Source organism: Dendrobates tinctorius, unplaced genomic scaffold (genome assembly GCF_039654945.1).
Source record: "Dendrobates tinctorius isolate UK_male_01 unplaced genomic scaffold, ASM3965494v1 ptg000081l, whole genome shotgun sequence".
Lineage (NCBI taxonomy): Eukaryota > Metazoa > Chordata > Amphibia > Anura > Dendrobatidae > Dendrobates > Dendrobates tinctorius.
In genome coordinates this window covers 16,030,986-16,103,074 of record NW_027361749.1, presented here as the reverse complement: position 1 = coordinate 16,103,074, position 72,089 = coordinate 16,030,986, and the positions used below count along the sequence as shown (strand labels likewise).

Below are 72,089 nucleotides of genomic sequence, written 5' to 3'. Positions count from 1 at the left end.
ATATAATTTTTGTGGAAAAAAATGATTTTTTTTATTTTCACGCCCGGGCGTTATAAACTTCTGTGAAGCACTTGGGGGTTCAAAGTGCTCACCACACATTTAGATAAGTTCCGTGGGGGGTCTAGTTTCCAAAATAAGGTCACTTGTGGGGAGTTTGAATAGTTTAGGCACATCAGGGGCTCTCCAAACGCACATGACACCCGCAGACCATTCCATCAAAGTCTGCATTCCAAAACGTCACTCCTTTCCTTCCAAGCCCCGACGTGTGCCCATACAGTAGTTTTCTCCCACATATGAGGTATCAGCGTACTCAGGACAAATTGGACAACAACTTTTGAAAAATTGGGGACTAAATGATCATGTTTGTGGAAAAAATACAATTTTTTTATTTTCACGCCCGGGCATTATAAACTTCTGTGAAGCCCTTGGGGGTTCAAAGTGCTCACCACACATATAGATAAGTTCCTTAGGGGGTCTAGTTTCCAAAATGGTGTCATTTGTGGGGGGTTTCCACTGTTTAGGTATATCAGGGGCTCTCCAAAGGCAACATGACACCCGCAGACCATTCCATCAAAGTCTGCAATCCAAAACGTCACTACTTCCCTTCCGAGCCCCGACGTGTGCCCATATAGTTGATTTCTCCCACATATGGGGTATCAGCGTACTCAGGATAAATTGGACAACAACTTTTGGGGTCCAATTTCTCCTGGTACCCTTGGGAAAATAAAAAATTGGGGACTAAATGATCATGTTTGTGGAAAAAATACGATTTTTTTATTTTCACGCCTGGGCATTATAAATTTCTGTGAAGCACTGGGGGGTTCAAAGTGCTCACCACACATCTAGATAAGTTCCTTGAGGGACCTAGTTTCCAAAACAGTGTCATTTGTGGGGGGTTTCTGCTGTTTTGGTACATAAGGGGCTTTCCAAACGCGACATGGTGTCCGATCTCAATTTCAGCCAAAAACGTCAAATGGCGCTGCTTCCCTTCCGAGCTCTGCCATGCGCCCAAATACTCATTTACACCTACATATGGGGTATCAGCGTACTCAGGACAAATTGCACAATAACTTTTAGGGTTCTGTTACCCTTGGAAAAATAAGAATTGAGGGTGAAAAGATCATTTTTGTGGAAAAAATATGATTTTATAATTGTACGGCTGAACGTTATAAACTTCTGTGAAGCCCTTGGGGGTTCAAAGTTCTCACCACACATCTAGATAAGTTCCTTGGGAGGTCTAGTTTCCAAAATAGGGTCACTTGTGGGGGATTTCCACTGTTTAGGTACATCAGGGGCTCTCCAAACGTGACATGGCGTCCGATCTTAATTCCAGCCAATTTTGCATTGAAAAAGTCAAATGGCGCTCCTTCCCTTCTGAGCTCTGCCATGCACCGAAACAGTGGTTCCCCCCCACATATCAGGTATCAGCGTACTCAGGACAAATTACACAAAAACTTTTGCAGTCCAATTTCTCCTGTTACCCTTGGTAAAATAAAAAAAATTGAACTTGAAATTTTTTTTTGTGAAAAAAAGTTAAATGTTCATTTTTTTTAAATATTCAAAAAATTCCTGTGAAGCACCTGAAGGGTTAATAAACTTCTTGAATGTGGTTTTGAGCACCTTATGGGGTGCAGTTTTTAGAATGGTATCACTTTTGGATATTTTCTATCATATATTTCTATCATATCTATCATATATTTGGATCATACAGATGAACGGCACTCATATGTCCGGATTCTTTTCATGGACTTTAGCTCAGCGTTCAATACCATTGATCCGAATTTACTTCATAAGAAAATGGTAGCTCTTGGAGTCCCTCTCAACTTATGCTTGTGGATTTATAACTTCCTGACAGCCAGGATACAGAGTGTAAAAGTTGGACCATTCACTTCGGACACCTTGGTCACAAACATCGGGGCACCTCAGGGGTGTGTTTTGTCCCCGTTACTGTTTTCTCTCTATACGAATGATTGCATCTCTTCAGCAGACTCAGTAAAAATCTTGAAATTTGCCGATGATATGACACTGATTGGTCTCATCAGGGGAAATGCTGAAGACTTGTATCGGAGTGAGGTGGAAAGAATATGTGACTGGTGTAAAGCCAATAATCTTGTACTCAACACTAAAAAAACTGCTGAGATGGTTGTGGATTTTAGGAAAGATCAACATGAGATACTTCCAATCTACATCCATGACGAAGTGGTTCTTAGGGTCACAGAGACCAAATTCCTTGGTGTTATCATCTCTCATGATCTTAAATGGGGGAAAAACGTGGATGCTGTTATAAGAAAAGCACAACAGAGGATGTTCTTCCTGCATCAGCTGAAAAGATATGGTTTGTCTAAGAATCTGCTGATCTTATTCTTTAATGCTGTCATCAGATCTGTGATTTGTTCCTCTCTGATAGTCTGGTATGGGGGAGCCACTGCGCATGACAAACTCCGCTTACAAAGGACTTTCAGAACAGCAGAGAGAATTATAGGCTCCCCCCTGCCTAAAATCCAGGATCTTTATGATAAGAGTATTCGATCCCACGCATTGAAAATTTCATCCGATCCCTCTCACCCGGGACACTCCTCATTCCAACTACTCCCTTCAGGACGTCGCTTCAGAGTCCCCAAATGCAGTACCAACCGCCATATGAACAGCTTCTACCCACTCTCTGTTCAACAATTAAATCGTCATGTGTAGACTATATACTGTATCTGTCTTGTTAGATGTTACTTGTTGTATCTGTTGTTATATATTATGTTGCCTCTTTGCCACAAAGAATTCCTTGTATATATGTAATATGTACTTGGCGATAATAAATTTGATTGATTGATTGATTGATATAGACCCCTCAAAATGGCTTCAAATGTGATGTGGTCCGTAAAAATAAAATGGTGTTGCAAAAATGAGAAATCGCTGGTCAAATTTTAACCCTTATAACTTCCTAACAAAAAAAAATTTTGGTTCCAAAATTGTGCTGTTGTAAACTAAATATGTGGGAAATGTTACTTATTAAGTTTTTTGTGTGCCGTATCTCTGTAATTTAAGAGCTTAAAAATTCAAAGTTGGAAAATTGCGAAATTTTTAAAATTTTTGCAAAATTTCTGTTTTTTTCACAAATAAAAACAAGTTATTTGAATGAAATTTTACCACTACCATGAAGTACAATATGTCACAAGAAAACAATGTCAGAATCTCCGAGATCCATTGAAGCATTCCTGAGTTATTACCTCATAAAGGGACAGTGGTCAGAATTGTAAAAATTGGCCCGGAAGTTAACGTGTAAACCACCCTTGAGCGGGGACACCACAACGTTACTCCCTAGGGTGCCAACCTCTGCGGCCAGGTAGGTGTTACGCCAGGGATTCCTAGTCATTCCCTTTATGGTTTTGGTTTGAACACTTTTTGTTTAGTTATGTCAGACAACAACAATATGTTCACAAATATTTCCCGTAATGAATAAAAAATCAGTATACTCAAAGTACAGTGCAGATAAGCACAGTAACATCTCTATTTAGGGATAAACAGCACAATCATGTCACAATATGAGACATTAAAGCGAACCTGTCAGCAGGATTTTTCTAAGTAAACTGCAGAAATTGTCATGTTGCCGCTGTTATACTGATTAAAATGATACCTGCAGTGAAATAATACGTCTTATAGTTTTTGTATAAACAGTGTTAGAAATTTTCAGCTAATGATATGTCTGTGCTCCAGGATGGGACTGTAGGCAGAGTCTTATCTTCCTGCTCTTAGACATAGAAACTAATGAAAGACCTGCCCATAGGCTCGTCCCGAAGCACAAACATGTTCCTCATCATAAATACAGACTGTTTATGCTTCGAGGGGAGCCTGTGGGCAGGTCTTTCCTTGTTTTTTCTGGCTTAACCCCTTCACTACCAAGGGTAATTTACACGTTAACTCCAGGGCCAATTTTTACTTTGAAACACTTCCATGGATCTCGGTGATTCTGACATTGTTTTCTCGAGACATATTGTACTTCATGTTAGTGGTAAAATTTCATTCAAATAACTTGTGTTTATTTGTGAAAAAAAAGGAAATTTGGCAAAAATTTCAAAAATTTCGCAATTTTCCAACTTTGAATTTTTATGCCCTTAAATCACAAAGATACGGCACACAAAAAACTTAATAAGTAACATTTCCCACATATTTACTTTACATCAGCACAATTTGGGAACCAACATTTTTTTTATTAGGAAGTTATAAGGGTTAAAAGTTGACCAGCGATTTCTCATTTTTGCAACACCATTTTATTTTTTCTCCCGAGATTTCAGTGCCGAGATCTCCATCTGCGCTTGCGCGGCGGCCATTTTCCAGGAAGCAAGTCACTGCGCAGGCATGGATGGAACAGCAGAGCCCCCCACGCAGCACGGGACAGAGCCCGGTGGCGGCGGCAGGCACCGGGGGACACAGCGCAGCGGCGGCAGCAGCAGCACCCAAGGGACCCAGCGCGGCGACGGCAGCAGCAGCACCCGAGGGACCCAGCTCTGCGGCAGCAGCACCCAGAGGACCCAGCGCGGTGGCGGCAGCACCAGGTACAGAGTGGACGACAGCACCCAGTGGACAGAGTGGGCGACAGCACCCAGGGACAGAGTGGGCAACAGCACCCCGGGGACAGAGTGGGCGACAGCAACCCGGGGACAGACCGGTAAGCAATAAGACGCCTGGATTATAAGAAGCACCAGCATTTTATTAAAAAATGTTTTTTCCTATTTTTCTCCTCAAAATTTGGGGTGCGTCTTATAATCCGGAGTGTCTTATAAAGCGAAAAATACGGTACTTATCAGAGGAGTGGGCAAAGTCGTACTTGTAAGCACATGCCAGCTAGTCACAGAAATGATAATCACCAAGTGATAAAACCTTCCATGTAAATAAACAACAGCACACAGCTTGATATATTATATGTCATTGAAGTCTGCCCTCTTGCTGTCCTCAGAAGTCATCAGGTTTTCTGGAATTAAAATTGTAGTTATGTACCCTACAGGTGAAGATAGAAAGGAAACTCTTCTGGAATGTGAATCTAAGTAGACATTGAGAATCAGCGCTCTTTTTGCATCTCAATAACCAAAGTGATTTAAGTGTCTTTCCATAATTAATTTTGCAGCTACATGTAGTTATCTATTATATGCTATTCTTCCTTCAAATATACCTTTGTGTTTTTAAACAGGAAAACAGAATTGCTTAGTGGCAGCATGTACTGCCCCCTGTTTGACAGGTTCATTCAATACAGTAATTAAGCAGACATAACTAAATAGCCTCATTAAGGAGATATCTACAACAATAGCCATGCAAAACTTATGTGAATTTGTTGGCCCTCACGGAAACCTGGATTCAGGATTCTGACACTGTCTCTCCTGCTGCCATTTCCCATGGTGGCTTACAATTCTCCCATTCCCCGAGACCGACAAATAGACCTGGTGGTGGAGTCGGCATACTCCTGTCCCCACAATGCACTTTCCAGGTCATCCCCTCAGTTCCATCACTCTCATTCCCTTCTTTTGAAGTCCACACCATCAGGCTCTTTCGTCCCCTCTCCCTCAGAGTAGCGGTCATATACCGGCCCCCAGGCTCACCCACCCACTTCCTGGACCATTTCTCTGCCTGGCTGCCGCACTTCATGTCCTCAGAACTACCAACCCTTATCCTGGGAGACTTCAACATCCCCATTAACAGCCCCACTTCCACATCTGCATCCCAGCTTCTATCACTAACCACTTCTCTAGGCTTCTCTCAGCTCTCAACCTCTGAAACACACAAAGACGGTAACACCCTGGACCTGGTTTTCGCCCGGCTCTGCTCAATCTCCTACCTAGATAACTCACCGCTTCCCCTCTCTGACCACAACATTCTCTCCTTTACACTCACAAATCCTCGCTCACCCCAGCACCCTCCTACCTACCATTCAGTCAGAAATCTACAAGCCATTAACCCTCATACACTTTCAGACTCCCTACACTCATCATTGTCCCCAATCTCTTCTTTGTCCTGTCCTGATCTGGCTGTACATCACTTCAATGACACTCTTAGAAGCACCCTTGACCAAGTAGCTCCCCTCACCCTCAGAACCTCCAAACACAGAGTGAAACAGCCCTGGCTCACATCGCAAACCCGATTTCTCCAGCGATGCTCTAGGTGTGCTCAACGCTTATGGAGGAAAACACACACACCAGAAGACTTCATACACTTCAAATTTATGTTAAGGACATATAACTCTGCCCTTCACCTCGCCAAACAGACCTACTTCACCACCCTGATCTCCTCACTATCCAACAACCCCAAGAAACTTTTTGACACCTTTCACTCCCTCCTCAGGCCAAAAGCACAAGCCCCTATCACAGACATTTGCGCTGATGACCTGGCCTCCCACTTTATAGAGAAAATAGACAATATCCGTCAGGAAATCCGCTCCCAATCACCAAGTTCAGTGACTCCCATCCCTCCCTGCATTTCCCCTGGCTCACTCTTCACATTTGCTCCCATCACAGAAGAAGAAGTCTCCAGGCTCCTCTCCTCTTCTCGTCCAACTACATGCACAACCGACCCCATTCCCTCACATCTCCTCCAGTCTCTCTCCCCAGTCGTCACAACTCACCTAACTACAATCTTTAATCTCTCCCTCTCCTCTGGCATTTTCCCCTCCTCCTTCAAACACTCTATCATTACTCCATTACTAAAGAAACCCACCCTTGACCCATCCTGCACAAATAACTACAGACCAGTCTCCAATCTCCCCTTCATCTCTAAACTCTTGGAGCGCCTGATATACTCACGCCTTACCCGTTACCTCTCCACTCACTCCCTCCTAGACCCTTCACAGTCCGGTTTCCGCCCCCTACATTCGACAGAAACTGCACTCATCAAAGTGACCAATGACCTTCTGACAGCAAAACGTAATGGTGACCATTCTCTGCTCATTCTTCTCGACCTTTCTGCAGCTTTCGACACTGTTGACCATCCTCTCCTACTCTCTAGGCTCCAGTCACTAGGCATTAAGGACACTGCTCTTTCCTGGTTCTCCTCCTATCTTTCCGACCGCTCCTTCAGTGTTCTGTTTTCTGGCTCCACTTCATCTCCTCTTCCTCTCACTGTTGGGGTACCTCAGGGCTCAGTCCTTGGCCCCCTTCTCTTCTCTCTCTATACAGCCCCAATTGGACAGACCATCAGCAGATTTGGCTTTCAGTACCATCTTTATGCTGATGACACACAACTGTACACATCATCCCCTGACCTTACCTCCGCTGTACTACAGAACGCCACTGACTGTCTGTCTGCAGTCTCCAACATCATGTCTGCTCTCTATCTGAAACTCAACCTCTCCAAAACTGAACTTCTTCTGCTCCCACCATCTACTAACCTCCCTAAATCTGACATTTCCCTCTCTGTGGGTGGCACCATAATAACACCCCGACAGCAGGTGCGCTGTCTGGGTGTTATGTTCGACTCCGATCTCTCCTTCACCTCCCATATACAATCTCTTGCCCGCTCATGCCGCTTACACCTAAAGAACATCTCTAGAATCCGCCCTTTTCTCACCATGGAAACAACAAAAACTCTCACTGTCGCCCTGATCCACTCCCGCCTAGACTACTGTAATGCTCTATTAATTGGCCTCCCTCTCACTCGACTCTCCCCTCTCCAGTCTATCCTTAATGCAGCAGCCAGGGTTGTCCATCTGGCTAATCGTTTCTCAGACGCGTCCGCTCTTCGCCAGTCGTTACACTGGCTGCCAATTCATTACAGGGTACAATTCAAAGTACTTGTTCTCACCCACAAAGCTCTCCACAGTGCGGCACCCCCTTACATCTCCTCCCTCATTTCTGTCTATCGGCCTAACCGACCGCTGCGCTCTGCAAATGACTTTCGACTAACCTCTGCCCTAATCCGTACCTCCCACTCCCGACTCCAAGACTTCTCCCGTGCTGCGCCAATCCTCTGGAATGCTCTACCCCAAAATATTAGGACCATCCACAATTTGCATAGTTTTAGGCGCTCGCTCAAAACACATTTGTTCAGAGCGGCCTATCACATTCAGTAATCAAAGTCATGTTTGTGTGTGTGTAGCCCATTCACTATCTCCATCTAACCCCCACCCCCTGAAGATGGCTGGACCGTCATTGTAAATACATCATTGTAAATACAAACCTGTGCTTTGTATCCCCCCCACCTCATTGTAGATTGTAAGCTCCACGAGCAGGGTCGTCTTATTTCGCTTTAATTATTGTATTGTTAACGTTGTTACTTATGACTGTTGTGTTTGAAACTGTTCAACTGTAAAGCGCTGCGGAATATGTTGGCGCTATATAAATAAAGATTATTATTATTATTATTATTATGTGAAGCAAAGGGTTGTCGGTTCTAGCCCCTAGATCCCCTGCTTGCTTTTATGTTTTCATTACAATGGAATAAAGGAAAAGTTCATAGATGGTGAGTGCCCTCACTATCTCACAGATATTAAAAAAAAAAAAAAAACACCATCCCCCCAACACCCACCCTGTTAGGGTTGGCGGATTGCACTAAATAAAATATAAATTAAAGTGCAATCTCAACCCGGGGTCCACCACACAGAGATGTATAATGGCTGTTAGTGTGAACAATGGCGTAACGAAACAACGAGCAACCACCCTAGGCCGGAGTCACACTTGCCGTATGAAAAATCGGTCCGATTCTATGGGCCAAGAATCACACCATGGTTTTCCATATGGTGATCCATATGTAATCTGTTTGCAATGTGATTATGCAATTTCCTCGCATCTATGTATCCGTGTGAAATCTGTATGGCATCCGTATGTCATTTACATTTCTCACTGATTTTCCCCATTGAATTTAATGGCTCAATGGGCTGAAATGAGGAAAATGCTTGGGTATTTCTCACAAGTCACACTGATGGCCCGTGTGGTGTCCGATTTTTTCTCGCAACCATAGACTTGCATTGGCAAGACTTTGCCGATATAAGCGTACAATCGCAGCATGCTGTGATATCACTCGCACGTAGAATACACCCGAGAAAAACCAGTGATGTGAGCTTTCCCATAGATTAACAGTTGTCCAAGTACTATGCAATGTTTTCTTGCATAGCATTCGTCCGTATTCAATGCTAGTGTGACTCCAGCCTTAATCAGACTGCGTTAAAGCCACACAGTATGAAAAGAACATAGAATACCCAGCTCTGTTAACTTCACAGAGAGGTAGTGCAAAAGGGTTGAGCTTGCTCTGTAACTTAACTGTGCTAACCGCACACTCAAACGAAACAGACGCTAAGGGGCCAGTTACACATATCGATATCGCTAGCAATATCGCTGTAACGTCACCGATTTTATGACGTAGCAGCAATATTGCTAGCAATATTGCTATGTCTGATACTTACCTCCGACCGGCTCCCCCGCTGCTCATCGCTGGTTGCACGAGAACGCCCTGGACTATTTCTCGTCGGGCACTTCCTGCTGGGCTTCCTGTGGCGCTGACGAGCGACACGTGGACACGGGCAGGAGGACGTTAGGATCGCCGCGTCTGACAGGTAAGTAATGACCCCCGACCCCTGCTATGTCGCTGGTGAGATCTGCCTGAGTGGCAGCTCACTAGCGACCACTTAGCGATGCACCAGCAATCCATATCGTTGTTGGGATCGCTGGTGCATCGCTAAGTGTAATGGTACCCTAAGTCAAGAGAAATAATTCAAATGACGCTAGGTACAAAAACCTGTTGACTTCACAGAGAAGTACAGCACATAGGTTGGGCTTGCTCTGTAACTGAACTGTGCTAACCACACACACGAATGAGACCAATGCTAAGCCAAGCGGACTAAACCATAAGCAGCTCAGACTCAGAAGGCAAACAAATACACACACGTGTAGACAGAGTGGTGGAGTATCCACTCACACCCACAAAATCTGAATGATACTAGCGTGCCCGCGTGTGCCGCTGATAGCCTTTTTAACCTAAAGCTCCACCCCAAACACACACCCAGTCAGCCATGACATCGCCAGCAGGCCAATCCGGAGCTGCCACATCTCCAGAGCAGCTAATATCCGACCACCAATGGGACAACGCCACATCACGGACATGCTCATTAAGGTGATCTCTGGACTTAGACTCAACAGCACAAGGCTACACCTGTATATCACTGGTTACCATAGACTTGGCTGGAGAGCCAGTAGTAACCATGAGCATACCACAACCCTGAGCAACATGCTGGAACCGATGCCTGTGCTGAGCAGTAATCGCAGCAGCCAAACCAGAATGGGAGACCACAGCACCAGACAATGCTCAGGATCTATCCCAAGCAGTGGAAGAATCCTGGTACCTAACACACCCTTCCATAAAGTGCTCTGCTAGTGTTAACTCAAAATGCTGATGTGGGACCTTCATCAAGCACTTTGAATCAAATTTCTACATGTCAATCCACTCCTAGCCAACTTAATCCTGGCCTGAGTACTTTGGACTCCAAGTTTTTATTGGATCCTAGGGTTTCTGCATGCACTGATGAGCAAAAGGGTAACAATTAGTGTTGAGCGATACCATCCGATAATCAGAAATATCTGATCGGATTTGATCGGCCCGATACCCCAAAAAGTATCGGTATCGCCGATTATGATACCGGAAGTCCCATTCAAGTCAATGGGACAGAAATATGGGAATTAAAAAAAACCCTTTCTTGCCTTGTACATCCTGTTCGGGAGGGGGGAAGAGTGTGGGCGGACACTGTGCGTGTCTGTGTGTGCGGGCGGGGTCTGTGCGGGCCTCTTGGGGGTCTGTGCCGGCTGCCGGTGGTCTGTGCGGGCCTCTCGGGGGTCTGTGCCAGCTGCTGGTGGTCTGTATGGGCCTCTTGGGGGTCTGTGCCGACTTTTGGGGGCCTGTTCCGGCTGCCGGTGGTCTGTAAGGGCCTCTCGGGGGTATCTGACGACTGTCGGGGCCTGTGCCGGCTGCCGGTGGTCTGTATGGGCCTCTCAGGGGTCTGTACAGGCCTGTTGGGGGCCTGTGCCAGCTGCCGGGGGCCTGTGCTGGCTGCCGGTGGTCTGTACGGGCCTCGCGGGGGACTGTACAGGCCTGTCAGGGGCCTGTGCTGGCTGCCGGGGGCCTGTGCCGGCTGCCAGTGTTCTGTATGGGCCTCTAGGGGGCCTGTGCCGGCTGTCGGTGGTCTGTGCCGGCTGCCGGGGGCCTGTGCCGGATGCCGGTGGTCTGTGCGGGCCTGCCGGGGGTCTTGTGTGTGCAGGCATCATCCGATGGGACTACAAGTCCCATCGGGCGATGCCTGCTACAATGACAGTGATTGACACATTAGCCAATGATGGGACAGTAGTAGTCCCATCGTCCGGCTAATGTGTTGAATGTAAAAAAAACAAAAAAACATACTACATACGTACTACATGCATACTACATATATTCTACATTCATACAACATACATACATACTACATACATACTACATATATGCTACATTCATTCAACATACATACTACATACATACCACATTCATACAACATACATACATACTACATACATGCTACATATATACTACATTCATAGAAAATACATACATACTACATACATGCTACATATATACTACATTCATAGAATCATAGAATCATAGAATCGTAGAGTTGGAAGGGACCTCCTGGGCCATCTGGTCCAACCCCCTGCTCAAAGCAGGATTCGCTAAATCATCCCAGTCAGATGTCTGTCCAGCCTCTGTTTGAAGACTTCCATTGAAGGAGAACTCACCACTTCTCGTGGCAGCCTGTTCCACTCATTGATCACTCTAACTGTCAAAAAGTTTTTTCTAATATCTAATCTGTGTCTCCTCCCATTCAGTTTCATCCCATTGCTTCTAGTCTTACCTTGTGCAAATGAGAATAAAGTTGATCCTTCTACAATGTGACAGCCCTTTAGATATTTGTAGACAGCTATTAAGTCTCCTCTCAGTCTTCTCTTTTGCAAACTAAACATTCCCAAATCCTGCAACCTTTCCTCATAAGACAGGGTTTGCAGACCGGTCACCATTCTGGTTGCTCTTTTCTGAACTTGCACCAGTTTGTTGATGTCTTTTTTAAAATGTGGTGCCCAAAACTGGACACAATATTCCAGATGAGGTCTGACTAAAGAGGAGTAGAGGGAAAGAATGACTTCACGTGATCTAGACTGTATGCTTCTGTTAATACATCCTAGAATTGTATTTGCCTTTTTTGCTGCTGCATCACACTGTTGACTCATATTCAGTCTGTGATCTATTAGTATACCCAAGTCTTTTTCACATGTGCTGTCACTTAGCCCTATTCCTCCCATTCTATATAAGCTTTTTTCATTTTTATTGCCCAGATGAAGTACTTTACATTTCTGCCTGTTAAAAACCATTCTGTTAGTTGCTGCCCACTTCTCCAGTTTATTTATATCTTTTTGAATCCTCTCTCTCTTCTCTAGTATTAGCTATCCCTCCTAGCTTTGTGTCATCAGCAAATTTAATCAGTTTACCCTCAATTTCTTCATCTAAATCGTTGATAAAGATGTTGAACAATACAGGGCCCAGGACAGAGCCCTGTGGTACCCCACTTGAGACATTCTTCCAACTGGATGTGCAGCCTTTTACGACCACTCTTTGGGTCCGATCACTAAGCCAGTTATGAATCCACCTAACAGTTGCCTTGTCCATTCCATACTTAGTCATTTTTTCAATAAGGATTGTATGAGAGACTTTGTCAAATGCTTTGCTGAAGTCAAGATATACTATATCTACAGCATTTCCTTGATCCACCCAATCAGTGATTCCGTCATAGAAGGAAATTAAGTTAGTCTGACATGACTTATTAGTTACAAACCCATGCTGACTCTGTTTAATCACTTCATTCTTATCCAGGTACTGACATACATGTTGTTTAATAATTTGTTCAAAGATCTTTCCTGGTATAGAAGTCAGACTCACCGGCCTATAGTTGCCTGGGTCCACCTTCTTCCCCTTTTTGAAGATAGGAACAACATTTGCTCTTCTCCAGTCTTCTGGCACTTCTCCTGTTCTCCAAGAATTTTCAAAGATTATGGAGAGGGGTTCAAAAATGTCTTCTGCTATCTCCTTCAGTACTCTGGGGTGTAATTCATCTGGACCTGGAGACTTGAATTCATTTAGGTTAGCTAAGTGTTTCCTCACTATCTTTCTGTTTATAGATATCCTGGATTCTTCTATTCCCTTAATAGGACAGTGAAGAACAGTTGATGTTACATTTCCTTTCTGAGAGAAAACAGATGCAAAATAGGAATTTAAAAGTTCAGCCTTCTCAACATCCTGTCTTACCATTTCATCATTTTCATCCTGTAAAAATCCTATAGCATCTTTGTCTTTTCTTTTACTTTTGACATATCCCCAAAATCCTTTATTATTGCTTTTGACATCTCTTGCAAGCCTCAATTCAATTTCAGCTTTAGATAATCTGATTTGTGCCCTGCAGGTTCTGCAGACAGCATTATATTCTTCTTTAGATATGCCTCCCTCTTTCCATTTTATAAACATTTTTTCCTTCCTTTTTAGCATGTGCATAAGTTCTGTGTTCATCCATCATACAACATACATACATACTACATACATGCTACATATATACTACATTCATACAACATACATATATACTACATACATACTACATTCAGACAACGTGCATAAATACTACATACATACTACATACATGCTACATATATACTACATTCATACAACATACATACTACATACATGCTACATATATACTACAATCATACAACATATATATATATATATATATATATATATATATACTAAATGCATACTACATATATACTACATTCATACAACATACATACATACTACATACTACATATATACTACATTCATACAACATACATACATACTACATACATGCTACATACAGTATATACTACATTCATACAACATACATACATACTACATACTACATACCTGCTACATATATACTACATTCATACAACATACATATATACTACATACATGCTACATATATACTACATTCATACAACATACATACTACATACTACATGCATGCTTCATTTATACTACATTCATACAACATGCATACATACTACATACATGCAACATGCTACAGACATACAACATTCATACATACTACATGCTGCATACATACTACATACATACTGCATACAATACATTCATACAATACATACAGTTGTGGCCAAAAGTATTGACACCCCTGCAATCCTGGCAGAAAATACTCAGTTTCTTCCTGAAAATGATTGCAAACACAAATTCTTTGGTATTATTATCTTTATTTAATTTGTCTTAAATGAAAAAACACAAAAGAGAATGAATCAAAAAGCAAAACATTGATCATTTCACACAAAACTCCAAAAATGAGCCAGACAAAAGTATTGGCACCCTCAGCCTAATACTTGGCTGCACAACCTTTAGCCAAAATAACTGCGACCAACTGCTTCCGTTAACCATCAATGAGTTTCTTACAATGCTCTGCTGGAATTTTAGACCATTCTTCTTTGGCAAACTGCTCAAGGTCCCTGATATTTGAAGGGTGCTTTCTCCAAACTGCCATTTTTAGATCTCTCCACAGGTGTTCTATGGGATTCAGGTCTGGGAGTCATTGCTGGCCACCTTAGAAGTCTCCAGTGCTTTCTCTCAAACCATTTTCTAGTGCTTTTTGAAGTGTGTTTTGGGTCATTGTCCTGCTGGAAGACCCATGACCTCTGAGGGAGACCCAGCTCTCTCACACTGGGCCCTACATTATGCTGCAAAATTTGTTGGTAGTCTTCAGACTTCATAATGCCATGCACACGGTCAAGCAATCCAGTGCCAGAGGCAGCAAAGCAACCCCAAAACATCAGGGAACCTCCACCATGTTTGACTGTAGGGACCATGTTCTTTTCTTTGAATGCCTCTTTTTTTCTCCTGTAAACTCTATGTTGATGCCTTTGCCAAAAAAAAGCTCTACTTTTGTCTCATCTGACCAGAGAACATTCTTCCAAAACATCTTAGGCTTTTTCAGGTAAGTTTTGGCAAACTCCAGCCTGGCTTTTTTATGTCTCGGGGTAAGAAGTGGGGTCTTCCTGGGTCTCCTACCATACAGTCCCTTTTCATTCAGATGCCGATGGATAGTACGGGTTGACACTGTGGTACCCTCGGACTGCAGGGCAGCTTGAACTTGTTTGGATGTTAGTCGAGGTTCTTTATCCAACATCCGCACAATCTTGCTTTGAAATCTCTTGTCAATTTTTCTTTTCCGCCTACATCTAGGGAGGTTAGCCACAGTGCCATGGGCTTTAAACTTCTTGATGACACTGCGCACGGTAGACACAGGAGCATTCAGGTCTTTGGAGATGGACTTGTATCCTTGAGATTGCTCATGCTTCCTCACAATTTGGTTTCTCAAGTCCTCAGACAGTTCTTTGGTCTTCTTTCTTTTCTCCATGCTCAATGTGGTACACACAAGGACACAGGACAGAGGTTGAGTCAACTTTAATCCATGTCATCTGGCTGCAAGTGTGATTTAGTTATTGCCAACACCTGTTAGGTGCCACAGGTAAGTTAAAGGTGCTGTTAATTACATAAATTAGAGAAGCATCACATGATTTTTCAAACAGTGCCAATACTTTTGTCCACCCTCTTTTTTATGTTTGGTGTGGAATTACTTCCAATTTGGCTTTAGGACAATTCTTTTTGTGTTTTTTCATTTAAGACATATTAAATGAAGATAATTATACCAAAGAATTTGTGTTTGCAATCATTTTTAGGAAGAAACTGAGTATTATCTCACAGAATTGCAGGGGTGTCAATACTTTTGGCCACAACTGTACATAGACATACAGTACATATAACATAGAGTACATACTCACCATCACTTGTCACTTTGATCCCCGAAGCCAGTGTCATCTATAAAAAATTAGAAAATAACAAACAACCGATATACTTCCTGATCCGCAGAAATCCACGAGGGTCCCACGCCAATCTCCCGTGAAGAACAGCAGCATCAGCTGATGTGACCGTTCTCTAGGGGCTGCAGGAATCCAATGACGGGAGGTAGGTATCCTCCCGCACTGTATTCCTCCGCCACTGTAAAAAAATAGTCCCTAGTCTCACTTTTGGCATTGCTGTGTGAGAAAGTTCCCATGCAGCTTTTGCCAAAAAGTGAGACTAGGGACTATTTTTTTCCAGTGGCGGAGGAATACAGTGAAGAAGGATACCTACCTCCCGTCATTGGATTATTGAAGCCCCTAGAGAGCGGTCTCATCAGCTGATGCTGCGGTTCTCCATGGGAAATTGGCGTGGGACCCTCGTGGATTTCTGCAGATCAGGGAGTATATGGCTTGTTTGTTATTTTCATAATTTTTCATAGATGACACTGGCTTCGGGGATCAAAGTGACAAGTGATGGTGAGTATGTACTCTATGTTATATGTACTGTATGTCTATGTATTGTGGCAGGGCTAAGGGTCGTGTAATTGATGGGAGATATGTGCCTCATAAATGGCTTGTCTCTATAATGTAAGGCATAAGTAAAGCGTACCAGATATTATTATTGTGGTTGTTTGAAGGACCTGTGGTGAGGTCACAGTCAGGTGACCAGTCAGCTGCTGAGTTTGTGGGTGTGGCTACAGCCTTATAATGTGGCCTGCTCCTGAACCAGGGAGTTGTGTGTGGGGAGGACTAAGCCTCCCATGTGTGCTGAGACTCCTGCTCTGAGTCTACAACTACGGACATTTTGTGTTATTTTGCCTGAGCTAAAAGGCTATTTGTTTGGTGTTACGTTGCCTTGTGCGTTTATGCCGTGAATAAACCGCAAGCACTGTTGAAGAACCTGTCTCATATTTGTCTCCCGCTGCACCTAAGCGAGCCACATCCCCACAATTGGTGGTACACGTGCGGGCAGCGGTCCCAGCAGAGACTTGAGACAGTTGCTGCATGTCCTGGGTGAAGTTTGCAGCGGTGCAACAAATACTGCCGGGAATCATGGAGGACCTGCTGAAACACCTGGTCCAGTCCCAGGCACTGCAGCAGGAAACCAACAAGCTGTTGTTACAGCAGATCCAGCAAGGCCAGCAGGAGCAGCGCCAGCAGTTCCAGCAGAGCCAGCAGGAACAACGGCAGCAGATGCAGCTTCTGGCAACCGCCATCCAGGAGGGCAGGACGAGCGCCCCAACCCCAGGTCGGGCTGATGCCACAGATGTCGAGAAGGCGGTAAGACGCGCATTACAGAAAATGACCCCTGAGGATGATGTTGAGGCCTTCCTGACGGTGTTTGAAAGGGTGGCTGAGAGGGAAAAACTTCAGCCAGAGCGGTGGGCGGAGGTACTGGCCACATACCTAACGGGGGAGCCCCAGAAGGCGTACTTTGACCTGACGGTACAAGATGCCAGAGAGTATCCCAAATTAAAAGCAGAAATTCTCGCCCGCTTGGGGGTAACAATGACTACCAGGGCACAGAGAGTGCATCGTTGGGCCTATCACCGGGACAAACCCCCGCGCTCCCAAATGTTTGACCTGTTGCACCTGGTCCAGAAATGGCTGCAGCCAGAGTCGGCTTCCCCGGCACAGATGGTAGAGCGAGTTGTGATGGATCGGTTTGTGCATTCTCTGCCGAGACCTCTACAGACTTGGGTTGCCCAGGGTGATCCCCAAAATGCTGATGAACTGGTTGGGCTGGTCGAGAGATACCAGGGGATGGAAGGTTCCCTGGGGAAGCAGCCCATTCCGTATTGGGGGTCCCAGCAGGGGGCGGAGTCACAAAAAGGCGTGGTGCGTCCAAGGTCAAAAGGGGTGGGGGAGGCGGTGCCCAAGGTCCTCTTGGGTGTTATTTGCTGGAAATGTCATGAGCCAGGACATATAGCGGCCCGTTGTCCCCAGACCACCGAGCAGATGGACTGCAGCATGGGACGCCGTAGTTCATACTACGCATATCCAGCTTGCAGTGTGAACTCGCTACCTAACAAGGGGCCACAAGCGTGTCCCGTGAAGGTGAACGGTCGAGCAGCAATGGCGCTTCTGGACTCCGGGAGCTTGGTGACCCTTGTGAGGGCCAGTTTTCCTCTAAACATACTCCCGGGTAAAAAGATTGGTGTTCGGTGCATACATGGCGATGCAAAGGACTACCCTATGGCTAGGGTGAAGATTGAAACGGCGCATGGCACCGAGTCGCATGAAGTTGGTGTTGTTCGAGACTTGTTGCATCCCATAATTATTGGCCGGGATTTCTGTCTGTTTTGGGATCTGTGGGGGAGGGGTTCTGAGTGTGCTAGCAAGAGCAGGGAACCAATCCAACCCACTGAGGTATCGCCACCACCAGAGGCAGACGACTTTCCTTTATGTGTCCTTGTTGGGGATGAAGAGGAAGGGTCCCCTGTACCTGACATCCCGGAGTTAGGGGTGGCAGGGGAGAATTTTGGGACTGCCCAACATAGGGACCCCACACTAAGGGAAGCCTTTAACAATGTCACCGTCATTAATGGGGTTGCACAAGAGCCAGGAGCAGACACAAGGTTTCCCCATTTTATGTTGAGTGGGGAATTGTTGTACCGGGTCACGAAAATAAGGGAGGAGGTGGCAGAGCAGTTAATAGTACCAGGCCCCTATAGACGAAAAGTGTTGGACATGGCCCATTCACACATCTTGGGGGGACACCTGGGGGTGGAAAAAACCCAGGAACGGGTTGTACAGAGGTTCTATTGGCCTGGGTGTCACCGGGAAATAGTAAACTATTGCAGGTCCTGCCCGACATGTCAGTTAACTGCCCCCACATCTCATTTTCGGAACCCTCTTGTGCCACTGCCCATTATTGAGGTGCCATTTGAGAGAATTGCCATGGACTTGGTCGGTCCCTTAGTTAAATCAGCTCGGGGGCATCAGTATATATTAGTCATCCTGGACTATGCCACACGCTATCCTGAGGCCATTCCCCTGAGAAACTCCTCCGCGAAGAGTATAGCCCGTGAGCTGGTCCATGTGTTTTCCCGGACGGGTTTGCCGAAAGAGATCCTGACCGACCAGGGGACACCTTTTATGAGCAAAGTGATGAGAGAATTGTGCAGAGTCTTGCAAATTTCCCAGTTAAGGACTTCAGTGTACCATCCGCAGTCAGATGGCCTTGTTGAGAGGTTTAACAAGACACTGAAGAGCATGCTGAGAAAAGTCATAGAGGAAGATGGTAGAGACTGGGATTGTCTCCTACCGTACTTACTGTTTTCTATCCGTGAAGTTCCCCAGGCCTCCACGGGGTTCTCCCCCTTCGAGCTTCTGTACGGTCGGCATCCACGAGGTCTCCTAGATATAGCCAAGGAAACCTGGGAAGCCGAAGTCACGCCCCACAGAAGCGTCATTGAGCATGTGGCACTGATGCAGCAGAGGGTTGCGAAGGTGATGCACATTGTTAAAGAACATCTCCTCCAGGCACAAGAGGCTCAGGCCAGGGTCTACAACCGGTCAGCCAGAGTGAGGCAGTTCAATCCGGGAGACCGAGTTCTCGTGCTAATCCCGACGGTGGACAGTAAGTTCTTGGCCAAGTGGCAAGGGCCATATGAGGTGGTGGAGAAGCTGGGAGACGTAAACTACAAGATCCACCAACCCGGAAGACGGAAGCCATACCAGGTTTACCATATTAACCTTATCAAGCCATGGCAAGATAGAGAGCCAGGGGTAACTCCGTGCTTGCTGGGCAACCTAGAAGGGGAGGTTGGAGCCGTTACCATAGCGGAGACTCTGTCGAAGGCCCAGAAACAGCAGTGCCGGGAGTTACTCCAGAAAAACCGCGACCTGTTCTCAGAGTTGCCGGGGAGCACGAAGGTGGTGGAGCACGAAATTCTGACCGAGCCACATGTGCGGGTGAACGTGAAACCCTATCGTATTCCTGAGGCCCGGCGAGAGGTAATCTCCAAGGAGGTGCAGCGTATGTTGAAGCTCGGGGTCATTGAGGAATCCAAGAGCGGCTGGTCGAGCCCGATTGTCCTGGTCCAAAAACCTGATGGTGAATGGAGGTTCTGCAACGATTACCGAAAGCTGAATGAGGTCTCCAAGTTCGACGCTTATCCCATGCCACGCGTTGATGAGCTCATCGAGAGACTTGGACCAGCCAGATACATAACCACTTTGGATCTGACAAAGGGATATTGGCAGATTCCCATGGCACAGGAAGCCAAGGAGAAGACGGCATTCTCCACACCAGACGGGTGCTTCCAGTATGTCCGGATGCCGTTTGGCCTACAGGGAGCTCCAGCAACCTTCCAGAGGGCGATGGATAGAATCCTTGCGCCTCATAAGCTATATGCTGCCGCATATCTAGATGATATCGTCATCTTTACCCCGGACTGGGAGACTCACCTGGAGAAGGTCCAAGCAGTGTTTGATGCTCTAAGAGAGGCGGGGTTTACAATAAACCCGAAGAAGTGTGCCTTGGGGAGAGAAGAAGCCAAGTACCTCGGATATGTAGTGGGGCGTGGCGAGATCAAACCCCAAATCAATAAAGTGGAAGCAATTCAGACATGGCTGAGACCTCTGTCAAAGAAGCAAGTTAAAGCTTTCCTGGGGATTGTGGGATATTACAGGAGGTTCATCCCAAACTTCGCCACAATGGCTGCACCTCTAACTGATCTGCTTAAGGGGACGAAGTCAGTGATGGTCAGCTGGTCCGAAGAAGCAGAGTCAGCCTTCCAAGAAATGAAGGGAGCTCTTTGCAAGCAACCCGTTTTGGTGGCCCCAGACTTTAAACGTGAATTTGTCCTCCAGACAGATGCCTCAGATGTCGGGATAGGAGCAGTCCTCTCCCAAGAGATACGTGGGGAGGAGCATCCTGTTCTCTACTTGAGTAGGAAGTTGACTCCTTGTGAGAGAAATTACTCAGTTGTAGAGAAGGAGTGTTTGGCCATAAAATGGGCAGTGGACACATTACGGTACTACCTGGTGGGATGGAAGTTTAGATTAATATCCGACCATGCCCCACTCAGGTGGATGAGGGAAACAAAGGGCAAGAATGCTAGGGTCACCCGCTGGTTCTTAGCCCTACAAGACTTCAGCTTCCATGTAGAGCATAGGGCCGGGAAGCTACATGGGAATGCCGATGCCCTCTCCAGAATCCCTTGCCTGGTAGGTGAAAGTGCCAAGCCCCACGGCTTTAGGCAGAGGGGGGAGGTATGTGGCAGGGCTAAGGGTCGTGTAATTGATGGGAGATATATGCCTCATAAATGGCTTGTCTCTATAATGTAAGGCATAAGTAAAGCGTACCAGATATTATTATTGTGGTTGTTTGAAGGACCTGTGGTGAGGTTACAGTCAGGTGACCAGTCAGCTGCTGAGTTTGTGGGTGTGGCTACAGCCTTATAATGTGGCCTGCTCCTGAACCAGGGAGTTGTGTGTGGGGAGGACTAAGCCTCCCATGTGTGCTGAGACTCCTGCTCTGAGTCTACAACTACGGACATTTTGTGTTATTTTGCCTGAGCTAAAAGGCTATTTGTTTGGTGCTACGTTGCCTTGTGCGTTTATGCCGTGAATAAACCGCAAGCACTGTTGAAGAACCTGTCTCATATTTGTCTCCCGCTGCACCTAAGCGAGCCACATCCCCACAGTATGTATTGTATGAATGTATGAATGTATTGTATGCAGTATGTATGTAGTATGTATGCAGTATGTAGTATGTATGTATGTATGTTGTATGTCTGTAGCATGTTGTATGTATGTAGTATGTATGTAGTATGTGCTATGTAAGTATGTTGTATGAATGTAGTATATATGAATAGAAAGAACACCGTGAGCACAACTCAAGATGGTGCTAAGGTTAGGTTCCCAAACCGTTAAAGCAACAAATATGAACCTAGCACTCAACTTAAAGGTATTTGTAAGGCGGTTTATTGTAGTACACGAAAAAAGACGTTTCGGTCAATGTGACCTTCTTCATTTACGTGTGGTATAGAGATTGTGTACAAGGGATGGGTGAGAATACAGTAGGCGAGGGTAGAGCTGGTCGTGCAGCGGTTTGGTTGATCGGTGGTTACTGCAGGTTATAGGCTTGTTGAAAGAGGTGGGTCTTCAGGCTCTTTTTGAAGGTTTCGATGGTAGGTGAGAGTCTGATATGTTGTGGTAGAGAGTTCCAGAGTAGGGGTGATGCGCGAGAGAAATCTTGTATGCGATTGTGGGAAGAGGAGATAAGAGGGGAGTAGAGAAGGAGATCTTGTGATGATCGGAGGTTGCGTGCAGGAAAGTACCGGGAGACGAGGTCACAGATGTATGGAGGAGACAGGTTGTGGATGGCTTTGTATGTCATGGTTAGGGTTTTGTACTGGAGTCTCTGGGCAATGGGGAGCCAGTGAAGGGATTGACAGAGGGGAGAAGCTGGGGAATAGCGGGGGGACAGGTGGATTAGTCAGGCAGCAGAGTTTAGAATAGATTGGAGGGGTGCGAGAGTGTTCGAGGGGAGGCCACAGAGCAGGAGGTTGCAGTAGTCAAGGTGAGAGATAATGAGGGCATGGACTAGGGTTTTTGCAGATTTTTGGTTGAGGAATGAACGGATACGTGAAATATTTTTGAGTTGAAGTCGGCAGGAAGTGGAAAGGGCATGGATATGTGGTTTGAAGGAGAGATCAGTGTCAAGGATTACCCCGAGGCAGCGAGCTTGTGGGACTGGGGAGAGTGGGCAGCCATTTACTTTAATGGATAGGTTAGTTGGGGGGTCACGTGAGATGGGGGAAAGATGATGAATTCTGTTTTGTCCATGTTAAGTTTCAGAAATCTAGCTGAGAAGAAGGATGAAATAGTGGACAGACATTAAGGGGTTCTGGTTAGTAGGGAGGTGATATCTGGTCCAGAGATGTAGATCTGTGTGTCATCAGCAAAGAGATGATATTGAAAGCCATGAGATTCTATGAGCTGTCCCAGGCCAAAGGTGTAAATGGAGAAGAGCAGGGGTCCTAGGACTGAACCTTGTGGGACTCCGACAGATAGGGGGCGAGGTGAGGAGGTGGTGTGTGAATGGGAGACGCTGAATGTCCGGTCTGTTAGATATGATGAGATCCAGGATAGGGCCAAGTCTGTGATGCCAAGGGATGAGAGGGTCTGTAATAATAGGGAATGGTCCACTGTGTCAAAGGCAGCCGACAGGTCCAGGAGGAGGAGGACAGAGTAGTGTCGCTTGCTCTTGGCAGTTAAGAGGTCATTGGTGACCTTAGTAAGGGCAGTTTAAGTGGAGTGGTGTGACCGGAAGCCAGATTGTAAGCGGTCAAAGAGGGAGCAAGAAGCGAGATGGGAGGACAGTTCAAGGTAGACGTGTTGTTCCAGTAGCTTGGAGGCATAGGGGAGAAGTGATATAGGGCGATAGCTAGATACAGAGGATGGGTCAAGAGACGGCTTTTTGAGGATAGGTGCGATGGAGGCATGTTTAAAGCTTGACGGGAAAACACCAGTTGTTAGTGATAGGTTGAAGAGATGGGTTAGGGTTGGGATGAAGACTGTGGTGAGGTTTGGGATGAAGTGGGATGGGATTGGGTCAAGTGCACAGGTGGTGAGATGTGATCTTGAGAGTAGAGTGGAGAGTCGATCTTCTGAAATGGTGGAGAAGTTGGTTTTGGAGGTGGAGGGCTGGGAAGTCGGGAAGAAGGGCTCTGGGGGTTGTTGACCAAAACTGTCTTCTGCTTGAAAAATGAGGCAAAGTCTTCAGCTGAGATGAGTGGGGAAGGAGGAGGTGCTGGGGGACGGAGGAGAGAATTAAAGGTGTTGAATAACTGTATATATGTAGCATGTATGTAGTATGTAGTATGCATGTATGTTTTATGAATGTAGTATATATGTAGTATGTATGTATTATGTAGTATGTATGTATGTTGTATGAATGTAGTATATATGTAGTATGTATGTAGTATGTATGTATGTTGTATGAATGTAGTATATATGTAGCATGTATGTAGTATGTATGTATGTTGTATGAATGTAGTATATATGTAGTATGTATGTATTATGTAGTATGTATGTATGTTGTATGAATGTACTATATATGTAGCATGTATGTAGTATGTAGTATGTATGTATGTTGTATGAATGTAGTATATATGAAGTATGTATGTAGTATATATGTATGTTGTATGAATGTAGTATATATTATTATTATTATTATTATTATTTATTGTTATAGCGCCATTTATTCCATGGCGATTTACATGTGAGGAGGGGTATACATAATAAAAACAAGTACAATAATGTTAAGCAATACAAGTCATAACTGGTACAGGAGGAGAGAGGAACCTTCCCGCGAAGGCTCACAATCAACAAGGGATGGGTGAGAATACAGTAGGCGAGGGTAGAGCTGGTCGTGCAGCGGTTTGGTCGATCGGTGGTTACTGCAGGTTATAGGCTTGTCGGAAGAGGTGGGTCTTCAGGCTCTTTTTGAAGGTTTCGATGGTAGGTGAGAGTCTGATATGTTGTGGTAGAGAGTTCCAGAGTAGGGGTGATGCGCGAAAGAAATCTTGTATGCGATTGTGGGAAGAGGAGATAAGAGGGGAGTAGAGAAGGAGATCTTGTGATGATCGGAGGTTGCGTGCAGGAAAGTACCGGGAGACGAGGTCACAGATGTATGGAGGAGACAGGTTGTGGATGGCTTTGTATGTCATGGTTAGGGTTTTGTACTGGAGTCTCTGGGCAATGGGGAGCCAGTGAAGGGATTGACAGAGGGGAGAAGCTGGGGAATAGCGGGGGGGACAGGTGGATTAGTCGGGCAGCAGAGTTTAGAATAGATTGGAGGGGTGCGAGAGTGTTCGAGGGGAGGCCACAGAGCAGGAGGTTGCAGTAGTCAAGACGAGAGATAACGAGGGCATGGACTAGGGTTTTTGCAGATTTTTGGTTGAGGAATGAACGGATACGTGAAATATTTTTGAGTTGAAGTCGGCAGGAAGTGGAAAGGGCATGGATATGTGGTTTGAAGGAGAGATCAGTGTCAAGGATTACCCCGAGGCAGCGAGCTTGTGGGACTGGGGAGAGTGGGCAGCCATTTACTTTAATGGATAGGTTCGCTGGGGGGTCATGTGAGATGGGGGAAAGATGATGAATTCTGTTTTGTCCATGTTAAGTTTCAGAAATCTAGCTGAGAAGAAGGATGAAATAGTGGACAGACATTAAGGGATTCTGGTTAGTAGGGAGGTGATATCTGGTCCAGAGATGTAGATCTGTGTGTCGTCAGCATAGAGATGATATTGAAAGCCATGAGATTCTATGAGCTGTCCCAGGCCAAAGGTGTAAATGGAGAAGAGCAGGGGTCCTAGGACTGAACCTTGTGGGACTCCGACAGATAGGGGGCGAGGTGAGGAGGTGGTGTGTGAATGGGAGATGCTGAATGTCCGGTCTGTTAGGTATGATGAGATCCAGGATAGGGCCAAGTCTGTGATGCCAAGGGATGAGAGGGTCTGTAATAATAGGGAATGGTCCACTGTGTCAAAGGCAGCCGACAGGTCCAGGAGGAGGAGGACAGAGTAGTGTCGCTTGCTCTTGGCAGTTAAGAGGTCATTGGTGACCTTAGTAAGGGCAGTTTCCGTGGAGTGGTGTGACTGGAAGCCAGATTGTAAGCGGTCAAAGAGGGAGCAAGAAGAGAGATGGGAGGACAGTTCAAGGTAGACGTGTTGTTCCAGTAGCTTGGAGGCATAGGGGAGAAGTGATATAGGGCGATAGCTAGATACAAAGGATGGGTCAAGAGACGGCGTTTGAGGATAGGTGCGATGGAGGCATGTTTAAAGCTTGAGGGGAAAACATCAGTTGTTAGTGATAGGTTGAAGAGATGGGTTAGGGTTGGGATGAAGACTGTGGTGAGGTTTGGGATGAAGTGGGATGGGATCGGGTCAAGTGCACAGGTGGTGAGATGTGATCTTGAGAGTAGAGTGGAGAGTCGGTCTTCTGTAATGGTGGAGAAGTTGGTTTTGGAGGTGGAGGGCTGGGAAGTCGGGAGGAAGGGCTCTGGGGGTTGTTGACCAAAACTGTCTTCTGCTTGAAAAATGAGGCAAAGTCTTCAGCTGAGATGAGTGGGGAGGGAGGAGGTGCTGGGGGACGGAGGAGAGAATTGAAGGTGTTGAATAACTGTATATATGTAGCATGTATGTAGTATGTAGTATGTATGTACAGTTGTGGCCAAAAGTATTGACACCCCTGCAATTCTGTCAGATAATACTCAGTTTCTTCCTGAAAATGATTGCAAACACAAATTCTTTGGCATTATTATCTTCATTTAATTTGTCTTAAATGAAAAAAACACAAAAAGAATTGTCCTAAAGCCAAATTGGATTTATTTCCACACCAAACATAAAAAAGAGGGTGGACAAAAGTATTGGCACTGTTCGAAAAATCATGTGATGCTTCTCTAATTTATGTAATTAACAGCACCTTTAACTTACCTGTGGCACCTAACAGGTGTTGGAAAAAACTAAAGCACACTTGCAGCCAGTTGGCATGGATTAAAGTTGACTCAACCTCTGTCCTGTGTCCTTGTGTGTACCACATTGAGCATGGAGAAAAGAAAGAAGACCAAAGAACTGCCTGAGGACTTGAGAAACCAAATTGTGAGGAAGCATGAGCAATCTCAAGGCTACAAGTCCATCTCCAAAGACCTGAATGTTCCTGTGTCTACCGTGCGCAGTGTCATCAAGAAGTTTAAAGCCCATGGCACTGTGGCTAACCTCCCTAGATGTGGACAGAAAAGAAAAATTGACAAGAGATTTCAACGCAAGATTGTGCGGATGTTGGATAAAGAACCTCGACTAACATCCAAACAAGTTCAAACTGCCCTGCAGTCTGAGGGTACAACAGTGTCAACCCGTACTATCCATCGCTGTCTGAATGAAAAGGGACTGTATGGTAGGAGACCCAGGAAGACCCCACTTCTTACCCCGAGACATAAAAAAGCCAGGCTGGAGATTGTCAAAACTTACCTGAAAAAGCATAAAACGTTTTGGAAGAATGTTCTCTGGTCAGATGAGACAAAGGTAGAGCTTTTTGGGCAAAGGCATCAACATAGAGTTTACAGGAGAAAAAAAGAGGCATTCAAAGAAAAGAACACGGTCCCTACAGTCAAACATGGCGGAGGTTCCCTGATGTTTTGGGGTTGCTTTGCTGCCTCTGGCACTGGACTGCTTGACCGTGTGCATGGCATTATGAAGTCTGAAGACTACCAACAAATTTTGCAGCATAATGTAGGGCCCAGTGTGAGAAAGCTGGGTCTCCCTCAGAGGTCATTGGTCTTCCAGCAGGACAATGACCCAAAGCACACTTCAAAAAGCACTAGAAAATGGTTTGAGAGAAAGCACTGGAGACTTCTAAGGTGCCAGCAATGAGTCCAGACCTGAATCCCATAGAACACCTGTGGAGAGATCTAAAAATGGCAGTTTGGAGAAGGCACCCTTCAAATTTCAGGGACCTGGAGCAGTTTGCCAAATAAGAATGGTCTAAAATTCCAGCAGAGCATTGTAAGAAACTCATTGATGGTTACCGGAAGCGGTTGGTCGCAGTTATTTTGGCTAAAGGTTGTGCAACCAAGTATTAGGCTGAGGGTGCCAATACTTTTGTCCGGCCCATTTTTGGAGTTTTGTGTGAAATGATCAATGTTTTGCTTTTTGCTTCATTCTCTTTTGTGTTTTTTTTCATTTAAGACAAATTAAATGAAGATAATAATACCAAAGAATTTGTGTTTGCAATCATTTTCAGGAAGAAACTGAGTATAATCTGACAGAATTGCAGGGGTGTCAATACTTTTGGCCACAACTGTATGTTGTATGAATGTAGTATATATGTAGTATGTATGTATTATGTAGTATGTATGTATGTTGTATGAATGTAGTATATATTGTGGTGCAGTGACCGCTGTGTCCGCTAGGGGGCGCTGTGTGGGTGTCCCAGGACAGCAGTATAAGCATTTCCATTACCCTGATAGGTGTAGGATACTGAAAGATCATAATGATCAGCAGAGGTACTGCTGAGTAGCACGTTCCGTTACAATGTGTCAGGGAAGCCTGTGTGTGGTTGTATGCAATAGGACCTTGTGTGAGGTCATAGTCATGTGATCACCTGTGGGTGTGGTTATGGACCATATAAGGTACCTGAGGTCTGGTCACAAGGGGGTGAATGCTGGGACCTGATTGGTCCAGTTTGGAAGGTCCCGTGTGGAGAAGGATCTCCTCACTAACAGCACGTGTGGACGCTGTGACTAATGGCGATGTGTGCCTGACCGTTCCCAGGGAGAGGGAAGGAACGTTTGCAGTGTAAAGCAGCATGCAAGGTAACCCGGAGATGGGACTGCTACTGTTGGCTAGATGAAGCACAGCCTGTGTGACTAGGAAGGCTATAGGGGAGCAGAGCTCCAGTGTGAAGATACCCTGCTGTCTGCTATAAGACTGTTGCATGTTACTGCTGGAGGTTTATGAAGGATGAATAAACCTCATGGACTATGATTTGTGGGAAAATCCTGTGCCGGATGTGTTTTTTGATTGCTGCAAGCGAGTGTCCCCCAACCCTGAATGACAGCGCTACCTCACAATATGTAGTATGTATGTAGTATGTATGTATGTTGTATGACTGTAGCATGTATGTAGTATGTATGTATGTTGTATGAATGTAGTATATATGTAGTATGTATGTAGTATATATGTATGCTGTATGAATGTAGTATATATGTAGCATGTATGTAGTATGTAGTATGTATGTATGTTGTATGAATGTAGTATGTATGTAGTATATATGTATGCTGTATGAATGTAGTATATATGTAGCATGTATGTAGTATGTAGTATGTATGTATGTTGTATGAATGTAGTATATATGTAGTATGTATGTTGCATGAATGTAGTATGTATGTAGTATGTATGTATGTTGTATGAATGTAGTCTATATGTAGCATGTATGTATGTATGTTGTATGAATGTAGTATATATGTAGCATGTATGTAGTATGTATGTATGTTGTATGAATGTAGTACGGTATATATGTAGCATGTATGTAGTATATATGTATGAGTGTATTAAATATGTAGCATGTATGTAGTATGTATGTATGTTGTATATATGTAGCATGTATGTAGTATGTATGGATGTTGTATGAATGTAGTATATATGTAGTATGTATGTGGCATGTTTTTTTTTTTTTTACATTCAACACATTAGCCGGATGATGGGTCTACTACTGTCTCATCATTGGCTAATGTGTTAATCACTGTCATTGCAGCAGGCATCGCCCGATGGGACTTGTAGTCCCATCAGACGATGCCTGCACACACACAAGACCCCCGGCAGGCCCGCACAGACCACCGGCAGCCGGCACAGGCCCCCGGCAGCTGGCACAGGCCCCCGAGAGGCCCGTACAGACCACCGGCAGCTGGCACAGGCCCCCAGCAGCCGGCACAGACCACCGACAGCTGGCACAGGCCCCCAAGAGGCCCGTACAGACCACCGGCAGCCGGCACAGGCCCCCCGCAGCCGGCACAGACTGCCGACAGCTGGCTTAGGCCCCTGAGAGGCCCGTACAGGCCTCCGGCAGCCGGCACAGACCACCGCCAGGCCCGTACAGACCCACCGCAGTCGGCACAGACCCCCCGCAGTCGGCACAGACCACGCATCATGATGGGCACAGACCGCGCATCATTATGACATCATTTCAGCAGCCAATCACAGCCACAACAGTGGCTCAGTGCATTATGGGGACTTCCGATACCGGTATCCGATATTGAAAAAGTATCGGTACTCGGTATCGGAATTCCGATACAGCGAATATCGGCCTATACCTGATATTTGCAGTATCGAAATGCTCAACACTAGTAACAATATTTTGAACTTTTGAATTTCAGGTTCCATATCTCACCATTCACAACTGGATAGAACATGAAACTATCATCATTTTGTAGACATTCATCTTGGTTATCTCATTCATAAATTTTGCTTGCAACTATTTATAGTTGTATTCTACAATTTACAACCTGTTCTCCCATTCTCTAGGAGCTCATTGTGTTATTAGGTTGAATACCAAGCGAAAGGTCACTCATTGAAATCGAAAAGCAGCCATTTAGGTTTCCCCAGAAAAGAGAAACAGCATCATACAGCTCATCGATTGCAGCCTCTCGGTCAAGACATCTGCCAAACTGCAACATGTGAGTGCCATGACAGGAGGAATAATACTAATAATAATAATAATTTCGGAGTCAATAAGTCGGCTCATCACAAAGTCTATCAGCTCCGACACAGCAGGGTAGGTGGGTCGTATGCTTTGTAATAGTGATATCACAAACACATGTTGCACAATTTTGGAATGGTGGCCCGAAAAAAAGTGAAGAAGCCTAGACTTCAATATCATCATAAGAAGAGTCTGCTTGAGTTTGCAAAAAAGTACAAGATTGGAAATGGTTGATTTGGAGATATGACACGAAAATCAATAGACTAGGCTATGATGGGTGCAAATGGGTCTGGAAGAAACAAGGGAAAAAGGGCTGATGGATCAAGAAATTAAACAAACTGTCAAGTTTGGTGAAGGAAGGTGATATGGGGTTGTTTTCACAGTCTTAGGCTTTGGATACTTGACCATGATTGATTGTGGTATCAATTCTTAGTTATATGTGAGAATCCTACAATACAAGTTACTTTGTAGTCTCGAGTACTAAGGATATGAAAAGGATGACTAAGTGTTGCAGCAGGGCAACTACTTGAAGCAAAAGTTGAGATAGATGAAGAAATGGTTCAATGACAATGAAGTAAAGGTGCTAGATTGGCCCCCACAGTCCCCTGATATCAACCCATCGAATACTTGTGGGTAGAGTTGGAGATATCCTCTATGCATTCGCAAGTGAGTTGAACAGTATGTTTCAACTTTTGGAACGTGTATAAAAGACCTGAGATCAGATTTCAGTTGAGACATGCTTGAATCTGAGAGAATGCCCAGAAGGATTCAAGCAGTTTTGAAAGCCAAAAGATGGATTTAGAAAATACTAGTAAAATAATAAAAACTAAATTTGGATTTTAAGATCATAACATTAACAATGCAGTGACATGACAATAACTAATCATATGCTAAATAGTTGCAAGTCAAATTTATGTATGAGATAGCCAAGATTATTGTCTAAAAAATGATGGTAGTCTCACATTCGAAGCAGTAGTGGATGATAAGGTATTGAGCCTGAAAGTTCAAAACATTGTTTCCCTTTTGCTAGTCAGCGTATGTGAAGCATCATTTTGGATTATGCTGCCCCTCTGTGTTCCCTCATTCAGCATAGCATAGCAGTTGACGTTCAACGGCTCAGTACAGGACATCTGGTGGATGTTCAAGTCCGTATACGTAAAGATAGCGTGAATCCAGGGTTGTGAAACACGCTCCTATCCTAAACTACTGGCAGTGAAGATACAACCTTTGTTCCTTCTACTGGTAAGGCTTAATTTACTGGGACTTGGGGGTTGTAGCAGGCTTACCTTAAGTTCTGACCCTTAAAGGGAATCTGTCACCCCATTTTAGTGCTATAAGCTGCGGCCACCGCCATCAAGGGCTTGTCTATAGCATTCTGTAATGCTGTAGATAAGCCCCTGATGAAACCTGAAAGATAAGAAAAACACATTAGATTACTCTCACGGGGGAGCGGAGTCAGGTGTGGTGGGTGTCGCAGTCCGGTCCGGCGCCTCCCATCTTCATACGATGATGTCCTCCTCCTTGCTTCTCCCTCGGCTCCTGCGCAGGCGTACTTTCTCTTTCCTATTGAGGGCAGAGTAAAGTAATGCAGTGCGCAGGCACCGGGAAAGGTCAGAGTGGTCCCGCGCCTGCGCACTGCAGTACTCTGCTCTGCCCTCAACAGGGCAGATAAAGTACGCATGTGCAGGAGCCAAGGGAGAAGTAAGGAGGAGGACAGCATCGAATGAAGATGGGAGGCACCGGACGGGATGGCGACACCCATCGGACCGGACCGAATGCCGGAGTGAGTATAATCTAACTCTTTTTTCTTATCTTTCAGGTTTCATCGGGGGCTTATCTACAGCATTACAGAATGCTGTAGATAAGCCCCTGATGGCGGTGCCGGCAGCTGATAGGGCTAAAATGGGGTGACAGATTCCCTTTAAGGGCATGGCGGATCATCTAGCTCTGCAAGGTAATTTAGTAACTTCTCATGTTCCTACTGAACAAACTAGCAGTTATAAAGATGCTTTTTTCTGCGGGGTTACACTGCTGGGTTCACATTTAGATTAAATTACCAAACAAAAAATATGGGACAATGCTTATATAGATATATGGTCACTAATATCTGTCAATCAAAACACTGTGGACAAGCAACACAGGTGCTGTCAGAATGAATTTTTGATAGGAAACCAAAAGTAGCAAAAGCTTTAAAAATTGAAGGAGACCCCATTTGCTAATCAAAATCATCAGGGCCAATATTGTGGTGCAGTCAGGAGGCCCCATTTGCTAATCAAAATTATTACGGCTAATCTAATATTGCGGTGCAAGCACGAGGCCCCATTTCCTAATCAAAATCATTTGTGCTAATTCTGTGTTACAGTCAGGACTCAGAAGGTCAGATTTACTAATCAAAATTGTTTGGGCCAATATTGGGGTGCAGGCACCAGGCCCCATTTCCTAATCCAAATCATTTGAGCTAACACTATGTTGCAGTCAGGATTCTGGAGGTCACATTTACTAATCAAAATCGTTTGAACAAGGCCGGCTCCAGGTCCTATTTCATAATCCAAATGATTTGGGATAAAATTCTGGTGCAGGAACCAGGCCTAATTTTATGATCAAAATCATTTGGGATAATACTCTGGTGCAGGCATCAGCCCACATTTCATAATCAAGTCCATTGTGCTAGTACTGTGTTTCAGGCGCCAGGCCTCATTTCATAATCCAAATGGTTTGGGATAATAGTCTGGTGCCATCATCAGGCCTTATTTCATAATCCAAATTGTTTGAGATAATACTCTGGTGCAGGCACCAGAACTCATTTAATGATACAATTCGTTGGTGTTATGTGTCAGCCCACATTTCATAATATAAATTCTTTGTGCTAATGATGTGTTTCCGGCCCCAGGCCTCATTTCATAATCCAAATTGTTTGGGATAATACTCTGGTGTTCAATCATTTATTCAAATATCTTTCCTGGTATAGAAGTTAGGCTCACTGGCCTGTAATTTCCTCGCTCCGTCTTCTTTACTTTTTTGAAGATAGGGACAACATTTGCCTTTCTTCAATCTTCTGGGAATTCTGTTTTTCAGGATTTTTCAAAGATTCGGGCTAGTGGTTCTGCAATCACCTCTGTTAACACTTTCAGTACCCTTGGATGTAATTCATTTGGACCAGGAGATTTAAATTAATTTAAATTAGCTAATTGTTCTCTCACCAGCTATATGTTTATGAATGTGGATTAGTGTGGATTCTTTTATTCGTTCAAGGTCACCGTGAAGATCAGTTGATTTTACATTTGCTTTCATAGAGAAACAGATGCAAAATAAGAGTTTAAAAGTTCGGTCATCTTAATATCATTTTTGACCACTTCGCCCTTTTTATCCAGTAAAAATCCTATAGCATCTGTGACTTTTCTTTTGCTTTCGACATATCCCCCCAAATCCTTTTTTACTTTTTTTGGTCTTCCTTCCAAGCCTTAGGCTGGGTTCATACTGTGTTTAGGCAGTCCATTAGACGGACTGCGTTACACCATGGCATAATGCAGTGTAACGCAGTCCATTAACTCTGCCATTGCCCTCCATTGTCGAGCGCATCGCGACGCATTCCGTAAAGCGGCACGCATTTACGATGTGCCTTCATTCAGTGATGGAGCCTTGGACACAGGCTGCAGCGTCTGAGGCTCTGTCACCGCTAGGGCTGATGAATCATGAGCGCTAGCGAGTATCGCATAACGCGATCACGTTATGCTATACCGTTTAACCAGCCCGTCAACGCTATGCGTTGAACGGGCTGGTTAAATGCAAAGTGAACCTGGCCTTACTTCATTACTGGCTTTAGTTCTTATAACTCTTGCCCTGCATTCCCTGCAAACAGCATTATATTCTTCTTTAGATATTCCCTCCTCTTTGATTAAGTTCAGTGTTCATCCATCTTGGTCTTTATAAATGCTTTCAGTTCTTCTTTCTTTTCGGAATTGTTACCAATTGTGCGGTGAGAATTTCATTTAGCTAAATCTTCCATCCTTCTTGGACATTTCTGTCCTTAGAACATCCAGCCATTGGACCTTTCCTGCCCTCTCTTTTTGAATTCACTAAACTCTGCCTTTCTGAAGTCCAATCTTAAAGTCTGCGTTTTCTCTGGTCTTCCTTTAGTAAACAAAAATTCAAGGGTAGCATTATAGCTGTCTTCTGAACTCCCAGCCACCTATACTTTTTCAACCATTTCCTCTCTGTTGGTAAAAATTAGGTCCAAGATTGCAGATCGTCTTGTTCTCTCTTCTACCTATCGAAATATAAAGTTGTCAGCAAGAAAAGATGAGAAGTTTTTGGTCTCAGTGCTTTTGTCTAAGAGAAATTCCCAATAAATATCTGGATAGTTAAAATCTCCCATGCTAACTACATTGGGAACGGAAAGTATTCAGACCCCTTTAAAAATTTTCACTCTTTGTTTCATTGCAGCCATTTGGTAAATTCAAAAATGTTCATTTTTTTCCCATATACACTCTGCACCCCATCTTGACTGAAAAAAAATCAGAAATGTATAAATTTTTGCAAATGTATTAAAAAAGAAAAACATAATTATCACATGGTCATAAGTATTCAGACCTGTTGCTCAGTATTGAGTAGAAGCACCCTTTTGAGCTAGTACAACCATGAGTCTTCTTGGGAATGATGCAACAAGTTTTTAACACCTGGACTTTTGGATACTCTGCCAGTCTTCCTTGCATATCCTCTCCAGTTCCATCAGGTTGGATGGTGAACATTGGTGGACAGCCATTTTCAGGTCTCTACAAAGATGCTCAATTGGGTTCAGGTCAGGGCTCTGGCTGGGCCAGTCGAGAATGGTCACAGAGTTGTTCTGAAGCTACTCCTTTGTTATTTTAGCTGTGTGCTTTGACCTCATGATTCTCTTTTGATCTGGCATCCACTGTGAGCAGTGAGGTCTTAAGGCCCCTTTACACATAACGATGTCTCAGCAATCCCACTAATGATCCGATTTGATGGGATCGCTAGGACATCATTAGGCTGATCGCTGGTGAGCTGTCACATAGACAGCCCCTCCAGCGATCAGGACCAGCGATCACCGATGCTGCCCGCTGGTATCCAACGTAAATGTTGGATACCAGCGTGCAGCGTCAGTGATCGCTGGCTCCCGCAGCGATGCGCACTGGCCAGCAGGAGACCAGCGATGAAAAACGGCCCAGGACGATCCAGCACGATCAGCTATAACCGGCGGGGGGGCCGGTCGCTGCTGGATGTCACACACAGCAATATCGCTGGAGAGATCGCTGATGTGTCACAAAATCAGCGATCTTGCCAGCAATATCGCTGTGTGTAACAGAGCCTTTATATAGTCAGGTATATGCCTTTACAAATCAAGTCCTACCAGTTTAATTAAACACAGCTGGATTCCAATGAAGGAGTAGAACCATCTCAAGGAGGATCACAAGGAAATGGACAGCATTTGACTTAAATATGAGTGTCTGAGCAAATACTTATGACCATGTGATATTTGAGATTTTCTTTTATAATAAATTTGAAAAAAATTCTACATTTCTGTTTTCTCAGTCAAGATAAGGTGCAGAGTGTACATTAATGAGAAAAAAAAATAACTTTTTTGAATTTACCAAATGGCTGCAATGAAACAAAGAGTGAAAAAAATTTAAAGGGGTCTGAATACTTTCAATACCCACTGTATGTCATACTATTTTGAGAACAAAGACATCTGATGTTAAAAGTGTTCATCCATATTTTCAGTCTGTCCAGGTCGCCTATAGTAAACACCTACAATAGTGTCCTTTCTGTTCTCCTCTTCTTAAATTCTTACCCAGACAATTTCTACAGAGTTATCAGTCTCTGAAGCTTGGATCTCTGTGGAGATATATACATTTTTCTAACATTCATGCAACACCTCCTCCCTTCTTGTTAATCCTGCTTGTAATAAATAAGTTGTAGCCTTCAAGGTTTGCATTTCAAGCATGTGAATCATCCCACCAAGTTTCAGTGATGCCTATGACATATAACTCTTCCTGTGCTAGCAGCTCCAATTCTCCTTGTTTGTTTCTCGTGCTCTGTGCATGTGTATAGACACATTTTAGTTTGTAATCGGCTTCCCTTGCTCCTCTATTTTCATCCAGAGTTTGTTGTTTTTGTTTTTCCTTTCCACTTCTAACAGCAGGGTTCTCAAAAAAATTCATTAACTGCTTCTTTCTTCCTGTCTCTATATATCCCATCCCGTACTGCTCCAGTTTAAAGCTCGCCTGTTCAGTGGTTCAGTGTAGCAAGGAAGGTGTCTATCAAATATGTGTTTTCCTGTTTTCATAAGTTGCTACCTATCTTTAGAAAGCAGTCCATCATACAGGAAATTCACTCCATCATCAAGAAACCTAAACCGTTGCTCATGGCACCATCGATGTAGCCAGTTGTTCACCTATAGAATCCTGTTCAATCTTCTTGGACTATGTCCATCCACTGGGAGGATGGATGTGAAGATGACCTGTGCTCTCAATTCCTTCTCTTTACGGCCTAGGTCTTCAAAGTCTCTGCCTATAGTTTCCAGGTCCTTTCGGCTGTGTCATTTGTTCCTACGTGTATTAATTAGCATGGGTAGTCATCTTTAGCACTGAAGAGTCTTGACACTCTATAAGGCACATCTTTGATTTGGGCAACTGGAAGACAACTCGTGAAGTAATATCCGGTCGGCAGACAGCGGTTTCTGTTCCTCCCATAAGGGAATCCACCACGACCACTACTCTCCTTTTCTTCTTCACCACAGCACTTCTTTTTCTCCCTTCAAGAGGCTTCTGATTTCTTACTGGGTTCTTCTTTGTGGGCAAAGCACTTTTTTGATTTACATCTTCATAGTTGTTCTGCATGAGAACCTTGTAGTAGTTCTTCAGCGTTATGGATACTGACTGCCTCCTCATCCTCCTGCTTCTTTGGGTCACATGCTTCCAATTTTCATCTTCTGCAGGTACATTGAAATGTGCTTCTCTTCAAACATTCTGAAGAGATTATTCTGCTCTGAGAAGGAATTCCTCATCTTCTTTGAGCTTCAGTGTAGATATTCTCTACTGAAAACTTTGCACCTTTTTCTCTAACAAAATCATAAGCTTGCATTTCTGGCACATAATTTTGTCTTTTCCTCTGCGAAGTCTGTAAACATACAGCACAGATTGCAGCACACCATATGGGTAATCTTCTCCATATTGAACAAAGCAAATACCAGTAGAATCACCATAAAGAATTCCTCTAAGCAGCTCGATCCAGCTACACCCGAAGATCCTCAGACTCACAGCGACTCTTCACTCTTACCAGAATGCACCAGAAATATGCAAATTATATCACACGTGTTTCAATTCCTGGTTTGATGATTTCCTCCAAGCAGCTCAATCCAGCTGCATCCAAAGATCCTCAAACTTTTGGCAACACTTCACTCTTCCCAGAATGCACCAGGAATATGCACTGTGTGCCAGCATCAGTACATATAAGAACTTTATATATATTTTTTTGCTATAGGATGTTGTGCTGCTGAACACATTCTATCAGCAATATTAACATCCATTATGGTCTATTACTTCACTTTTTGTTTTTCCATTTCCTTGGATATAGGGTATGTATGCTTATATCTTAATATTTTCCTAATTGAATTGAAATGTAATATCTTAATCTTTATTGCCACACCTGCACAATAAATGCATAGATACCTTATTTTGCCCAGGGACAGAAACATGCTCCACATCTGTGGGTTTTGTAAAGTAGATTACCACTTTCTCCTAACATCAGGAGAACTGGGACACACAATAAATATAAGAGTATGTGCACTCATTGTACTTTTGACATGACCTCTTCTGGAACACACCTGAAAATGTGATGAAAAAGGAAACGCAAAAGCATAAACATAGTGCACAGTTATGTAAAAATGACATGATTTGCACATGTTCCGTCTTTTGCGCTTCTTTTAACCGCTTCATGGTGCAAAACCAAAAAGAGGTAAAAAGAAGTAACATGTTCATTCTTCAGGCAGCTTCCTTTGAAAGCCACCCTATCATGGTTCCACCCTTCAGTATGTCTGGGATGCAGTTACTGACAGCTCAGCCATCCAATCCAGTACAGTGGTGTGCTGAAGTTTTCAGTACTTTGATTGACAGCTTGGCCATCCAATCTGGTACAGGGGTGTGCTGAGCTGTCAGTATGCTGATTGACAGCTCGACTATCCAATCTGTGACTGGCAGGTGTCGACTGTCTCCAAGTGTTCACTATCCTGGGTGTTTGTCATGCTACATAACTGAGCTGCTTCTCCCAGACCTATGCAAAACATACATTCATCTAGTAAGTTTGTGCTCCCCGTGCCTTGAGTTCTGTATGCTTGATCATTTGCTGCCTGATTTTGGACTTCAATCTGACCATCCATCAGTTTAACCCTTCTGCTGTGATCTGCTATCCTCCTGATATTCTAACCTTGGAATGTTATCTGACCACGCTTTTGTCTCTTCCTTCTGTTTATGACACACTCTCCTGGCTTCTGACCTTGGACTCCTTGACCATTCTAACTCACTGCTTGGCCATTAGAAGTGACTAGCATCTCACACCCACTCTTTATAGTTAAAAGTATAGGGAGCAGAGGCTTAAAAACAATGGCAAAAATAGCCAGCGATGCCGCTTCAGAAAAAAAAAATGGAAATCCTCGGCAGCACACAAGTTCAGTTACATACACCTAAATGCATTTGAACATACTGTTTGTATCCAATCGTCTTATGGTTTGCTAAAGACCAAAAATACAAAATCAGTTTTAAGATTTTGTAACTCCCTTTCAGGCCAAATCATAAAGATGTCAGCATTGCAATGTTGAATAGAAAAAACAGAAAATGCTTGTTCACTTGCAAGTCATATACAGTAGCTTATATAACAATGCTGATTATATATGCAAAATAAATGTATGCCTCAAAGGTGCAGTTACAGATTCTAGCTTCATGTCGAATATTATAATTTGCCTTTTAATTAAGAATTCAAAAGGCTGTTTATTAGAATCCATAAGCACAAAATGTTTTTGTGGCCCTGTAATTGCATATCTATAAAGCGTGTTGTCCACTGCCCGCTGGTAAAGCAATCGTACAGTTAATAGTTATTAGGACACCGATAAATCTAGTGAAATGAAAAACAGCGTCTGATTGCCAGCAGTTGATTATTATGGGGAAAACAATACTTCATGTAATTATTGCTCTTGTTTAAGGGCTTGGGGAGATGAGATTTCACATGTATTTAAATATTCACTGGAACTGAAAAGTAAATGCTCTGCCCAATATAATAACGTCATTCGTAAATGACTGTGCACGTCGGGGACTTGTTTTTGATGCAAGCTGCAAATATAAAGTATGATTTACCCTGTGTTATGGACATTATGGAGAGGCAGAATACATTTTTCATGCTCACAAATAGAAAACGAATGATATGGGATTGGTTCACGCATCAGATGAAATTTCATTCTTTGCTTCTGATCTGTAGCATTTCTCTGTACTATTATTAATACATTGAATTCTCCACAGACTTGCAAATCCTTGGCTTCATTTGCATATGTTGTGTTATAAATAGCTAAATAAGGAATATAAGCTATCTTCTACAGTATTTATGGAGCTTGGTGTCTGGAAGTCTGCAGAAACAATTGCCAGGACTTATGTACACTTTACATCCATATATGAAGAGTAAGAAATTATCAAAAAGCCTTCATAATACAGATGCGCAAGCTGTGGTGGGCTGATGTAGTAGATATACCGTACTCCAAATTGACTATTGTAATAGAGGCACCAAATATTTTTAGTATGGAACATCCTGTCCGCGTGACCTAGAACAGACACATAAAAGTTGCTTCTTCAGCCTAAAGTTGGGCCGTATTCACATCAGAAGATGCTAAATGGAGATATAGACCTGCATGGACCAGACATATGTCAAAAGTGTGTCAAGGGTGAGGGGAAGTGTTATAAGCATGCATATATGTATATACTTTAACTATAATTATTTCTATATAAGAGCCACCCAAATATAGCACAATTTAATTGTGCATACTTTTTACAGCCTCTAACATTATAGCTGATTAGCAAAAGTCAGCATGACTCATAGAAGCCAAAGTGGATTAATGGGCTTTGAGATAAAGTGTTCTTTGAATGATAAATGTTCCTTTGACATTTGGTTCTTGTTAATAAATGTTTCAAATTTATAAATGATTTAGTTCAATGAAATTGTCATGGGTTGTTCTAGTCATAAGGCCAGATTTGGTGCTATATTCGTTCTGCATTTTGACTTTAAATATGACATATATACTGGGGATATTACCAAGTGAATGTGTCAAATCTTAAGCCCTCATGTACAATATATGGGCAAAAGTATTGGGTCAGACCTCTTAATCACTGAATTCAGATTCTTATTTAGTCCCATTGCCACAAGTGTATAAAATCCACCATTCAGGCTGCCTTTATTAATATTTGTGAAAGAATGGGCTGTTCTAAAGAGCTCACTGAAATGGAGAACAGTACTGTAATAGGATGTCACCATTGCAACAAGTCAGTTTGTGAAATTTCTTCCCTCCTAAGTATTCATTGATTAACCATGAGCGATGTTATTGAAAAGTGGAGCATTCGTAAACTACAGAAACTCAACCATGACGTGGCAGGCCAGGCAAAGTGACTGAGCTAGCTTGCCGAATGCTGAGACACGTAGTACATTAAAGACAAGATTGCTCTGCTGACTCACTAACTATACTACGCACACAAACTATGTGGCGTGACAGTCAAACAGCTTGTTTGTTGGGTTCTCCATACATGTGTTGTAACTGTCACAAAGCTGCGACCCATACAGCTGCTGAGCTGGACATCTGATTATCCGGAGCGCTTGTAGGGTCGGTGGTGGGGTGCCGAGCTGGGGGGGGGTGGTCCTACTTCTTACCGCGCAGAGATGATACAGAGACACGATGAGGCAGATTCTGGGTGCAACAGGTCCAAGTTTATTGCTCACCGTCCGACTGACGGTCCTCGCGGTACACCGCGATATCTCTCTCTGCCCTCCGTGTTCAGGGCCGCTCCAACACCGTATGTTACACTAGGGACGTATTTATACGTCACGTCCCGTCTCACACTGTGACAATCCTGACAGCTCGGTTACTGTGGCCGCCTTAGGCCCGTACACCAACAGCACTTTACTGGTCAGTTTCGTCGTAACACATACGGTGTCTTCCACCCAGAGCCTTGTCTCTGCTGCGGTCCTTCCCTGTCAGGACCACCCCCCTGACGTTTCCTCTCCTCAGTCCCCCTGGTCGGATTCTCCTCAGGGAACACAGACTGGCGTGGTCCTCCTGTCACCTGGGCTCCCCCTGGGGACTGGAATCTTCTGGAACCCTCCCTCAGAATTTATAACTTCCCCGGTTCCTTGAAACTGTCACTAACTGTCACCACGCCCCCCATGACCAACGGTTTCTAAAGCCCTAAGCTGCTGTAAAGTCCTTTGCTCACACTCCACCCTGCCATCTAATGGTCATCCCAAGGTACTGCACGTCCACTACACTTTCCTAGTTGTTTCCCCACTGTAATCACTGACTCCTACCTACACTGTGCAAACCTATCTTTCTTCAACTCTGACTAGTCCGTCCGTCCGTCAGGTCACCTTCCCTACACTCCCCCTTCCTTTGTCCATTGTCGTCCTCGACAATCGTCATCCCTGCCTTCGTCGTTCTGAATCTACACCTACATTCTGTTGTCGGACCAGAAGTTGAGCCAAACCCACTATCTGCGGGGGCCGAACCATACTGGGAGCACTATGCTCTGAGCAGCCTACTGCTACTCACCAGCGCGCACGCCACATGACAACGTCTTTCAAATTGGGCAAGGTACACCCGTATTCTCTCTACGGCGTGTATCTTTCCCCTGCTCTCCCCTACTGTTACCTTTCACTATCCGGTACGCCGTGATCGAGGCCACTCACCTACCAGATCATTGCCGGCGCCCGCCTTTCCTTCTTCAGGGGTGTCCGTGGTGTTGGGGACCTGACCTAGGACGGCTGTCTACCTCACGTCTTCCCATTCATTTTCCTTCTTTCAATTACATGTCATGGTCGGCGTCCCGGTCTCCCAGACCTCAACTCGTAGATCCCTACCGGATCTCACACTTTCCTTTGGTCCCTCGGACCTTCCCGCACTCGGACCTGTTGCATTTTACTTTGGCAAATCATACAATAAACAACTTTATAATAGCACAAGTACCCATTTTTTTATATTATTTTTTTTTTCATTTTCTTTTGCTTTAAAACTCAACGTTCAACAATAAACATCGCCAGTACTCCTTTTCCCTCCCCCTTCCTTGGACATGGACACTCCCTCTCTTTTACATATCCCCGCTCTGTCAGGCAATCAACTTTACGTTTGCTTTCCATACATGAAACATAAGAAAAGAGAGAAACAAAAAAAAATAATTGCATCAGATAACAACAAAACATTTTTTTGTTTTTTAAATGCAACTGTCCTTATAATCTGCACAACGGTGCATCGAACTCCTGACAGTCTATACCACTCTCAATGGACAGAGGTGAGGGCTCCACAGCCGTGGAACTCCTGGGGGAACCGAGAGTGTCCATAACAGTCCTTTTTTTACGGGGGTCCGCTTTGCTCAGGCTCCGCCAGCACTGCCACCGCATAATACCCGCGGGGGCAGTATTCCTTATAATAAGAGACCAAGTCCCCTACTTCCAGAGCCCGGCCATGCCGTATAGAGGCAATGTTCACATACACTTTCTGGCCAGTCTTATCACGGATGAAACCGTACCCCTTCTCGAGGTCGGTGTATACCAGCCGCCCCTGCGATCTCTTCTCTGCCATGCCAGCCTCCCCCTTGTCATGCAGCTGTTTCCAAATCGCTTTCTCCCGTGTCTTCTTTCCCTTAATAACCTCCGCAACCCAAACGGAGGGTACCGCACCAGTCCCAGAGTCCGATGGGTGGGACCTTGCCGAGAAAGGGCGTGGGGTAGAGGCGGCCGATGATATCTGTGGCCCCGCAGCCACTGGGGCCAGGTAGCGGATGGGAGCAGCCGTGACTCTGGAGGGCTGGTCCACAGGGCCCGATAAACAGACCCCAGCCGGTTCCAATACTGGCTTCACCGCGGCCACCCGGTAGGCCGCATCCACAACTCCTAGCAAAGCCGGGGTAACGGCCGGTTCGGGCAATGAGGCTGACACCGGTCGAGGGAGCGCAACCGCGCCTTCTGTAAATAAGCTCCGCCCTGGTGACTCCGGGCGGGAAGGTTCGGGAACGGGAGCTAGGGCCCTGCTCAATTCCACGTATAGCATAGGGCCCTCCGCAGCCGGGCCTTCCGGTACACTGGAGGCTGCGTGTTGTGGCAAAATGATAGGGGCCGCTTGTGAAGCTGTCGGCAAGGCCGGGGGAACTCTCACCTTCCTCGGCGCCACGGCCTCCGTCACACCACCGCACGGCTCATCCCGCAGTCTCCGCTCTCCAACTCGCTGCTCAGCGGGCCTAGCCTCCAGACTCAGGGGCTCCGCAAGGAGACTCTCCGCCGGTATCAATGGCGGCCGCTCCTTCTGGTTCCGCACGGGCTCCGCACAGATTCCTCTTCTTGCCCATGGACCCGAAGATGACGTCTTCTGTCTCAGCTCGTTCTCCTGCCGCCACTGCCATTCTAGGCGGCCAATACCCCGACTTCCGCAGCGTCTCATACCGTCCGGTGGGCAGCAATCGAAGGGCGCCAAACAGTCGCTCCCAGGCTTTTCTTCGGTGTCACTCCCTCTGCGGGGTGGAGCGTTGGCAGGCCTCTCCACCCACCTGTCAGGGTCCAATGCTTGGAAACGTCGGCCTCCGGACACATACTGCTGTCCACGGGGGTACGTTGGAGGGGGTCCCAATCCATTCGGAACTACTGCGAACACCCGGACCTCACCTCTGCGTTGAAGGAGCGCTGCCATACTGCACTGTCTCTGGTACCGCCCCGGATCCTCTACTGGCCACACAGATTCGTCACTGCACTCCTCATTTATAATCCACTGGTAAACAAATTGTAATCCACCGGTAATTATATTCCAGACTGAGTAGACTAAGTCCTTTTCCATTTTTTTGAGGCAGGTCTGCTGCAGAAGATGATGTATTAGCGGCGGTGATCCTGCCGACTACGCCAAATGTAGGGTCGGTGGTGGGGTGCCGAGCTGGGGGGGGTGGTCCTACTTCTTACCGCGCAGAGATGATACAGAGACACGATGAGGCAGATTCTGGGTGCAACAGGTCCAAGTTTATTGCTCACCGTCCGACTGACGGTCCTCGCGGTACACCGCGATATCTCTCTCTGCCCTCCGTGTTCAGGGCCGCTCCAACACCGTATGTTACACTAGGGACGTATTTATACGTCACGTCCCGTCTCACACTGTGACAATCCTGACAGCTCGGTTACTGTGGCCGCCTTAGGCCCGTACACCAACAGCACTTTACTGGTCAGTTTCGTCGTAACACATACGGTGTCTTCCACCCAGAGCCTTGTCTCTGCTGCGGTCCTTCCCTGTCAGGACCACCCCCCTGACGTTTCCTCTCCTCAGTCCCCCTGGTCGGATTCTCCTCAGGGAACACAGACTGGCGTGGTCCTCCTGTCACCTGGGCTCCCCCTGGGGACTGGAATCTTCTGGAACCCTCCCTCAGAATTTATAACTTCCCCGGTTCCTTGAAACTGTCACTAACTGTCACCACGCCCCCCATGACCAACGGTTTCTAAAGCCCTAAGCTGCTGTAAAGTCCTTTGCTCACACTCCACCCTGCCATCTAATGGTCATCCCAAGGTACTGCACGTCCACTACACTTTCCTAGTTGTTTCCCCACTGTAATCACTGACTCCTACCTACACTGTGCAAACCTATCTTTCTTCAACTCTGACTAGTCCGTCCGTCCGTCAGGTCACCTTCCCTACACGCTCAAGGTATCTGGTTTCCCGATGCAACTATTTGGTATGTGCTATAGCTTGCCGAATAAGGAAGGAGCCAACGATGTTCACTCATCTCTAGTGATAACCATGCCATCACTGAACTCTAAAACAGTGGAAACATGCTGCGAAGAGATGACTCAAGCTTCTCTATCAGGTAGAGGGTTTGAAGAGTCTGAGTATAACAAATATTTGGAGAATGTTAATTGCCTTGAAAATACATGTGTTGTCATTACAAAGGACAGGCACATGACTTATTCCTACCAACGAACTTACAAAAGACTAGGGGGCCCTCATTATGTGTGGACAAAAAGTGATTCCAACATCTAAATAGGAAATATTTTTTTACACTTAGAGTAGTCAGACTGTGAAATGCCCGATCATCAAAGGCAGCAATGGCAGACACTATAACAGCTTTTAAAAAAGGGTTCTATTCTTTTCTCTCAACAAATGGCCTTTGGGGTTATAAATAATCTAGTGAGAGAGAATATATAACTGGTGCTGAAAGTTTGACTTTGATGAACCTATGTTTAGAGTAATGTACAATTCAAAGACAGATGGCATTTAACCTCTCTTGCTCCAGTGCCAGTTCCATGCCACTGCTCCAGTTTCTGTATTTTGGCTACAGCAGCGATGACAGCTCATATCATGGTTACAGCCACTTAATTGAGTAGGTAGTGCCATCTACATTACATTACATTTTTCACTAAAGGAATCATTTGGGGTACACATTCTTAATTGTGGAAAACCATTTATGTCATAATGGAAAAAATATTAGATGGCATTAGCCTACCATAATATTAGGATATTGCTCATTAACCCCTTTATCCCCCAAGTCTCTTTCCACTTTCATGATTAAGTCAAATTTTACAATTCTGAACAGTGGTACCTTAAGAGGTAACAACTCAGGAACACTTTGTTAGGCGTTGGGATTTTCTCGCTGCGCGGGATAGATCGCAAGCATTATCTGGTGCAGCTTTGCGTTCTGGAGTCAAAGTCCAGCGATAACCTTACTGTGCATGTCTGTGAGGTGGTGTCTTCCCATTGGTGGTCAGACATTAGCTGCTCTGGTGATGTGGCAGCTCCAGATTGGCCCACGGGCGATGCCTCGACCGACTGGCGTGAGTGTTTGAGGTGGAGCCCAGTGTTTAAAAGCCTCTCAGCGGCACATGCAGACGTGCTAGTGTCATTTACGTTTGGTGTGTGTGGGTGGATACTCTACTACTCTGTCAGAACGCTTGTGTGTCTGCCTTTACTTGAGCTTGTACACTTTGGCAGGCAGGTTGCACACTTATGCAGTTTTGTACCCTTGGCTCTCCGCCTGTCTCTAGTCTGCTACATGCTTTGGGTGCCAGTCAGGCACTGGTTCAGTAGTGTCAGGACTGGGGTAACTAGCCACTTGGCTTAGCATCTGTTTTGGTCTTGTGTGTGGCTAGCATAGTCCAGTTACAGAGCAAGCTCATCCCTTACACTATACTTCTCAGTGAAGGTGACAGGGTATCGGAGCTAGCGTCATAGGAGTTCTTTCTATTGGCTCAGCATCTGCTTCATTCGTGTGTGCAGTTAGCACAGTTTAGTTGCAATGCAAGACTAATCCACGTGCTAATGACCCTGTGATGAGAACAGGGTTTAGCACTTAGTATACTTAGTGCAGAACCACTCAGTGAAGTAACTGAGCTTGGTACTCGGTGTTCCGATCACACTGTATGGTGTTAACACAGTGTGTTTAAGGTAACGCTTGCTGTTTTGTTCTGTCATTATTCACAATAGCAGCAGTGATATTCTCTGCATGGTGGCCCTGGGTTGCGATTGCACTTTATTTTATATTTTATTCCTTGCAATCTGCCAACCCTAGCACACTTCAATGGATCTTACTGATTCTGAGAATTTTATTGTGACATATTGTACTTCATGATAATGGTAACATTTGTTCAATATTACTTGTGTTTATGTATAAAAAAAATTAGAAATTTGGCAAAAATTTTCAAAGTTTAGCAATTTGTAAAATTTTATTTTAAGGGCCTTAAATCAGAAAGTTATGTCACACAAAATAATAAATAACATTTACCACATGTCTACTTTACATCAGCACAATTCTTGAAGCATTTCTTTTTGTTAGGAAGTCAAGGTACTGTCACACTTAGCGATGTACCAGCGATCCCGACCAGCGATATGACGCGGTCAGGATCGCTGGTACATCGCTAAGTGGTCGCTAGTGAGCTGCCATACAGGCAGATCTCACTAGCGACATCGCTGGGGACGGGGGTCGCTACTTACCTGTCACACCAGGCGATCCTGCGTCCTCCCGCCCGGCTCCACGTGTCGCTTGTCGTCACAGCAGGAAGCTGACGATGAGAAACAGTCCTGGATGTTCTCGCGCGATCAGCGATAACCAGTGAGGGAGCCGGTCGGAGGTAAGTATCAGACACAGTGATATCGCTAGCAATATCGCTATAACGTCACAAGTTATAGCGATATTGCTAGCGATATCTCTTAGTGTGACATGCCCTTTAGAAGGGTTAAAAGTTGACCAGGGATTTCTCAATTTTCAACAAAATTTCCCAAACCATTTTTTTAGGGACCACATCATATTTGAAGTGACTTTGTAGAGCCTATATGACAGAAATGCCCAAAATTGAAACAATTCTAAAAACTGCACCCCTCAATAAGTTTTTTTACCCCATCAGGTGCTTCACAGGAATTTTTGCAACGTGGAAAGAAGAAATGAAAATTTTTACTTCTTTCACCCATATTTTACTTTAGACCCAAATTTCTTAATTTTAATAAGGGTAACAGGAAAAAGTGGACCCAAAATTTTGTTATGCAGTTTCTTCTGAGAATGCTGATACCACATTTGTAGGGGGAAAAGTACTGTTTGGGCACATTGCAGGGCTTGGAGGGGAAGAAGCACTGTTTGACATTTTGAAAGCAAAATTGGCTGTAATCAAGAGTGGATGCCATGTTGTTTTATGAAAGCCCCTGCTGCGCCTAAACAGTGGAAACCCTACACAACTGAACTTTAGAAAACTAGACCCCTCAAGGAACTTATCTAGATTTATGGTGAGCACCTTGAACTCCCAGGTGCTTCACAGAAATTTTTAACGTTCTGCCATGAAAACGAAAAAAAATCACACTTTTTCCACAAAAATTATCTTTTAGCTCCACATTTTTTATTTTCACAAGGATAACAGGAGAAAATATACCCCCAAAAATTGTTGTACAATTTCTCCTGAGTATGCCAATACTCCACATGCTTTGAAAAGTTACTGTTTGGGTGCACGGCAGGCAGAGCTTGGAAGGGAAGGAGCACCATTTGATTTTTTTGAACGCAAAATTGCCTGGGAACATTAGTGGATGATATGTTGCATTTGGAGAACCCTTTATGTGCCTTAATAATGGAATCACCTTACAAGTGACCCCATTTTGGAAACTAGACCTCAAGGAATGTATATAGATGCAGTATGAGCACTTTGAACCCCCAGGTGCTTCACAGAAATTTTTAACGTTGTGCCATGAAAACCAAAAAGTTTTTCCACAAAAATTATCTTTTACCCCTACATTTTTTTCACAAGGATAACAGGAGAAAATGGACCCAAAAAATTGTTTTGCAATTTCTCCTGAGTAGGCCAATACTCCATATAGGGAAAGCTACTGTATGGGTGCATGACAGGTCTCAGAAGGGGAGGAGCACAGCTTGACTTTTTGAACTCAAAATTGGCTTTTATCATTAGCAAACACCATAACACATTTGGAGAGCCCCTAATGTGCCTAAACAGTGGAAATTCACCACAAGTTACTCTACTTTAGAAACTTTTCCCAATAAGTAATGTACATACATATTAGTCCAAAAAACCTTTGACACTGCAAGGTAACACTTCACATAACATATCTCAACTCTAATACCAGGCAGAGATCCAGGATCAAGAAGTGTAAACAAGGAAGAATATTATAATCATTATCATTTTTTATTGATATTATGCAATTAAGTTTAAATCAGGTGCCTCATGACATAGATGGACACAGCCAAAATGCTTATGCTCATGAATTAGAGAATGCACTATACAAAAATGCAGAGATAATACTATTAAATATATATACAGATTGATCATTCAATCAAGAAGAGGATTAATCAAACATAACTAGACTTTTCTGGTCATACTATCAAGATATTAATACAAGTAGGAAATTATTACATCTAAAGTGTTAGTTCTGTATATCAAAGCCAGATAAGGTACTAAAAGCCACTACTGATGCAGTGCAAAAATTATATCAAAAAAATAACCGTACATACGGTCAAGACCTTACCTAAATAGAGGCATTTGAGAGTAGGTGCCAGCTGCATCCCTCACCCCTTGTTATTTACACTATTTTAGCAACTAGACCCCTTGAAGGGAATCTGTCACCTCATTTTTGGGCTATGAGATGTGGCCAACACCATCCTGGGCTTATCTACAGCATTCTGTAATGCTGTAGATAAGCCCCCGATGTAACCTGAAAGATAAGAAAAGCAAGTTAGATTATACTCACCCAGGGGTGTGGTCCGTTGCAGTGGGTGCTGCGGTCCGGTCTGGCGCCTCCCATCTTCTAGTGATGACGTTCTCCTTCTTCTGCTGTGGCTCCTGTGCAGGCATACTTTTACTGCCCTATTGAAGGCAGAGTAAAGTACTGCAGTGCGCAGGCGCTGGACCTCTCTGACCTTTCCCGGCACATGCGCACTGCAGTACTCTGCTATGCCCTCAATAGGGCAGATAAAGTATGCCTGCGCAGGAGCTGCGGCAGAAGTAAGGAGGAGGATATCATCGCTAGAAGATGGGAGGGGCCAGACTGGACCGCGACACCCATCGGACCTCACGGACCCCCGGGTGAGTATAATCTAATGCATTTTTCTTATCTTTCAGGATACAACAGGGGCTTATCTACAGCATTACAGAATTCTGTAAGTAAGCCCCTGATGGTGGTGGCTGCTTCTCATAGCCCAAAAATGAGGTGACAGATTCCCTTTAAGAAATGTATGTAGATGTGTGGTGAGCACTTTGAACCCCCAGTTGCTTCAAACAAGTTTATAATTTTGAGCTGTAACATTAAAAAAAAACACACAGCAGGGCTTAGAAAGGAAGGAGTGACAAATTGGAATGCATACTTTGATGGAATGGTCTTCTGGTGTCATGTCGAGTTTGGAGACCCCTGATGTGCCTAAACAGTAAAGCCACCAAAACTGACCCCATTTTGGAAATGATACCCCCCAAGGAATTTAATTAGCCTTGTAAGAACACTATTGGAAAATAGCACTGAAAATTCTCAATATTCCTAAGAATAATTATTGGAAGTGCATTAGTGCTATAATAATTCAGAACAATGACAATTATGCAAACACTGAATATAAAGTACAAAGCTCATCACTATAATTAAATACACCTAGCTGTCAGCCTATTTACAAAAGCTGAAAAAAAAAAATTTTCAATGCTTCTTGGTGCCTAACAAATAGGGCTCTAAGTATGCATGCACTCCAGATTACACTACCCATAGAACTTAAGAGACTAGTGCAGCCTTAGAAATTTTAGAAAGTTTAGCTGAAGAACATAATTCCAGTGAGACGGTGAGTTCATTTCCCGTTTCATTGTTTAATAAAGCTAAAAAATTTCCCAATATTAATACTTGTTCAGCGATTGAGATCTTCGTTAAATTAGTAACTCGGGATATTGAAAAATTAGGGCGAGTATCATGCTAGTTCAACAACTATAAAAGAGAGGGAAATCATTGCTGAACTACAAAGCTGGAATGATGTTGTTTTTAAGAGGGCCGATAAAGGTGGAAATTTAGTAATTTGACCACGGGAGCTTTATGAAAAACAAGCGTGTAAGTTGCTTTCAGATACCAGTTGCTACAAGAAGTTGACCCATGTACCTCTACTCAAATATCAAAGAGAATTAATTGAGATTCTGAAAGATGCGTATGAAGGTGGAGTTATTCCCACGTCATTGCTCAATACAGTTGATTCATTCAAACCTAAACTACCTACATTTTACTTAATTCCTAAGGTGCACAAGAATATTGAGGATCCTCCGGGCTGCCCCATTGTGTTGGGAAGTGAGGGGCTGAGTGAGTTGATTTGTCAAATTATGGATTACTATTTGAAACCATTGGTTACTACTTTGCCCTCTCATATTCTCGACACAATGACAGCCTTGAGAAGATTGGATCATTTGCACCTTGATGAAGGAATGATCCTGGTAACGGCGGATATTGAGGCTCTTTATACTTCCGTCTGCCATGATCAAGGCCTTAAAGCAGTTTCATGGTTTTTGAGAAATAGCAATTTGGACACGGCATTGATAAATCTCTTACTGGTATTGTTGGATTTTATTCTAACACACAATAGCTTTGTACTCATAGATCAAATATTCCTGCAAGCACAAAGTACAGCCATGGGGGCGGCATGTGCCCCGGCATATGCCAATTTATTTCTTGGCTTTTGGGAAAGGGAAATTTTCCAATGCTCCCCTGTAGCTGGTATCGACAAGGTCCATAATTGGATGAGATTTATCAATGACGTGTTATTTGTGTGGGAGGGTTCTATTGATGAACTTGGAACCCTGATGTCTACACTCAATGACAATGATTTGAAAATAAAACTAACCTATTCATATGGCAAGCATGTAAATTTATCGGTCGTCCAAGACAGCACCACCTGAGAGACGGGATCCGCCCTTCAAGAACAGGAAACCTACAGATACAAAAGGGCGGCACCTCTCCCACGCATCAGTTGGTTTCCTGTTCCTAGAGGACGGGACTTCCTTCAGATTGTCCATCATGGAGTCGTCGAGGGATTCCCTGGCTCGCTGACTGACCCAGGTAGCGAGGGGGTCTCCTACCTCGGTCAAGCTCGGGTCCCTGGAAGCCCCACGGTGGGGCCGGGTAGGTCGCCACGACGGTGGTAAGAGCAGGTGGAGCCAAGGGTCCGGTGGACAGCCGCCTCGATAATACCGGCACCAGGAGGTATGTATGTCCCGGGCCCCTCCTGGTGCGCTCTTCCCGTGGTCCGGTCTCTCTTCCTGTCCGGGCCGGCGGTGGCACCCGGTCGGCGGGTGCTGGTCGGCACGCGTGGGGGCTGTGGCCTTGCCTGAGCCGGGGGTGCCGTGCCGGCCCCTCTGCGCGCTCCCCGCAGGCCTCAGACGGGCGGCGGAAGTGACACGTGTGCATGGCGGTACTGGGTGGCACGCGGTGCCCGGGACAGGGGGGATGACCGGAGCATGCGGGGGGGAGGTCGCGGGGGGTTCCCGGGTGGGAGGTGCCGCGCCAGAACCCTGCTGACCCGGACAAGGAGGCCTTAAAAGGCAGGAGGTGACGCTGCTGGGGTGCTTCTGAAGGCCCAGCAATGGATATGACAGAAGCCCCCATAGAGCAGCTGAACGAGGTGCAGGAGCACCCACAGAAACAGGCCACAGTGAAACCGCATGCGAGTGGGCAGCAGAAGAAGAAACGGACGGGCGAACAAAGCCACAGAAGTTCCCCCAGGCTAAAGGACCCTCCTGCCTCCCTCCGTGATCCGGTACCTGCCTCATCTGCATGGGTAAGAGATCTCCATGAATGTACCCTGATGCAGTGTTCCCTTATGTTTTTTTCGCAGGGGAGGAAAGCAACGGGAAAACAGAAGCACAGGGAATGTGCTCTCTGTAGTTGCCCCTTGCCGGATGGCCACCCTAAAAAGTTGTATCAGCCATGCGTGAGACAAACAGTAGGGGTGGAAGGGGACGTTGGCCCAGGGGTAGATTGACAGGCCCTTACACTCTCCCCCGTCCATACAGGTAGCGGAAGAAACGCCGGACTTCACCACAAGCCTGAGGGAGATAATCAGGACAAAGATAAAGGCCCTATCTAAAAAGAAATCTTCTAGGGGAAGAGAATTTAGTTTCTCAGGTTCAGAGTCCTCGACCACCCTAAAGATCGATGACTCCTCAGATTCCCCGGCCTCCACTTCGTCTTCTTCGGAGGAAGACTCGAGTCGATTCTGCTTCCCCTTAGACCAGATGGATAAGCTAGTGAAAGCAATAAGGTCCACCATGGGGGTAGCAGACACAAAGCCGGAACTTTCAGCTCAGGACGTGATGTTCGGGGGTCTAGATCCCAGGAAGCGGAAGGCCTTTCCATTAAATGATAAGGTCCAGAGCCTAATAGATAGGGAATGGAAGAGACCTGAAAAAAGGGGCTCCTTACCTCCTGCCTTCAAGCGGAGGTACCCGTTTGACGACCCAGTGGTAAACAGATGGGATAAGGCCCCAAAGCTGGACGCGGCAGTAGCCAAAGCCTCCAAAAAATCCTCCATACCCTTCGACGACATGGCCTCCTTAAAAGACCCGCTAGACAAGAAAGCGGATTCTTTTTTGAAGGGAACATGGGAGATGTCAGCAGGTGCTCTAAGACCAGCAATAGCTGCCACATGTACGGCCAGATCCATGATGGTCTGGCTAGACCAATTGGATTCCCAACTAAAGGATGGAGTCTCAAGAGCATCTATCCGGAAAATGCTGCCAATCATCCAAAGTGCGGCAGCTTTTTTGGCTGATGCTTCAGCGGACTCTGCGAGGATGGCAGCTAGAACTGCGAGTTTATCTAACGCAGCTCGAAGGGCCCTTTGGTTAAAATGCTGGCCGGGAGATATCCAGGCCAGATCACGACTCTGCTCCATTCCATGTGAGGGTGAATATCTGTTTGGCCCCGTCTTGGATGAACTTTTAGAGAAAGCCGGGGATGATGAAAAGAAGTTCCCCAGTCTACCGAATCCTTCTTACAGACGTCCCTTTACCAGAAAAGGCTATTTCCGTAGAAGGCCGTCCAGAGATCAGGGCAGATGGGATGACAAAAGAAGGAGAGGTACAGGTTTCATGTTCGGAGGAGGGGGGCGCCAAGAAGGTCCAGCACGTGACACTAAAAAACCGCCCCAATGACTAGTTGCTCCAGTAGGGGGGAGACTAGCTGTCATCTACCCAGCCTGGTCCATGATCTCCAATAGTAAATGGATACTGGGGGTGATAGCTGTGGGTCTACGCCTAGAATTCGCTCGGGTTCCCCAAGATCAATTCAAGGTCACCCCGCTCAGGTCTTCCACATCAGAACAAGCTGCTCTGGAGGCCGAGGTGCATGATCTTTGCCGCAAGAGGGTCCTAACGGTGGTCCCAGAGGGAGAAACGGGGAAAGGGTTTTACTCCCCCCTGTCCCTAGTCCGTAAACCAGACGGGTCCTTTAGGACTATAACAAATCTTAAATCCCTCAACGAATTCCTGGTCATACGCCCGTTTAAGATGGAGACAATAAAATTGCTGTTTCAAAACTGTTTTATGGTGGTGTTAGATTTAAAGGACGCTTACTACCATATTCCCATTCATGCAGCTCATCAGCGGTTTCTCAGAGTGGTGGTTCAGCTGGATGGGTCAGTCCAATAATTCCAATATGCGGCCCTCCCCTTTGGGGTGGCAGTCGCTCCCCGTGTGTTTACCAAAGTAGTAGCGGAAGATATGGCCCATCTACGTGAATCAGACGTTCTTGTGATCCCCTACTTAGATGACTTCCTGATCGTAGGGAAAACGGCAAAACATTGTTTGGAACAGCTACAAAGGGCAATGTCTGCCCTAGAGGGGTTAGGATGGCTGCTTAACATTAAAAAGTCTCGGTTACAGCCGGTGAGAGTCCAACAATTCTTGGGTCTGATCCTAGATTCTGAGAAACAGGAATGCCGTCTGCCCCCGGAGAAGCTTGTTCGCCTACACTATCAGGTCCTGAACGCTTGCAATAACCCCACCATGTCCCTCAGGAAAGCCATGTCCCTTCTGGGTTCCCTTTCGGCCTGTGTCCCGGCGGTCCAGTGGGCCCAGTTTCATTCAAGAACACTACAGGGCGAGGTCTTAAGGTATCATAGAATCCTTGAGGGTTACTTAGAGGGCCAGCTAACCTTGTCCCGAAACACAAGGGAGTCCCTAGAGTGGTGGCTAGACAAGGATAATTTATCCAAAGGGGTCCCCTGGGAGTATGACATATCCCGCATAATCACCACGGATGCTAGCCCTACCGGTTGGGGGGCTCATATGGGGGAGATCCTAGTCCAGGGCCTATGGGAGCATCATCAGATAGAAATGTCATCTAACCTGAAAGAGTTGACAGCAGTAGAGCAGGCAGCTAAGGAGCTACTTGTGTATCTACAGGGCCATCATGTGCGAGTGTTCTCCGACAATCAGGTCACCGTGGCTTATATCAACCACCAAGGCGGGACTCGTTCCAAACCCCTGATGAATGTGGCAGAACGGTTGTTCCGGCTAGCAGAGCAGCATTTTCAATCTTTAACAGCTCTACATATAAAAGGGAAGGAAAATATCACAGCAGATTTCCTAAGCCGCAATCCCCTAAAACAAGGAGAATGGACCCTAAGCACCTCCATCTTTGACCTGATTGTACAAAAATGGGGACAACCAGAGGTAGACCTCTTTGCTACCAGGGAAAACAGAAAATTAAAACAATTTTGCTCCCTAAATCCCAGAGAGAACCCCCTGGTGGTAGATGCCTTTCTGATAAAGTGGGACTTCAGACTAGCATACGCCTTCCCTTCCCTATCGCTACTACCCCTGGTGATGAACAAAATCAGTAGAGACAGAGCAAGGGTGATAGCTATCGCTCCATTTTGGCCCAGGAGGGCTTGGTTTTCTTGCCTCAGGACCATGTCGATGTCCGACCCTTGGGTCCTTCCGGACATCCCGGATCTCCTATCCCAGGGCCCAGTGTTCCATCCTCAGGTGGCTGGCCTACATCTGACGGCGTGGAGTTTGAACGGACACTGCTGAGAGAAAAAGGCTTCTCCCCAGACCTGATTAACACCCTACTTAAAAGTAGAAAAGTCATGACTACCAAAATCTGTCAGAATTTGGAAAAAATTCCTGCAGAACTCTGGAGTGGTCGCTGGTGGTTCGGCACCTGTAAACCAAATCTTAGAGTTTCTTCAGAATGGTCTGGATATGGGGCTCTCCACTAGTACCCTTAAAGTACAAGTATCAGCCTTGGGGCCCTCTTTAGCTGCAACATCGCGGGTAATTACTGGATCAGTAGATTCATTAAGGCAGCAGGTAGATCCATGCCAATAGCGAAAGATAGATTCATGCCATGGGACTTGAACGGCTATGACAGAAGCCCCATTCGAACCTATCTCATCAGCTTCCATAAAAAACCTGTCCCTCAAAGTAGCCTTCCTGGTAGCTCTAACCTCAGCTCGTAGGGTAAGCGACATCCAGGCATTATCTAGACGTCCTCCTTATATACAGTTCAAGGACGATAGGGTAATACTCAGACCTGATCCGGCGTATTTACCTAAGGTAGTTTCCAGCTTTCATAGGACACAGGAGATAGTCCTTCCATCTTTCCTCCCTAATCCAGCTAATGAGAAGGAAGAGAAACTTCACACCTTTGATGTTAGGAAATGCCTCATAGAATATCTGGAAAGGTTGTAGAGCGTCAAAAAATACACTAGCCAGGTGGATTAGAGAAGCGATCTCAATAGCATACACCTCAAAAGGCAGGTCGCCACCCCGGAAGCTGAGGGCGCATTCCACCAGAGCCATGGCGACCTCGTGGGCCGAGAGATCAGAAGTTTCCATTGACCAGATATGTAAGGCGGCTACTTGGTCCTCTCCGAGCACCTTTTATAGTCATTATAGGTTAAACTTGGGTGCTTCCACAGACCTCTCCTTTGGTATAAGGGTGCTCCAGGCTGTAGTCCCTCCCTAAATAGTTTTACTCTCTGTAACTCTCTCAGGTGGTGCTGTCATGGACGACCGATAAAGTCTTAGTTACTCACCGGTTAACGGTGTTTTTCAGAGTCCGTGACAGCACCCGTATATTCCCTCCCTTTAGTTTGGGTGTGCACTTCTTCCTCTGGTATGTACACTGGTAAGGAATAGTGATGTAAAAGTATTGTATATAAATTATGCTATTAACCATTGTGGTCCTCTTGTGATCTGTAATCCAACTGATGCGTGGGAGAGGTGCCGCCCTTTTGTATCTGTAGGTTTCCTGTTCCTGAAGGGCGGATCCCCTCTCTCAGATGGTGCTGTCATGGACTCCAAAAAACACCGTTAACCGGTGAGTAACTAAGACTTTTCTTGACATTGATGCTCGGGTGAATGAGGATGGGTCAATCTCCACAGATTTATTTAGAAAGCCAATGGCTACGAATTCTATCTTGCATGCTTGATCTTCCCATTTAAAGTCCACAATACGTTCAATACCTGTAGGTCAGTATTTACGAGCAAAAAGAATATGTTCCACAGAACAAGCTTATCAAAATCAAGCCGTTGACTTGTACTATAGATCTCGAGAAAGGGGTTATGGGCAGTGGTCTATCCGTAATGCTTATAATAGAGTACAAAAAGTTTCAAGAGATCATTTATTATATAGGAAAAAAATTGCAGTTGAGGATAAACGTCAAATAAGGTTAATTACGCCATTCCAAGCTCAATTAAATAAATTCACTAATCAACTCTCACTGGCATATACTTCATACGGATCCTATTCTTAAACAACCCTTGAAACAAGACCATGTATCACGGCAAAGAGGACGAAAAATCTAGCTGATCTACTTGTACGAACTCACCTCCCTCCTAAGGAGAAAATACAAAGAGGAATTTTCGGTGCAATTCAGGGATTCTATCCATGTAAAAGATGTAAAGCTTGTGCCAATACCCAAAGGGCAAAGGAATTTGTTAATTCGGTTCATTCTAAGACGTTTTCTACGAGAAAATGTCTTTCCTGCTCTGCAAAGGGTGTAGTTTACTATGCTAGTTGCCCATGCAACAAAATTTACATAGGAATGACGACTAGAGAACATAGAATAAGAATCCGTGAACAAGTCCGGGATATTCAAAAATCTAAAGATGCGGAAGATGGAGATCAATTTGAAAACCCTGCCAAGACATTTCAAATTATTTCATGGTTCAGAAGCAGGTGGTCTACGTATTTTTGCAATAGATCAGGTATCCTTAGGTGTGCAGGGTGGTGACCTTTTTAGAATTTTATCGCAAGTAGAGAGTCGATGGTAAATACTATGGTTCCTCAGGGATTGAATGAAAGCAATGACTTTGGGTCCTTTTAATAAATGCCTAAAATCTGGGTCTTTTTATCATTTTTTTCTGGTTTTAGTATTAATTACGTTCTTTTCATTTAGTTTTCTAGATAACTGATTGCCTATGATGATTCCAGGATGATGATTCATCACCGCATATTATGGAATTTTGGCATTTGCTGAAGATTTTGAGGCCTACATTATGAAGACTTTACTATGAAGATTTTATCCAGCACATTTGCACTTTATTAGGCACTTTTGATCTATCACTTTTACTGCTACAGTATATATATATGTATTATATTTTTGTCTTATTATATTATTATATACATATAATAATGTTTATTTGTATTTCTACATAATCTGATTAATTTATTTATAATATTATTGGTCTTATATATGTATCACTTTTTGTATTGTCATTTTCTTGCATTATTATAGTAGGTTTGTATCACTTTCTACATTATAAAGTATGATTCTAGCCTTTACTAGTTCATACACATGTAAGCTTTAGATATGGTTCAGCAAGTTTATTTGTTTTACTTTATGGGTCAGGTAGTGAGCGCATGCCTGTCTCTGTCTTCACTTGAGACCTTCACAAAGTGCTCATTCAGTTTCCTGTTAGTGTCACGTTGCCAAGCAACGTGCCCTTCTGCATTCTGGGAGCGCCGAGTGTGAGCTCCTGTTTGAGAGTGGAGGCACATCCATGCATGCGCCGTTGGTCTCCTGACGTCACTTAACAGACTGATATTTGTGAGCGGTGTTACCGATTGGCGACTGTTTGAAGCACTGAATGAGAGCTCCTGTCTGGAGCGAGGATACATCTACACATGTGCTATTCATTTGTTGATTTCATTTAATAGGCTGTAGTCTTTTTGATCTTGACTCTACTAAGCATGCGTTAAGCCTCGTACGTCGCAGCGTTGGGTCACTGTTTCTATTGGTTGCCGTCACTGTAAATACTAACATCAGGTTACAAGCAGGCCACACCTCCTGAGGAAGCTGCGGCGTAACGCGTGTAGGGGCGGCAGGCCGGGGAAGTGTGACTACATACCTTATGTAAGTTTAGCACTATTTTGGCACTTTATATCTTGTACCACTTGTCCTAGTTAGGATTTTATGCACTAGTCTCATAAGTTCAATGGGTAGTGTAATCTGGAGTGCATGCATACTTAGAGCCCTATTAGTTAGGCACCAAGAAGCATTCAAAAAAATTTTTTTTCAGCTTTTGTAAATAGTTTGACAGCTAGGTGTATTTAATCATAGGGATAAGCTTTGTACTTTATATTCAGCGTTTGCAAAATTGTCATTGTTCTGAGTTATTATAGCACTAATTCGCTTCCAATAATTATTCTTATGCATATTAAAAATTTTCAGTGCTATTTTCCAATAGTGTTCTTACAAGGCTAATTAATTTGCCCTGTGTCCTATTAGTTTGTATGCTCTTTTTCTTATTTAATTATGTATAATAAAATGTGTTATTTTAGCTACAAAAACTCTATTGTCTCTCTTTCCTAATGGTATTGTGAGCATTTGTTGATTAGATATTGCATTGAGTTGTGCCATTTTCCAATAGTAGGGAATTTCTGATTCTAACCCCCAAGGAATTTATTTAGACAAGTGGTGAGTTTCTTGAACCCCAAGTTCTTCACAGAATTTGACAACGTTGAGCTGTGAAAATGAAAAAGATATATATTTTTCCAACAACATTGCTGTATTAGCCCCAAATTGGTTTCATTTTTGCAAGGATAGCAGGAGAAAAAGGACCCCAAAATTTGTTGCACAATTTCTGCTGAGTACATCAATACCCCATATGGGGTCAAAAGCTACTTTTGAGGCATCATGCAAAGCTCGGAAGAGGAGAAGAGCCATATGGGCAAATACCCATTATGTGGCTATACCGTACTGCTTAGCCATACGGAGAGATGCAGGGAAGAAGCACTATTTGCCTCTGTAGGTTTTCCTAGAAAAATTTTCAAACTCTATATGCAGAGCCCCTAAGTTGTAGAAGAGCAGAATTTCCCCTCAATTGACCCCATTTTGGGAATTATATCCCTTTGGGAATTTTTCTACAGGTGTAGTGATGATTTTGAGTCCATGGATGTTTTCCAGAAACAAGCAGCAGTGGATGTTGCTGAGTGAAATTTGCAAACTACCTTTGTAGTCCCCAGAACATTGTAGCGTCCAGTATGTTGTAGTGCCTAGCTCTTGCTAATGGAGACAAGCACCCGTAAATTAGATGTGCTCTTATTGCTACAGAAATGCCAAAAATTGGATTTGTGAGTGCAGAATTTGCTGATTTTCTTTTGGGGGGGTGATGGACTATTTAATTCTTCCAGAGCTTTTGTGCTACCAGTAATGTGGAAGCCCCCTATATTTACATAACAGATGATGGACCTTACTTTTTTGCGAATTGAGTTGAAGCTTTTATTGGGAACATTTTACATAACATTTGGGATCACATTTATCCTGTGCTCTTTGCTGAGCATTTATATAGGTGTTTCCATCTAAATCTCCAAGTGATATGATTCAGATGAAACCACCAAAGGATCCATTCACTATAAAGAGCCAGTAGAGTTACCCTGGACTCCGCCCGGCCTATGTTCAGCAGTATCCTTCCTTTCAAAGGTGCACAACCAGAGTGGCCAACAGCACTTCATGGGAAACTTCGGCCGGGGGTTCCGTCTGAATCACATATTTCAGAGATTTACACCGAAACTCTGGTGTAAGTGCTCAATGCAAAGCACAGGATAAGTGCTTCTCACTTGTGTTAATGTTGATGATTATGACTTACAGCCAATGAAAACCCAAAAGTCATTATCTCAGTAAATTAGAATACTTTATAACACCAGCTTGAAAAATGATTTTAAAACTGGAAATGTTGGCCTACTGAAATGTGTGATAAGTAAAATGCACTCAATACGTGCTCCTTTTGCATCAATTATTGCATCAATGCAGTGTGGCACGGAGGTGATCAGCCTCTGGCATCGCTGAGTTGTTAAGGAAGCCCAGGTTGCTTTGAAAGTAGCTTTCAGCTCATCTACTTTGCTAGGTCTGGTGTCTCTCATCTTCCTCTTTACAATACCCCACAGATTCACTATGGGGTTAAGGTCAGGCGAGTTTGCTGGCCAATCAAGTACAGTGATACACTTTTGGCAGCGCGGACAGGTGCCAAGTTCTGCTGGAGAATGAAATTTCCATCTCCAAAAAGCTTGTTGGCAGAGGGAATCTGCAAAATTTCCTAGTAGACTGCTGCGCTGATTTTGGTCTTGTTAATACACAGTGGACCTACACCAGCAGATGTAGTCCATCAACTTCTGCCTTGTTATCCTGTTATCCTGCAACAACTTTAATGGTATAGCACATAGAACTCTGCTTGCTGTCAATCAACTACTGCCTTGTTATGCTGCAACAACTTTAATGGTATAGAACATAGAACTCTGGTTGCTGAATCATTGCTATAATTCATCTGTTGAATTGTACTCAATATTCACTGCTGTATATCCATGGCTGGAGTCACTGTAGATATTATCTTGGGAAAGGTGTTATAGCATAGAGATGGAGCCAGAACTAGTGTCTTTAATCAACTATCCACCCCATGATGTGTGGGAGCAGCTGCTAAATTATCCCAAACCAGCTCCCACAATCCCTCTCTCTCCTGACCCTGTAGTGTGACCTATAAATTTAGAAGCATTCTAAGTGGTGCACGCAGTGTGGGGCGCACACATCCCCTCAGTAAAGCATCCCCGCAGCTAAGAACCTTGATGAAGCAGTTAATCCATGGCAGTTAGTCATGGCAGGAGACAGGTAACCCACACTTTGCTCTCCCTTTTAGCCATGTGCTTCATTTCTATCCTTCTGTGTTCCCTTTCCATCCACATTCACCGCCCCATCCCCCCCTACATTACGACTCATACACATCAGCCCCTCTATATTTCCCTCTCCCATGTACCGCTCCCATGCACTTCTCACCTTCCTGATAAACCTCAGCCCATCTTGCCCAAACATATAGCACAAAAAAACTTCTGGAAATTCCAATAACTACTTGGTCTTTATCTTCCTACTCCTACTGATTTTGGGGGATATCTCCCCTAACTCTCATACACCATCCCTCAACCCCTACCCTGTCTCACATCAAAAATTTACTAACCTTATTAATATTAGTTGCACTCCCTCATCTCCTTTTAATTGCTCCCTCTGGAATCCACAGTCTGTATGTAACAAACTTCCTGTCCTGCACAATTACTTTCTGAACAATTCTCTTAATCTGTTGGCCCTCACAGAAATCTGGATTCAGGATTCTGACACTGTCTACCCTGCTGCCATTTCCCATGGTAGATTACAATTATCCCATTCCCCGAGACCCACAAACAGACTTGGTGGTGAAGTCGACAAACTCCTGTCCCCACAATGCACTTTCCAGGTCATCCTCCCAGTTCCATCACTCTCATTCCCTTCTTTTGAGGTCCACACCATCAGGCTTTTCCGTCCCCTCTCCCTCAGAGTAGCAGTCATATGCCGGCCCTAAGGCTCACCCACCCACTTCCTTGATCATTTCTCTGCCTGCCTGTCGCACTTCATGTCCTCAGAACTCCCAACCCTTATCCTGGGAGACTTCAACATCCCAATTATCAGCCCTACTTCCACATCTGCATCCCAGCTCCTATTACTAACCACTTCTCTCTGCCTCTCAGCTCTCAACCTCTCAAACCCCCAAAGACGGTAACACCCTTGACCTGATCTTTGGCTCTGTTCAATCTCCTACCTTGATAACTTACCGCTTCCCCTCTCTGACCACAACATTCTCTCCTTCATGTTCACAAATCCTCGTCCACCCAAGCACACTCCTACCTACCTCACATTCAGAAATCTACAAACTAATAACCCTCAAACAACCCATAGATAGACAACCCATTCATGTGTTGGGGCTGTCTAACAGCCGCAAGACATGCAGGTGCAGGGACTCAAACATATTATTTGTGCACACCAAATTCACTTGGTTAACACTCGAGCATGATCAGATATCACCTTATCCGAACACGTTTGCTCATCACTAATAAACAATTACTCTTCCTGTATGCAGTAGTTTTATTCTTAATTTATGGTAACATCTGTTTCTCTGCCACTCAAGACTAATGACAAAATCTAACTTTCTAACTTTAACAACCCATAATCTTTGTGTGAGTTTGCAGAAATGTTCATGTTCTATTAAACCTTTCTAAGAGGTGTAAATATTCATTTTCACAGTACACTGGTTATGACTGATATTTATGACTGCTAAGTTAAGTACGATGGTGTGCTCAGTGTGTACAACACAAAGTGAATTATGCAATGCTCTGCTCTGGGCAATTTAAAGCTATTGATGTATTAAATGGGGAACTGTTACAATCTCTTTATTAGAAGATTGGGAAATCAAAACAGCCAAAGGATATATTACCTAATTCTTTGATTCTTTGACATAATCTTGTTATATATAAATTGTAACTATTCATATAAACACTTTGTCATGCATGTATGCTAATTACATTATCGTATTTTATCTTTTCAAGCCTACTTTGGATAAACGTATTCATTCCTTCTCTTGGGAGGTGTGCATAAAATAGTTATAGATAAAGGCACTTTGTGTTTCTTCTCTGAGACAAAAATGGAGCAATAGAAGATATAGGGGTCATTGATTCCTGTGGGAGGCGTGTAATTCTTTTAAAAGACATATGTGAAAATGTACTGTGAAACAAAAATAAATTGACATTGATCTACTACACGAGCATATACTGTATGCTCCTACTAAGGGGCTACTGAGTGCATCCTTTAACCCCTTCACTACCAAGGGTGGTTTGCACGTTAACTACCGGGCCAATTTTTACAATTCTGACCACTGTCCCTTTGAGGTCATAACTCTGGAACGCTTCTATGGATCCCGGTGATTCTGACATTGTTTTCTCGTGACATATTGTACTTCATGTTAGTGGTAAAATTGCATTCAAATAACTTGAGTTTATTTGTGAAAAAAACGGAAATTTGGCGAAAATTTTGAAAATTTCGCAATTTTCCAACTTTGAATTTTTATGCCCTTAAATCACAGCGATACGGCACACAAAAAACTTAATACATAACATTTCCCACATGTTTACTTTACATCAGCACAGTTTTGGAACCAAAATTTTTTTTTGTTAGGAAGTTATAAGGGTTAAAAATTGACCAGCGATTTCTCATTTTTGCAACACCATTTTATTTTTAGGGACCACTTCACATTTGAAGCCACTTTGAGGGGTCTATATGATAGAAAATACCCAAAAGTGACACCATTCTAAAAACTGCACCCCTTAAGGTGCTTAAAACCACATTCAAGAAGTTTATTAACCCTTTAGGTGCGTCACAGGAATTTTTTGAATATTAAAAAAAAAATGAACATTTAACTTTTTTTCACAAAAAAAATACTTCAGGTTCAATTTTCTTTATTTTACCAAGGGTAACAGGAGAAATTGGACTGCAAGACTTATTGTGCAATTTGTCCTGAGTACGCTGATACCTGATATGTGGGGGGGAACCACTGTTTCGGCGCATGGCAGAGCTCAGAATGGAAGGAGCGCCGTTTGACTTTTTCAATGCAAAATTGGCTGGAATTCAGATCGGACGCCATGTCACGTTTGGCGAGCCCCTGATGTACCTAAACAGTGGAAACCCCCCCAAGTGACCCCATTTTGGAAACTAGACCCCCCAAGGAACTTATCTAGATATGTGGTGAGAACTTTGAACCCACAAGGGCTTCACAGAAGTTTATAACGTACAGCGGTACAATTAAAAAATCATATTTTTTCCACAAAAATGATCTTTTCACCCCAATTTTTATTTTTCCAAGGGTAACAGGACCCTAAAAGTTATTGTGCAATTTGTCCTGAGTACGCTGATACCCCATATGTGGGTGTAAATGACTATTTGGGCGCATAGCAGAGCTCGGAAGGGAAGCAGCGCCATTTGACGTTTTTGGCTGGAATTGAGATCGGACACCATGTCGCGTTAGGAAAGCCCCTGATGTACCAAAACAGTAGAAACCCCCCACATATGACACCATTTTGGAAACTAGACCCCCCAAGGAACTTATCTAGATGTGTGGTGAGCACTTTGAACCCCCCAGTGCTTCACTGAAGTTTATAACGTCCGGGCGTGAAAATAAAAAAATCGTATTTTTTCCACAAACATGATCTTTTAGTCCCCATTTTTTTATTTTCCCAAGGGTAACAGGAGAAATTGGACCCCAAAAGTTGTTGTCCAATTTGTCCTGAGTACGCTGTTACCTCATATGTGGGAGAAAACTACTGTATGGGCACACGTCGGGGCTCGGAAGGGAAGTAGTGACGTTTTGGAATGCAGACTTTGATGGAATGGTCTGCGGGTGTCATGTTGCGTTTGGAGAGCCCCTGATGTACCTAAATAGTGGAAACCCCCCACAAGTGACCCCATTTTGGAAACTAGACCCCCTAATGAACTTATCTAGATGTGTGGTGAGCACTTTGAACCCCCCAGTGCTTCACAGAAGTTTATAACGACCGGGCGTGAAAATAAAAATATCGTATTTTTTCAACAAACATCATCTTTTAGTCCCCATTTTTTTATTTTCCCAAGGGTAACAGGAGAAATTGGACCCCAAAAGTTGTTGTCCAATTTGTCCTGAGTACGCTGATACCTCATATGTGGGAGAAAACTACTGTATGGGCACACGTCGGGGCTCGGAAGGGAAGTAGTGACGTTTTGGAATGCAGACTTTGATGGAATGGTCTGCGGGTGTCATGTTGCGTTTGGAGAGCCCCTGATGTACCTAAACAGTGGAAACCCCCCACAAGTGACCCCATTTTGGAAACTAGACCCCCTAATGAACTTATCTAGATGTGTGGTGAGCACTTTGAACCCCCCCAGTGCTTCACAGAAGTTTATAACGACCGGGCGTGAAAATAAAAATATCGTATTTTTTCAACAAACATCATCTTTTAGTCCCCATTTTTTTTATTTTCCCAAGGGTAACAGGAGAAATTGGACCCCAAAAGTTGTTGTCCAATTTGTCCTGAGTACGCTGATACCTCATATGTGGGAGAAAACTACTGTATGGGCACACGTCGGGGCTCGGAAGGGAAGTAGTGACGTTTTGGAATGCAGACTTTGATGGATTGGTATGCGGGTGTCATATGCGTTTGGAGAGCCCCTAATGTACCTAAACTATTGAAACTCCCCACAAGTGACCCCATTTTGGAAACTAGACCCCCCACCGAGCTTATCTAGATGTGTGGAGAGCACTTTGAACCCCCAAGTGCTTCACAGAAGTTTATAACGCCTGGGCGTGAAAATAAAAAAAACATTTTTTTCCGCAAAATTATATTTTTGCCCCCAATTTTTTATTTTCCTAAGGGTAACAGGAGAAATTGGACCCCAAAAGTTGTTTTGTAATTTGTCCTGAGTAGGCTGATACCCTACATGTGGGGGTAAAACACTGTTTGGGCACATGGCAGAGCTTGGAAGGGAAGGAGCACCATTTGACTTTTTCAACGCAGAATTGGCTGGAATTGAGATCAGACGCCATGTTGCCTTTGGAGAGCACCTGATGTGCCCAAACAGTGGAAACCCCCAATTATAACTCCAACCCGAACCTCAACACACCCCTAACCCTAATCTGAGCCCTAGCCCTAACCCTAGCCCTAGCCCTAACCCTAACCCTAACCCTAACCCTAGCCCTAACCCTAGCCCTAACCCTAACCCTAACCCTAGCCCTAACCCTACCCTAACCCTAGCGGGAAAATGGAAATAAATACATTTTCTTTTAGTTTTATTATTTTTCCCTAACTAAGGGGGTGATAACGGGGGGTTTGATTTACGATTTATGGCGGTTTTTATGTTTGGCGGCTGTCGCACGCTAAAAGACGCTTTTTATTGTAAAAATAGTTTTTGCATCACCACATATTGTGAGCTATAATTTTTCCGTATTTTGACCCACCGAGTCATGTGAGGTCTTATTTTTTGCGGGACGAGTTGACGTTTTTATTGGTACCATTTTCGGGCACGTGACATTTTTTTATCGCTTTTTATTCCGATTTTTGGGACGCAGAATGAACAAAAACCAGCGTTTCATGAATTTCTTTTGGGGGGGTGCGTTTACACCGTTCCGCGTGCGGTAAAATTGATAAAGCGGTTTTATTCTTCAGGTCAGTACGGTTACAGCGATACCTCATTTAGGTCGTTTTTTTATGTTTTGTCGTTTTTTTGCAATGAAAACTATTTTATATAAAAAATAATTATTTTTGTCTCGCTTTATTCTGCGAGCTATAACTTTTTTATTTTTTTGCGGATGATGCTGTATGGTGGATCGTTATTTGCGGGACAAGATGACGTTTTCAGCGGTACCATGCATATTTATATGCGTCTTTTTGATCGCACGTTATTGCACTTTTTGTTCGGTGGTATGATAATAAATCATTATTTTTTGCTTCGTTTTTTATTTTTATTTTTTAAGGGGTTCGCTAAAGGGGTTAACTAATGGGACAGTTTTATAGGGCAGGTCATTACGGACGCGGCGATACCAAATATGTGTACTTTTATTGTTTTTGTTTTTTTTTATTTTGAAAAAATGGATTTATTGGGGAATATTTTTTTTTTTTTTACTGATTTAATTAGCGATTTTTTTAAAATTATTTTTAACACTTTTTTTTTTTTTTTTTTTTACTTTATTACCTTGTCCCAGGTGGGACATCGCTGTCCTGTGACAGATCGCTGATCTGTCACATCACAGATCACTGTGACAGATCAGCGATCTGTCACAGGCACTGCTGCAGACTTCCTCATGCCTGCGCTTTGCAGGCACTGAGGAAGCCAGCTTCCTCAGGCCCCCGAAGGCCCCCGTCGCCATCTTGGATCCGGGGGCCTGTAGGGAAAGAGCCCCCCGCAGCAGCACTGCACATTGCGCTGCCGTGGGGGGCTCAGGGAAGCACGGAGGGAGCCCCCTCCCTGCCGATGCTTCCCTTTAACCCCCGGTACACCGCGATCGCGTTTGATCGCGGTGTGCAAGGGGTTAACGTGTCGGGGGCGGTCCGTGACCGCCCCTGACACATTGTGCCGGGTGTCAGCTGTGATAATCAGCTGACACCCGGCCGCGATCAGCGGCGCTCACCACGTGGGCGCCGCTGATCGCGATGACGTAATATTCCGTCCATGGTAATTAGGTCCATGGTCACATGGACGGAATATTACGTCAATTGTAGGTAAGGGGTTAAAACAATGTTTAAGTATTATTTTTATATTAGTCTAGTTTTAGATTTGCGCCTTTGTGCCCAGCACATCGTGCGCAAGTAGAAGCGCATGCAAAAATGCACATGTGTTTTTGCATGCGTTTGCGTTTTTATGCGCATGCGTTTTCTAGGTGTCACATTTCACAGGAGGAAAATCCTTGAAAAATCCTTGAAACAGACTCCACCAATGGGACACCAGTGGGTGTGTGTCATGGGAAGGGGGTGGTTTAAACCAGTGTCTAGACATGTTTAGTCTTAAAACGCATGCGTACGCAAATGCAGGCATACACATGTCCATGCGCACGCCTGCATTCCCATAGACTGTAACGGATTGTTTTGACGCATTCCGTGCGCAAGCGTACGCATGCGTTTTTTTGACGCCTTTAGGCGGACCCAAAAATGCAACATGTTGCATCCGGCACATCTAGACGCACACCTGGAAAAAAACGCATGCGCACAAAAATGCAAATGAACACATGCAAATGCAAGACCATGTATACGCCATGTTAAACATAGGTACGCATGACGCATGTGCATGGATGCGCACAATGCGCTGCGCACAAAAACGCTAATGTGAAACCAGCCTAAAAGTATGTATTTGATTGGTAATTTTTTTAATACCCTTTCCCCCTTCCATATAAGTGTGTATTTCGATTATGGCACATTAATTAGGTAATATTCCCTTTCGGAAATTCATTGTAGGTGGCCTTTAAGATTTAAAAAATCATATTTTTGTTGTTTGGAGATTTTCTTGCATTTTTACATCTATGTATTCCTTCAATACTTTTTATATATTTTATAAAGATAAAGTGATGGTTAAACATAAATTTCTAATAAAGGCATAGGATATGTAGAATTACATGATAGCCATGTAAATTATTGAAAATGCATGTAAAACATGGATCACTTGGGTCCCTTAGAGAAAGAGACATAAGGTCACATTTAATAAAACTGGTGTAATATACCGTATGCCAGTCCTAATAGAAAGATTGCACATGCTCTCTTAAATCTAGCACATCCCTGGCTGTGAGTTCCCCGGCGAAGATTTGTACTATAGTTTAATCCACTCTCTGATGTAAGTTAGAGCACATATGTTGGGATGAGAGTGGCCCTGACTCTGATCTGCACACTTCCACCTGTAACATAACATAGTAACATAGTTTTGAAGGCTGAAGGAAGACCTTATGTCCATCTAGTTCAGCCTATTTTTAGTGCAGCTGTTCTGCATTGTTGATCCTAAGGAAGGCAAAAAACCCACAGAGTAGAAGCTAATTTTCTCCATAGGGAAAAAAATTCCTTCCCCTAAGCTGGGTCAACCATCTACCTATAATATTCTGTTATTCGTAAACTTCTATATTTTGATAACCTGCTGTTTAGAAAAATGGCAGGAGCTGAGTGAAATATTAAAATGGGGCAAATTATGGACTGCATATGGTATTTGCCAGAAAATGATATAAACCCTATAATAAATGTCTCCCATAGTTTGCAACAAAGGCCCTGTCAATACTCAACCCAACTGCAATAATAAGAGAGCTCATTCCAAATTAATAGCTTGAATAAACAATCAAGTGATGGATGAGCCATAAGCTAGTCTGTTAGATAATTGATAATTTTAGTCTTTAAATCATTGATGTCAGTAGCCATGCTATAAGAAGACTGAATGTTAATATTAACATACTCATTATTTGTCTAAACCTATGTGAAAGGGTCTTAATAATCACTGTTTGATTTTTTATTGTATATAGCTGAACAGTACCACAAAAATCTGTTAGCTCTTTGCTTTGATTAGGGACAGACTGGGACTAAAAATCATCCCTTTAGAAAGCACACAGGCCCGTGTTGTACCCACCTTTTTCCCCATAGTGGAGTCTCTATTACTTATAGTACCCTACCTGCAGGGAATGAAGCCAGCTACCTTTATTTCCAATAATACCGCTACATAAAATGCAATAATATTGTAATATAACAGACAAATATCACCAGGTATACAGTGGTGGTAATACCAACATACTGATCATTATTATAGCACTGCAGTCTTGCAGCACTGGAGTCCTGGGTTCAAATCCCACCAAGGACAACATCTGCAAGGAGTTTGTATGATCTCCCCGTGCTTGCGTGGGTTTTCTCCGGGTTCTCCGATTTCCTCCCACATTCCAAAGACATACTGATAGGGAATTTAGATTGTGAGCCCCATCGGGGACAGCGATGATAATGTGTGCAAGCTGTAAAGTGCTGCGAAATATGTTAGCGCTACATAAAAATAAAGATTATCATCATTAACCAAAACCTCCATACTAGGACTGATATTACCACCATACAGTGATCACATGATTTCAGCTCTACACCAGAGCTCTGCAGACCATATATGCATATACATGAAAATTCTCAACAATTACGTTTACATTTTCCCTTTTCTTTTCTAAAAGGCTCACACTGCCATGACCTCTTGCTCCATCCATAATGCATTCCTGCTAAATGTAACACCAAAACATCCTTGACTTACTTAATTTTCAGCCCCCTACTTACATTCCCCTACCTCTACACAAATGATATATTGCAATAACCAGTGCCCTAGACCGTAATAATGCCCCTCTGTGCCCCTACACAGTAGTAATGATTTCTCTGTACTTCCATGTAGCAATAATGCTCCCCTATGGCTCCTTACAGATATAGAGCACCAAATAGTAATAATGTCCCCTTGTGCCCCCTAGAATAGCTACCCTTCACCCATTGTCATAATTACCCTGAACCTACTTATAATTCAAACATGAATGTGTATTCTCAGAATAATAATGCCACATGTGCTCTCTCTATAATGAAAAAAATTCCCCAGTATATCTCCTTATAATAATGCCTCCCCCTTCTATTGTGCCACCTTATAATAATGCCCCTGAGTAGGAGTTCAAATAAAAATCATGCGACCCTTTTGCAAAAATCCTATCGCGGCACATAAGCTCAGTCACACAGGAGCCAATTATCAGCCAAAAATAGTCCACATAGCATGAGAGAGTCTCACTATATAAAGATATATGCATCAAGGTATATCATAGGACCACAAAGCAAAAATATATGCTAGGACTATATAAGATACAAATCTATGCCTTAATCACAAACTACAGGGTGGGCCATCTACAGTATATGGATCCACCTAAATAAAATGGGAATGGTTGGTGATATCAACTTCCTGTTTGTGGCATATTAGTATATGGGAGGGGGAAAGCTTTTCAAGATGGGTGGTGACCATGGTGGCCATTTTGAAGTCTGCCATTTTGGATCCAACTTTATTTTTTCCAATGGGAAGAGGGTCATGTGACACATCAAACATATTGAGAATTTCACAAGAAAAACAATGGTGTGCTTGGTTTTAACATAACTTTATTCTTTCATGAGTTATTTACAAGCTTATGACCACTTATTAAATGTGTTCAAAGTGCTGCCCATTGTGTTGGATTGTTAATGCAACCCTCTTCTCCCACTCTTGACACACTGATAGCAACACTGCAGAAGAAATGCTAGCACAGGCTTCCTTTATCAATTGTTTCAGATGCTGCACATCTCCTATCTTCAAAGCATAGACAATTGCCTTCTGATGACCACAAAGATAAAAGTCTAAGGTGGTCAGATCGGAAGACCTTGGTGGCC

At 44.1% G+C, this 72,089-nt stretch overlaps 1 long non-coding RNA gene across 1 annotated transcript; it reads left to right on the top strand.

Annotated features, from left to right (window-relative positions):
• The first annotated feature begins 27,991 nt into the window (after positions 1 to 27,991).
• Positions 27,992 to 59,657, top strand: LOC141096921 (uncharacterized). The gene is made up of 3 exons (XR_012233814.1): positions 27,992 to 28,251; positions 29,960 to 30,111; positions 58,279 to 59,657. It is a non-coding gene; the product is annotated as an uncharacterized lncRNA (long non-coding RNA).
• Positions 59,658 to 72,089: the final 12,432 nt, after the last annotated feature.